Source organism: Xenopus tropicalis, chromosome 6 (assembly GCF_000004195.4).
Source record: "Xenopus tropicalis strain Nigerian chromosome 6, UCB_Xtro_10.0, whole genome shotgun sequence".
Taxonomy (NCBI): Eukaryota; Metazoa; Chordata; class Amphibia; order Anura; family Pipidae; genus Xenopus; species Xenopus tropicalis.
Window position 1 is genome coordinate 127719084 of NC_030682.2, and position 72089 is coordinate 127791172.

A 72089-nucleotide genomic window follows, 5' to 3' on the forward strand; every position below is an offset into this window, starting at 1 on the left:
GCTGTACCAGTGCAGGAATGGCTGCCCCCAGGGCTACACAGCGGGGTATTTATATAAACTATAGTAGGGTTTCTGTAGCAAACACCCCAGCTGTACCAGTGCAGGAATGGCTGCCCCCAGGGCTACACAGCGGGGTATTTATATAAACTATAGTAGGGTTTCTGTAGCAAACACCCCAGCTGTACCAGTGCAGGAATGGCTGCCCCCAGGGCTACACAGCGGGGTATTTATATAAACTATAGTAGGGTTTCTGTAGCAAACACCCCAGCTGTACCAGTGCAGGAATGGCTGCCCCCGGGGCTACACAGCAGGGTATTTCTATAAACTATAGTAGGGTTTCTGTAGCAAACACCCCAGCTGTACCAGTGCAGGAATGGCTGCCCCCGGGGCTACACAGCAGGGTATTTCTATAAACTATAGTAGGGTTTCTGTAGCAAACACCCCAGCTGTACCAGTGCAGGAATGGCTGCCCCCGGGGCTACACAGCGGGGTATTTATATAAACTATAGTAGGGTTTCTGTAGCAAACACCCCAGCTGTACCAGTGCAGGAATGGCTGCCCCCGGGGCTACACAGCGGGGTATTTATATAAACTATAGTAGGGTTTCTGTAGCAAACACCCCAGCTGTACCAGTGCAGGAATGGCTGCCCCCGGGGCTACACAGCAGGGTATTTATATAAACTATAGTAGGGTTTCTGTAGCAAACACCCCAGCTGTACCAGTGCAGGAATGGCTGCCCCCGGGGCTACACAGCGGGGTATTTATATAAACTATAGTAGGGTTTCTGAACACACACACTAGTGTTACCAGAGCAGATTACTACAAAACTGAACAGTTAGGACCCTGGCAGAAACCCAAGGAGAGGTTAATGTAGAAGACATTATGATGTTATTGTGGAAATGTATGCAGCATAGTTTGCCTGTTTCCAGCACCTGGCAGGCATAGGCTAAAGCTAAAGACTGTGCATAAAATGCATAACTCAATGCAGTAAAACAGGTTTTTGAATAAGTGCCTGACACTAGTGGGACACTTTGTGCATAAAACAAAGCAAGAAATAATAAATAGCATACTGTGCAATAGGTGTGTGTGTGTGTGTGTGTAATAGTCGGACTGTAATTCCAATGCAATGTGCAGTTCAGATTGAGTTTATTGATGGCTTCCCTGCCCCCCTCCCCGGACACACGGTACCGCCAGGGCTGAATAAGGAAACCACACAACCCGCCTCCCACACCATTTCCCCACTGGCTGCTCCATTAAACCCAAGTAAAGCCCCACAGCACATTGCTCTTAACCAGCTGCGTCCCACACACTGCACCCATAACAGCGTCACATCCCCCCACCCACAATGCCCAGCAATCCCTCACTGCACAGAAGGACACTGGGGTCTCCCGAACTGTATTCCAGGAGCCCCCCTGCCCCACACGCGTAGAAAGCACTATGATATCATTACCAAGAGAGAACAATTCCGCGTTTCCCGCTGTAGGTGAGCGCTGCGACCCCCGGGAACACTCCGTGCCTAATGGCGCCGCTCCTTCCAGTTGGGAGGGAATAGTGCGCAGGCGCAAGATGCGTGCGCATTGCGCGTAGGTTACTGAACAGTGGCGCCAAATCCTGTATTAAGGGGGCAGTAGGCCCTATGTTCAGCTTTCTTACCCCAGCGAAATGAACGTTTTCTGAAAATACTGTCAGTTCTTTTAATTTATCTTATTTTTATAAGCAGTATTGTATGAATTTCACATGAACTGTTTTCACAATAATTAGCCGCAGTAAGTCAGCCAGAGATATTGCATACCTCCCAACATTAAGAAAACAGAAAGAGGGACAAAAATAAATTCCCCGCCCATTTTTGCAACTACACCCCTAAATACCACTCCCATTTGACTAAATTTGCCAGGTTATTTAACTTTTGAACACATTTCTGGGGGTTTTGGGGTCCTGTTTTATGTGTTATTACAGTTTTGCTGAAAAAGGTGAAATTGCCCATAAAGCTGTGAGTCTCAGTTTCCTGTTTAGCTTATTAGTTACAATTGTATCTCAGTGCAGGGGGGGCTTTTTACCTTTCTGGGCTCTCTGTCAAAAGCTACTTGAAAACGAGAAACAATGTATCTAAAGGTCCCCACACATGGGCCAATTCTAGCTGCCGATAGACCGATTTAGCAGCTAATCAGCCTGTGTATGGGTACTACAGATGGGCCCAGGGCCGGATTTGTAATCCTGCCGCCCCCGTCCGTCGCCCTCCGAGCATGCGCACGGTCGGCACACCCCCCATGCGCATGCGCGAACGTGCGAGTAGCACCATGCGCATGCGCGAACGTGCGATCGGCACCGCCCCCTCCCCAAAGTGCATGCGGGGTGTAAACATTCGCATATGGAGCAGTGGGGGAGAGGTCCCCACTGCTCCATATGGATGAAAAAGCTTATGATTGTGGTGCGGCGGGGTGGCATGCCGCCCCTAAATTTGTGCCGCCCTAGGCCCGGGCCTTTGTGGCCTCACCACAAATCCGGGCCTGGATGGGCCTGCCCCACCGATATCTGGCCTGAAATCGTCCAGATCTCGATCGGGCAGGTTAGAAAATCTATTCAGATCGGACCGACTTTTCCTATACCAATTCAATCGTTTGGCCCCAGGGCCAAACAATCAAATTATCCTGGATTCTCCCGATATCGCCCACCCGTAGGTCTGCCCGTGTATGGGGACCTTAAGTGCAGGTGATGCTTGTTAAGATTTCTGGGCTCTCTGCCAAAAGCTACATTTAATTAAATTTGTATCTTTTTTAGCTTCAGTGCAGGAGATTAAAGGGAAATGAGGGACTTTTCAGTAAGAATCTGGGACTGTGGGTTGAGCTGTCAAAAGAGGGACTTTCCCCGCGAAAATCAGGACAGTTGGGAGGTATGATTATTGCTCTCTGTATAAACAACACCTTACTTGAAACTCCAGGCTGGTGCTCCTGTAAGTAAAACCGCACCAGCCTGGGGTTGCTGCGAGCCAGTGTCTCCTCTTCATTTTTCTGTCTTCGCGCGCTTGCACATGCACAGTAGAGTGAAAATCTGAACTTTAACAAAAAAGTCAGCTTTTTCACTCTACTGTGTATGCATCGGCCCCAGGATTCAGAAGAAAGAAGGAAGAGGAAACATTTGCTGCAGCTACCCGAGGCTGGTGCAGTTTTCTCCTAACAGGAGCACCAGCCGGGGGTAAAAATGATTAAAGTCACTGGGGGGGTGCCTAACATTTGGCCCCCCCCTATGATTTTTACTTTTCTTTCTCCTTTAAGTGGCGATCTCTGGGGTAATAGTTCATTCATTATTAATAGTATTGTTTGCTGCTACGGGTAAAAGGCATATAGCCCACCACACAGTATTACAGGCCTAATTGTGTCAAGTAGAATGGAAAAATATCACTGGACTTAATTACTGACTGTTCTAGGTGTAATAGCCATTAACCTGTTTCCACCTGGTAGGGTGAAGCAATCCATGAGCAAACACACTAGACCAAAAATGATCTAATGGACTGCTGCACCTTTATTCCCTATGCCACATGGGGTTTCGTGACTTGTCAGAGAAGCCCATGTCAGGTTCTATGGTGGGCTACATGCTGCGCCATATTTACCATACAGACACTCAAGGGCCCATGCTTGCTGGATACTTCCTGTCTGGGGGTACCTGAACCTCTATCATCAAATGTGCAGGACACCAAGTCCTTCTGCTAGTGGGCAGAGAGTTTGGGCTTCAGCCCTGCCCTATGGAGCACTGTTCCCTCTAAGCAGTGTGCATGTGCGCGTGCACACCTATTTTGAGACCAGCGCACAATAAACTTGTGCATACAAATTTTGTGAAAAAACACATAATTCTGTACTGTACACACTAGTTTTTAGTTTTTTTAAAGTGTGCACATGGTTTTAAAAGGTGATCACAAAAGAGATTTTTTGCACACACAGCCAATAAGAACTTGGAGGGAATGTTAACCCCGGTTCCAGGTGCCCCAGTCTGACAGTGACCATATTAACCCTCTCCATTTAAAACCACTAAAATGCCCAAGTATATCTCAATCATGCCTGGATTGGCAATCTGTGGATTCTGTCAAATGCCAGAGGGGCTCCTGTAACCTGCCAGTCATTAAATAGTGCAGTGCTGTCCAACTGGTGGCCCGCAGCCCCCCTTTGTGTGGCCCCCCACCTGTCTGGCTGCTGTGACAACTTACCTTTGTGTAAGATTTAAATGGTATCAGTACTGAGATTAACTGGCCCCTGCATTGTTCACACCTCAGATTCAGGCTGTAAACCCCTGTATTGTTTAATCATGTAATCTCTTGTACTGTTCACACCTTTTAGTCCCTGCATTGTTCACACCTAAGACTGTAATATTGTTCATCTGTTCACACTTCAGACTGTAGGAGCAGTGCCAGCATTGTGTCACTGTTTGTACTGCCTACCCTATGCTGCCTGTGAGAGGTGAACCTGGCAGGTGTTTGTTCTAGGAGTTTGTTAGCATTTGGAAATAGCCATTATATGGTCCCTAAGGTGTGTAATTATATGCTGGGGGTTGCTGTGCTATCCACAAGGGAGGAGGAGGAGGTATATGGATTTATGGGTATGTCTTAATAAGACATTATATCATTTTTTCACATATGAATGAAGGGTGATATACCTACAGAGAGCACCAACCATTTGGGGTTTTGTTGCGCTACCACCATTAATGTGGGTATGGTCTTAAAAGCTCTTGTGATAACATGGGTGTGGTTTGAAGTGTGTGCAGTTTAAAGGAAAAGTAACACTAAATTTTTTTAAGTAAAAAAAGCTATTCTACCCTGCACCAATAACTGCCCTATCCTGCAAACCACTTAGTATTTTAAATGCTTTAACAGAAAATACCTGCTAAAACTTGGCTTCCTGTCAATTGAACTACAGCCATAAGGCAAAGGAAGGAGCAGCCTTCTTTCTGTATACGAAGGAGTCATGGAGGTTGAACTCATGCAGCTTTGCAATCGCCCAGTTTTATTGCCCTTTTTATTACACTTTTCTTTATACTTACTCTGGGGTATATTTATTAACATTCGAGACAAACATCACCGGTGATTTTGCCTATAGCAACCAATCAAAATTTAGAAAACAAAAAAGCAAACAGATGACTGGCTGCTGTGGGCAACATCACTAGTGTTTGTTTGCGCCCAATGTTAATAAATACATCATGTACACTCTAAATTACAGCTTCACGCAAAAGCAAACAAGCACTCAATTAAAAATAGGTAGTATTTAAATATAGCGAAGAATGCTAGTAAAAAACATAACAGCACGAACGTGTAATTGTGTTGTGGTCGCCTAGTAACACAGGCAGCTCAGCAGCATTAGCCATTCCCACTGACCACGACTACGATCCCAGCTGCGCAGAGCATATAGGGGGAGTGCGGTGATTACGCAGGCCTCGCAGCGCCAGGGACAGGCGAGTCTGCGCATGCGCTCTTCTTTAGCCCGGTTGAAGCTGGTGTCGCCGCCATTACGGGCAGGGAGGAAGCGAGCGGACGTTGGTGGGCTGAGCGCCCTTTATCCGCAGTTTGGGTGGCTAATACCGGGCCTGGAAGCGCTAATTGGCAAGTATATTTCTTGGAAATGTTACAAGCTCAGTTGGTGGCCGGCGTACTGGGGGTTTAAGTGGGAAAGAATAGGCATGAGCCTGTGCATGGGGCTGTATTAATTACTTTTTGTTCTTACACGCAAAGTCAGCTTTCTGACGACTTCCTGCAATTCCCAGGGACATTTGATCCCTAACACTAGCCCAGGCTGGTTAAAGTGCAAGGAGACCAAGTGTCTGGCAGCTGTAGGTTCCCCATGTATGTGCTGCACCCTGGCCTTCTGCACCCTGGCCTTCTGCACCCTGGCCTTCTGCACCCTGGCCTTCTGCACCCTGGCCTTCTGCACCCTGCACCCTGGCTATCTGCACAACCTACAGCAGCCAGCTGGGACCCTCACACCTTCTTAGCAGCACCTTCCTCTATGGCTGGGAATAAAGGTTTTATGAAGCCGTGTCACACTTGCCAAAGGTTGCACCAAGCTATTATCAGAGTGCCTGAAGCAGTGCATGATGTCTGAGTTTCTAGCAGCACGTGTGTGTGTGTGTATATATATATATATATAGTGCTTGAGAGAGGGTCAGCACTCACAGGACTTATACAAACAAATTATTTTATTAAAGAGGAGACTGTCTCCTCTTTAATAAAATAATTTGTTTGTATAAGTCCTGTGAGTGCTGACCCTCTCTCAAGCACCTTCAACATTATTTGGACCTGCACCTAGGTAACAGCAACTTATCTATATGTGAGTGCCGGCATTTACTTGGATGTTTATATATATATATATATATATATAATTTCCACTCTAGATTTTGTATTCCAGTGTTATTTATAAGGAAGACACAGAAGCAATAGGACAACAGTTTATATTTGCCATAAATAAAAAATGGAACTCATCCTACACAAAACATGTGGCCTGATGTCAGGTAATGGGCCCCTACAGTAGTCTTCATTGTTTCATACAGAATCGTATAGGCAATTTATCTTTTGTAATGCAATGCTCATATTTATTCGACCGTTTAAAGGAAAAGTAATGCCCCTTTTAAAAAGAAGGCACCTGCACTTGCCAACCAGGGTACTTTGGATAAAGGAAAACTCACCAGCACTCCCTGGCTCCTCCAAAATACGGTTCGCCTGGTGCACAGTATCACGAAGGATCGGCACCCTCCAGTCCATGTTTAGATACAAAGATGCTGGCACAACAAGGCAATTACAAGCAGGGAGAACCCTGCACGTTTATTTAGTGCAACACAGTAACGTTTCGGGGTAAACCCCTTCATCAGACAAATTGCCTTGTTGTGCCAGCATCTTTGTATCTCAACCAGCTGGGCACTGCAAGGTATTTCAGTGTGCATATGCCTGGGGGCAATCACAGCAGTGTGCAAAGATGACCCTCAGAGCTGTCAACTCAGAGGAAGGGAGTTGCAAGAGTCTGGTGGAACAGTTGGGAAGGGGCGCTTGGCCTGAATAAATACAACAATGCAAAAGTGGCAATATATGTTTCTAGACCCTTGTACAGTGTCCATCGGTTTGGCCTGGAGAAACTGTGGGGAATGGCATTCCCAGTTATCAGGTTTCCAGGTGATACCGTGTTTGCACTATACATTTCACATCTTTTGTAAACTTAAAAGCATGTCTAAAATCAAAATCAGTCGCATCCTAACATGCATCATAGTTATTCTTCCAAACAATAAAATGCACAATGAAAAATATATTGTAGGATAGTGTTCCCCAACCAGTGGCTTGAAAGCAACATGTTGCTCACCAACCCCTTGGCTGTTGTTCCCAGTGGCCTCAAAGCAGTTGCAAGTTTTGGTTGCGTAAAAACCAAGTATAATGCCAAAAAGAGCCTTCTGTAGGCTGCCAGTCCACATAGGGGCTATTAGGTAGCCAATTATAGCTCTTATTGGCACATCTGGGGACCCTTTTCATGCTTGTGTTGCTCCCAAACGCTTTTTCCATTTAAATGTGGCTCACGGGTATAAAAGGTTGGGGATCCCTGCTGTAGAAGGTAACACCATGAGCAGCAAACAAAATACAGAGATGCTTCTGCTCATAAGAGATAACCGTAAATGGAACTAATTCTGAATTTTTTTTTTCTCCCCTGCAGGTGGAAAGTTCTTTTCTGGTCCCAAAATGTCGGTTGTCATAAAATTACAGGGACTCTCCATAGAAGCAAACTCTATTGATATTCGGCAATTTTTTAGTAATCTGGATATTCCTAAGGGGTATATTTATATCACTGGAGGAAAATATGGTGAAGCTTTTATTATATTTTCATCCTATGAAGACGCCAGGCGTGCCATTAGTTATTCAGGCCGACCTTTAAAAAACTCCTCCGTTCATCTTTCGATCAGTAGTCAAGCTGAAATGCAGCGTGCTCTTGAAGAAATAAATAGTAGGTTTAGTTCTGTAAATTCTGCTTCTGGCAATGGAACACCGTCATATAAGGAAACAAGTTATTTCAGAAAGCCAGACACTTTATATGTTTATGTACATGGAATGCCCTTGAACACCACAAAGGTTGAAATAAAATCATTTTTTGTCGGACTGACAGTGGAGGATGCCATTTTCCTAAAATATCCTTCGGGTCTTAGGAACGGCAACGCGATTGTTAAATTTACCACAAGCGGAGATGCTCATGAAGCAGTAAAGCGCAGCGGACAGCAAATGGGTTCCACCCCTGTATCACTCATGCTCTCAGATGAAGCAGAGTGGATTAAAGTTGGAGGTGTTCGTGCACGTAAAAGGGAGCTCTCTCCAGAAGTTTCTTTTGATGATCGAAAGAAAAGTGTTCCCCACTCCAGACATGAACTTATAAAGACCAGAGCTCGATCGCCTTATGAGGAGCGTTTCGTTCATCTTATAAACCTGCCGTATGATGTAAGCAAAAGAGATATCAAGGTTCATTTTGGCAATCTTGCCATGAAAGATTCACAGATTACTTTCCTGTGTGACTGGTCTGGTAAAAGAACAAGGGAAGGGTTTGTGAAGTTTACAAGTATAAATCAGTATCGCGATGCTTGTGCACAGCACAGAAAAGAGTTTTGCAGTCGATTAGTGGATGTGTTACCTATTTCTGAAAGGGACATGATGGATTTAATTGCACGTACAGGAAAAAAACCAAGGGAGCGCTCTTTGCGAAAAGATTCACCCAAAAAGTGTTCACAAGAGTCAAATTTGGGCAAAGGGAAATGTATATATTTAAGAAATTTTGCCTCAAATGTTACTAAACCTGACATTCAGAATTTTTTCTCTGGGTTCTCTTTAAAAGAAGAGGATATATTTTTGTTGTATGATAATAATGGGATTGGCCTTGGGGAAGCATTGGTGGTATTCTCAACTGAAAAAGAAGCTGAGAGTACTAAAAAACTTCACTGCAAGAAGTTTCAGGGAACAGAAATCCTGCTAAGTTGTATTAATGAGCAACAGATGAAAGCATTTGGCGTGAATACAAGTGCAAGGCAATCTGAAGCCAAAATTCAAGAGCAGGCACCAGAATATAAAGCAAGAGCTCCAGCAAGAGAAACACATCTACCAGTCACAGAAGTAGGGGCTTCAGTCAATATGAAGTGCGAACATTTAGACTTACCAGTTAAATTACAATCCTCTAAGTTACCTGTTGCTTATGAAACTCTTCAGTCACTAGACTTACCATTTACTTTAGGTTCCACAGACTTTCCCAAGAATGAGGATTTTGCTGAAAATGCACTCCACAGAGCAGTGGACACACCTTCTATTGCTAAGGATGTCCCTTTCATTCAAATACAAGTTAACAGTGGAAGTGTTCCTGATAGTCCGGTTAAAGATGTTATTCCTAATAACAATGGAAACCAGAATGGAGTAGGAGTCGTTTTGGTCAAGCACTTGCCACGTACATTTACAGTTAGCGAGGCTCTAGACTTTTTCCATGGATACAAAGTGAGCTCAGTGAATCTAGCACAAATCGGAAATGGCGTTGCCAGAGTTCGGTTCCAAACTCACAAGGAAGCTGTAGATGCAGTGAAAGATTTAAATAACAAACCAGTAGGTCATCACAAAGTATTTCTGGCCTTAGTTTAATGACTTTCAATGAACATTTATTCTTCAAGGAGAATCTTGAGAGCACTGGTTCAAGGGCGTTGTCTTTGGGATGTGACTGAATCTTGTAATGAAGTCTTATGCTTTTGTATATAATACTTTCAGTTCTATGCTGTGCACAAATATTTATAAGTAAACAAATACCAGTTATATATTCTTCATTCTTTCTTTGACATCAGGCTATGCAATTAGCCAGTCCCAAAATGCCATATATATGCCACCAAAAGTTATCTGGCTCTGTGGTGGCACATTTAGTTACAATAGCGGTAATTATCAGAAGTGTATTTGCAAAACTCAATAAAACAGAAATGAAAGTGTAATTGCTTGTGATTTAACAACCTAGCGATCAAGCTAAAATGTGTAAATAACACAATTGTATTATGCTGATTAACAAACCACTCATACAAGTCAGCTAGTCTAGTGACTTTAGAACTGTCACTATTAGATACTGTATATCATGGCATGGATGAATGAAAACTTTCATATATGTATTTGAAAGAATACTGTCATGATTCTTATGGTGTAGTTTCTTTTTATATATTACATTATGTGCATCTAAAAAAAAAAAACATGCTACCATTTAAACTAATAAATGTTTTCAAGTTTTAATAATGGTGTGTGTGTGGGCAGCCATTGTAGTTCATTATGCATAATCCCATGTTTGCACAAACAGCCAGCTCAGCACCAGGCAAGTGCTTTCAGGTGCTATTAATTGTTATCTTCAGGTCCTATATGACCAGGCCTGGACTGCCAACCTGTGGATTCTCCCTATTTATACCTAACACTAGATGGTATTTAGGGGCAGGTAACCTGCTCTTAGGAAGGGTTATGGGGTGTCTGGAATCATTACCTTTTACTGTATTTGGGAAGTCCGTATCCTCTGCAAAGTGTCACTGTACCATTATTTACAAGCTAATTTAGAAAGTCTGAAGTTAATGGCATATGGGGCAGTTTTATAACCATGCATTTTAGCTGGCAGCGAAAAGCCTGAGACCATCCGTTCAATCTCCTATTCATATAAACTGAAACCATATAATAATCACCTGTTCTAGCAGTGTTAGGCAGTTTACATTATGGCTGGTTTACACCAGGTCTTTGTACACGGGGGGTGGGTCAGTGGCAACGCTCAAAGCAGTAAAGAGTGAATGAAGCTCATCAGAACTCAAGACTCAAGTTTGAAAGTAAGAAAATGGCTTGCCTCAAAATAAAATTTAAGGAAAAAATCTTTTTGCACTTGGATGAATCTCAGCACAAGATGGTGCTTAATAACTAATGTGCTTGGCAACAATGTTTCTCATTACAGTATCGCTTTAACAAAATTTTGTGTGCAAATTCATTTAAAAATCCAATTTCTAAGCAGTATGGGCCTGTTGTTTGGCTGGCTAAGCAGGCAGTAAGGCATATTTACATGCAAAATTAGGCAGAAAAGTAAAGTTCTGTGGCAAGTAAGCTACATTCATATTTTACATACGTTTTACTCCATAAACCTCATTGTGCATTTTTAAGGTAGACATGTTTATGCCCCCCAATGCCACAACACCCGTCTGTACTGACATGCAGTTGGTTTCAGACTCATATCCATATGTGCAGTATCCATATGACAGGTGAATGTCTGACAGTTGGAACTGGTATGTTGCAACACAATTAGTGCATGCCCAGAAAAATTGTACAGGACAGCAGCCAATCTTCCAATAAAAAGAATTCTTTATTTGCTCATCTTAATGTGTGTCCAGAACAACACAAAGTCTATGCACAGATTTTTCTATGTGCTCTAAAGTGATGCAGTGATTCTTTGATTGTGGACACACTAAATTTGCTTTTATTTTGCAATCGTTACTGTTTTGCTTTGCTTTCAACAAGGAACAGGATCCCTCTTTTTCTCTCTCTACCCTGTAAAGAATTTGCCACTCACCTGAAAGGTAGCCCCCTCAATACCTTTTGGCTCGCAATGCTGAAGTGAGCCAGGGCAGACCACCACTACATGGGAGTTTAACCTGTTATTATTAGTATCATAATTACAGTCTCTGAAAGGGAAGGCCAATTAGCAGAGAGTTACAGTTGTCCAGGCGAGCTATAATAAAAGAGTGAATATGAATTTTGGCAGCTTCATGGGGGATTAATGGTCGTATTTTAGAAATATTTCTTAGGTGAAAGTGACACATGATTTGATAAGTGACTGGATATGTTTGGACCCCTTTTCCTCACTGTGCTCACACTTTACTTGGTTGGGGTTCACCTTCATCTCAAATGAGCATCCTGCTTGAGTATGGCAGAACGTCATGACAATTTCACCCTTAACAAGAAGTCCCCAGAGAGAATTCATCTTTCAGAGAGTTTGCAGTTACCAAAAAGCAAAAAAGACACACAAGCATAATATCTTATTGGCAATATTAAAGTTGGCTGTGACTACAGGTTACATACAAACATTTGCTACACCCTATACCAAGCTTAGTGCATGCCTTGTTTCAGCAAGCCTCTTCAAGGACTGAACTCCCACAATTTCTCACATTACCCCTGCCCCATGGTTCTCTGGGCAGTTTGTGTGTATGTGACTCTCTTTGTAACTCTTTTAGTATGTTGTAGAATGTCCTATTCCTAGCAACTTTGCAATTAGTCTTCATTGTTTATTTTGTTTTTATTTGCTTTCCCCTACTGCATCTTTCCAGCTTTCAAATGGGGGTCACTGACCATGGCAGCCAAAAAACAATTGCTCTGTGAGCTTACAATTTTATTGTTATTGTTACCTCTCTATCTCCCCCTACTATTAATATTCAATTCTCTCATTTATCCCACTTTCTGGTTGCTAAGGTAAACAAGACCCTAGCAATCAAATAGCTGCTGAAATTCCAAACTGGAAAACTGCTGATTAAGAGTGAAATAACTACAAAAAAAACAGAAAAAATATGAAATAAAAACCAACTGCATGGTCTCACAACACCAATGTCTATGTCATACTAAAATGTAATTTAAAGGGAAACTATACCTCCAGAATGATTAGTTAACCAACAGATAGTTTATATTATAAGTGACCTATTAAAGAATCGCTTCAAACTGAAATATATATATCAGTAAATATTGCCCTTTAACATCCTTTCCCTTGATCCCTCAGAGATCACATGACCAGAAATAATGCAGCTCGAACTGTAACAGGAAGTAGTGTCGAAGCAAAAGACAGAACTCTGTCCATTAATTGGCTGATGGGTCCTAGCATGTATGTGTGCCCTTGGCTTGTTTGAGTGCACTGTGAATTCTATGGTCCCGGGGGGGTGGAGCCTTAATTCTTATAATGGCAATTTTCTATTTAGGATTTCCCAATAGCACATACTACTAAAAAGGTATATTTCTATGAAAATGGTTTATTTAGATCAGGGGTCCCCAACCTGTCTTACTCGTGAGCCACAGTCCAATATAAAAGACTTGGACAGCAACAAAAGCACCATAAAAGTTAATGGAGGTGCCAAATAAGGGCTAAGATTGGCTATTAAGGGCCTCTATCTACACTATCCGCTTATAGGGGGCTTTATTTGGTAGTAAATCTTGATTTATTCAACTAAAACTTGCCCCAAGTCAGGAATTCAAATATAACTCCCTGGTTTGGGGGCACTGAGAGCAACATCCAAGGGGTTGGGGAGCAACATGTTGCCCCTGAGCCACTGGTTGGGGATCACTGATTTAGATGAAGCAGGGTTTGACATATGAGCTTGTTTATGCAATATATTTTTATAGAGACCTGCATTGTTTGGGGGTATAGTTTTTCGTTAAAGGTGAACTACCCCTTTAAACCCAGCAGAATATGTTGTTGTTGTATAAAAAAAGGATGATAAAACCTTTAGTGTTTTAAGCTGCTGACCTGCCCTGTTCAGGATATTTTAGAAGATACATGAGGTGGAGAAACACAAAAAGCCAAGGGAGAGACAAAACACAGGGCTACTGTCAACCGAAAGTGCTACTAAAGCCCTATGCCTTATAACAGGGCTGTCCAGCTGGAGGCCAATGGGACAGATGTCACCTTCCAAAGGATTTTCATATGGCTCCCAGTCTGCTCAAGGGCTCTACAGTCTTCTTTGTATGGTATAATTTTAATATGAATATGTGAACAGATAATTAGCCCACTACAAACAAAAAGCTGTACTGCCTTAGAATAAACAAAATGAGCAACATATAAACCTGGGCTTTTAGTGCTCCTTTAATCTGTTATTTAATGTAAGTAGAAGGTACATGGGGGTGTGGGAGAACAAAAAAAAAAAAATCCAGAATACATTTTTTTACGCATTTATTGAGAAAAAAAAATCAAGCCTTTATCTCCTTGTTTCTTTATACAACATTCTACAAATTGTATATTATAAATATTCAAAATAAAGGCAATTTCAAAAACTACCAGATCTACTTGGCTTACCAATCAGCTCACAAACCAGTGTGCACAGAGCAATAACCCAATATACAATGTGTAAAATGAACAATTATAGACACAATTAAAACTGTTGAAATGTGGCATCTGACAGCTAGAATAAAAGAATATTAATTGTGGTAACACTTTCACTCTAGCAGCAGGGACATTATTTTACAAAGATTGCAATCAGAACAGGAGGTTAACTGCTGATTTCAGCAGTACAAAAATATATTAAATATTACAGGTTTTAGAATAAAGGGACAAATAGTAGAGTGCTGTGGGGGTCCAAACTTATGAACCTCTGACCCACTACCTGATCCTTTATCTGCAACCCAACCCACAGTCACAAGCCAGAACTGACCATCTACATTTTACATCCAGGAGTGAATTTCACTTTACTGAGACCTGCAACCTAACCTGCTAACACACACCCATACCAGCAAGTTCTACCAATGTGGCCTGTAAAACTAAGGCTAATGCCAGACGAGGTGTAGGGTGGATAGTTTCGGCAAGCAGAAAAACGCTTGCCGAAAATTCCGCCCTACGCCTCCTACTTGTGCCTGCACCCGAATGAATAGAATACGCTCGGGTGCAGGCACATATAACGGAAATAAGCATAAAAATGCGAGAGTTTGAAAGTCTTGCTCTTTTATTCCTATTTCGGCTACATATGCCTGCACCCGAGCGTATCTCATTCATTCGGGTGCAGGCACATGTAGGAGGCGTAGGGTGGAATTTTCAGCAAGCGCTTTTCCACTTGCCGAAAATATCTCCGCCCTACGCCTCGTCTGGCATTAGCCTAAACTTGTGCACCTAAGATCTGCAGTTCTTATGGTCTTGGACTAATCAGTTTGTGTTTATTGCTCAGTAAGAGTGGGAATCAACAATCAGGCAGTATCTGTGTGGGTTTATGTGGTTTCTAATGCAAAGTGGCAAAAAGTAATCCGTGGTGCAGATGTCATTGATATTTCACATTGAATAACCTATAACAGTAAGCAATACCTCACAGTTCTGGAGACCCTTAATACTGAAAACTGCTGGCATTCTCATCCTACCTGTTGCTCCAACAGCTTTAGTGTGATCTCATTTTTTCACCTGCTTTGAATATGTGAAATTACCAAGAGTGGCAAACCCCCTGGTTTTTGGCAGTTCCGCATTAATAGTTTTCATGAAAAGGATGATTTAGTGTAAACTTACTTGGTAACAATAACAAAATAATTTAAAAAAATAAGCATGTTATTGATTTACAGCTGCAAACAACACTTGAAAAAGTATATACTAAACTGTAACATTTATGATCCATGACTACAAGGTTGTCCACAACTTAGATAATTTAACTTAAAACTTTATAGCTGAAAGTTATAACTGCCAGGGTAGCTGATGCTCAGGGCCGATCATTCACTCTTGATGGGGAATGTACTTGTTTCTGTGCTGCCATCGATTTGGTCTTGTATTGTGGATTACTTTATATACAGTATAACCGCCAGCAGCACATGCTAAGAATTAGGAGGAAGATAAGGGCATCGTCAGATGCACATATCTTCACCAATTATGTTTTATCTGCTTGTATCAAATTTTACTGGAATACAAATTAATTTGTGCACTGAAGATTTCAAAAAGAGGAAAAAAAAAAAAAAAAAACCACATTACAGTGATTTTTAATGTTTCAGTTAAACAATACGACCAAAACATTGGAATTCACGATAAGAAGTTGGTATATTACTAGCACCCAGGGATATTCATTTTTCATCCTCAAATATTTTCCCTATTAAGGGAGTAACGTAATAACAAGTGCTATATGTGCCCTGGTTCTATTAACCCATGGCAACCAATCAGCAGATAACATTTTCTGCTCTGCAGTTTGGAAGCAATCTGGTTGGTGACTGGACCTTAAGCAAATTTTGCATCTGTAATTACCTTACCCATCAAATTCAAAAAGGTGGGCATATGCTTTACATTCCTACTGAAGGTATCATATTCCTGAGTGTACTAATAAAATGTCCAGAAAAGAAGCATCCAATGGAAATTATACTAATGCTTGGCAAAAGTAGGCTCATGTGAAGCATCCCCAATAAAGGCTTTTATCTGGTCCTCTGTGATATTGTTCAATAAAACTTCTGTTCCCATAAACCACTCTTTGTTTAGTCTTGCAGCACAGACTGACACTTTTTCAGTAGGAAATCGGACCAGAGCTTCTCCAGAAAAGTAACCACTTTTATCATATTTCAAGAATATATCATATTCTTCAATAGGAAATCCATCAAAGAACTCCTGAATGTGTTGCTTTGTGACTCCACGAGACAGGTTTTTCATATGAACACACCTTTGTGGACATGGGACGGTAGACATGTCTTTTGGGAGCGAAGAAATGGTGTATGAGACAGCTATATCCAACATTACCTTTTTGGAAATAGGAAGAATGGATATGCGATAGTCATGCAAGTGTTTCCCATGAGCCAAAAGGGCTGCCTGATACTGTGACTCATTTTTAAACATCACAAATCCCTCTCCTTTTGAAGAGCTTGTTAAAAGTGAAATGTTAAAGTCTTCTAATTGAGGATCCTCTAAGAGATCCCGTATGTCACTTTTTTTAACTTTGGGAGGCAGGTTCAATAGGTATATATAAAATTGCTGCTGATGCATGGAGGCAATCACATTTGTGAAACCTTCCCTAATTTTAGAGGTTTTCTCCAGTGTTCCACCAGCATTGACCCACTGCTCTTCACTGGCACTTATAACACTTAAACATTGCTTATCCAATAGGCATTTGTTAAATTTGAGTGCTTCATTAGCATGTACTACATTGGTAAACTTAACAAAACCGTTGCCAGTTTTTGAGCCATCACGACCTTTACAAAATATGATCTGTTCTACAGCTAAGGATTTAAAGAAATCTATGATACCTGCTTCTTTCGTTTCCTGGGAAATACCAGATAAATATACATACAAACTGCCAGGTTGCGCTAAAAGCATATCTACTTTTCTTTTTCTACTTTGTTGCTTTGCAGCTTCCAGAGTTTGTACCACCTTTTTTCTATAGACCTCAAATGCACAAAGCATTTCTGTCTTGTTACTCAGTGTAAGAAGGATTCTTTTGTTCTTTATCCAGCTGCCAGTCTTTTTTATGGCTTCACGTGCATGGTTATCTGATCCAAATACAATAAACGCTTCTCCACGTTCCCCACGAACAATCTGAATATCGGAAATGTTGAAACCCTTAAAAAATTCTTCAATGTCTGTAGAGTCTGCATCAGCATGAAGACCCTCTAAGCGAACAATGGTCTCCATCCTTCATACAAAATGCACAACCTGCATACACAGAAAGATATAAAACATGTTAATTCCTGCAAACCATATTCCAGAATAACAGTCTATTAAGCACATATAGAAAAGCTTGCTTAAAAGAACAGTAACACCAAAAAATTCAAGTGTATAAAAGAAATTCCAATATAATGTACTGCTGCTCTGCACTGGTACAACTGGGGTGTTTGCCTCAGAAACACTACTATGGTTTATATAAAGAATGCAACTGTGTAGCCATGGGGGCAGCCATTCAAAGGAGAAAAGGCACAGGCACATAGCAGATAACAGATAAAACACTATTGTATTCTACAGAGCTTATCCGTTATCTGCTATGTAACCTGTGCCTTTTCTCCTTTTTTCCAGCTTGAATGGCTGTCCCCCGGGCTACACAGCAGCTTATTTATATAAACTATAGTAGTGTTACTGTAGCAAACACACAACTTTTACCAGTGCAGGGCAACAGTACATTATATTTCTTTTACTTTACAAAACTCTTTAATTTTTTGGTGTTACTGTTCCTTTAAGAAGAAATAAAACATCTTTATGGTGCTAGATGCCTTTTTCTGTAATGTTGGCATGGTGCATGTTGCAGGCTCCAGTGCTTACTGGGCATGGTTAAATTCTTACCAAAGGCCTTGCGATGTCACCAGGAGTAGTTTCAGATGACCATTTTTGTAAACCATGCGTAGTTCATTTTTAAATCAACAAGTTCTAGAATGTCCTATTCTTCTTAATTATATAATTGCTCTCAATTTGAATATATGTTTTGAATTATCCATCTCTTCCCATTGCTTGCTACAATTTAATTACTTTGTATCACTGAACTTTCTATACAGGTCCTCTCCTCTTCATATTCCAGTCTCTCAAACCTCTGCCTGGTTTCTAGGGTATACTGGACCCTAGCAACCAAATAGCCTGCAAAATTCCAAACTGAAGAGTTGCTGAATAAACAGCTAAAGAAACACCAAAAAAACAAAAATAATAATAGAGGAATAAAAAAATGTCTCAAAGTACCACCCTATCATACTAAAATTTTATTTGAAGGCAAACTACCCCTTTAACCTTTTTAGTGCCACAGGACGTAGAATCTACGTCCTGTGTATCAAAGGACCAAAGTGCCACAGAACGTAGATTCTACGTCCTGCTGCACTTCCGGTTTTGGGAGCGGAGGAATGGCTTTTCAAGCCATTCCTTCGCTCCCCACTCGTTCCCCAGCCTCCAGACAACAGTCAGAGGTGGGGAACGAGTGGCCCCTGGGTAGCGATCGCCCAGGGGCCCCATGGGACTCACCTGCCATCCTCGTGGCTTTCTGTGCAGCTCCTCTCCCTTCCGCAGCTTCCCCCTCTGGCCCCCCTGCTTCCTGCCCCGCCCCCTCACATGAGCTGATGCTGCTGGTGTGCCAGATCGTTTTTCTCCTCCAGATCCTCACCTAGACCTCAAGTAAGTGGCAAATACACACACAAACACACAATCACACATTTATTACACTAATACACACTTATACTCACACTTACACACACACACATGCATTTTTGGGAGGTTTTCAAACATTTATCACTTACAGCACTTAGAGAAAACTCACACTTGGTTGCACACTCGCACACATGCACACAAAACACATTTTACACACATGTACACACACACTTACACACTTATGTAATTTTGTAATTATTTTTTTTTTTCTAATCGCATCGTTTTTATTCTTGCCTGAAAAAAATGTTTTATTGCCATTGCGGATAGTGTATTCGCTAACCGCACTGTGCAATACCTTTTGTGTATTATTTTGGTGTTTCTACTACATTTTCTGTGATTTTGGTGGATTTTTGGGTATTTTACTGCATGTTTAGCCATTTTATAGCATTTTCAGTTATGCATAGTTGTTGTTTGCTTGACTTTGTCTGTAAAACTTATTTGCTCTAGCCAAAATACTCAAACTGTTATTCTGCCCGCAGATATTATTAGGCAAAAAAAAAAAAATGATTTTAGTGATTTTTTTTTTATCTTTATCAATTGTATTGCTTTTTACATTGTTCTTTGTTACTTGTCTTTGCACATGGACATTTTGTCTGCTGTATTTCAATTTGGCATCCTCTGTACCCCACATAGTTTGGTAAATCTATTCATATTGGGCATCAAACTGTTCAGTAGACTAGTGGCGTTCATACTTAGAGTGTTTTATGTTGGTACGTTACTAAATGTGGGGTACATAATGGGGCAACATGCAAGCTTTGTGACGATTTTCAGAAATGTCACAAAAACAGTTCTGTTTAGCATAGCTTTGTAATTTGGTAGTTTGTAGTAGAAAGATGTATTTACCCATTTTTGTTTTGTCAGAATGTGTACTTTCGGAAAATATATGGTTTTCTAGGGTCTCCTTACTGTTAGGTGGTCGTATGGCACATAATACACATACCGGGTGCAAAAACTGCATGAGCCGAAGCATCTTATGTGAAAATTCATATGCACTATTTTTACTTGGGTGCCCCTGTACCCCACATAGTTTGGTAAATCTATGCATATAGGGCATCAAACTATTCAGTAGACCCCTGGCGTTCCTATTTAGAATGTTTTATGTTGATACGGTACAAAATGTGGGGGTACATAATGGGGTAAAATGCAAGCTTTGTGACAATTTTCAGAAATGTCATAAAAACCGTTCTGTTTAGCATAGCTTTGTAGTTTGGTAGTTTGTAGTAGAAAGATGTATTTACCCATTTTTGTTTTGTCAGAATGTGTACTTTCGGAAAATATATGGTTTTCTAGGGTCTCCTTACTGTTAGGTAGTCGTATGGCACATAATACACATACCGGGTGCAAAAACTGCATGAGCCGAAGCATCTTATGTGAAAATTCATATGCACTATTTTTACTTGGGTGCCCCTGTACCCCACATAGTTTGGTAAATCTATGCATATAGGGCATCAAACTGTTCAGTAGACCCCTGGTGTTCATATTTAGAATGTTTCATGTTGATACGGTACAAAATGTGGGGGTACATAATGGGGTAAAATGCAAGCTTTGTGACAATTTTCAGAAATGTCAAAAAAATCGTTCTGTTTAGCATAGCTTTGTAGTTTGGTAGTTTGCAGTAGAAAGATGTATTTACCCATTTTTGTTTTGTCAGATTGTGTACTTTCGGAAAATGTATAGTTTTCTAGGGTCTCCTTACTGTTAGGGGGTCTTATGCCGCATAATGCACATGCCGGTAGCTTATATTGCAGTGTATACACTTTGTATGCACTAACTTCCTTTTGGGGTCTCTAAATGCCAGATACATCGGTGATCCTATGCACAATGGGCATCAAACTGTTCAGCGGACCCTTGGTTTTCATATTTAGGGTGTGTTTTCTTGGTACCTAATGTTATGTGGGAGATATGGTGCTTGAAAGTGGAAGATTTGATGTGATTTTCAGGTATTTCACCAAAATTAGCAATTTAGGGAAAGCACTGCGACTCTGTAGTTTGGAGTAGAAAGACATGGGTACCAATTTTGAATTCGCCCGAATGTGTACTTTCCAAAAATATATGGTTTTGGGGGGTCAATGTATTTTTTTGTGTTTTTACCCCACAGAAAATGCAGTAAACGTGTTGAATTTTCAGTAGCTAAAGAGACCTCTGGGGCAATCTCTATGCACTAACTTCCTTATGGGGTCTCTAAATGCCAGATACAGTGCTGATCCTATGCACAATGGGCATCAAACTGTTCAGCGGACCCTTGGCTTTCATATTTAGGGTGTGTTTTCTTGGTACCTAATGTTATGTGGGAGATAAGGTGCTTGAAAGTGGAAGATTTGATGTGTTTTTCAGGTATTTCACCAAAACTAGCAATTTTGGGAAAGCACTACGACTCTGTAGTTTGGAGTAGAAAGACATGGGTACCAATTTTGAATTCGCCCGAATGTGTACTTTCCAAAAATATATGGTTTTGGGGGGTCAATGTATTTTTTTGTGTTTTTACCCCACAGAAAATGCAGTAAACGTGTTGAATTTTCAGTAGCTAAAGAGACCTCTGGGGCAATCTCTATGCACTGACGTCCTTATGGGGTCTCTAAATGCCAGATACAGTGCTGATCCTATGCACAATGGGCATCAAACTGTTCAGCGGACCCTAGGCTTTCATATTTCGGGTGTGTTTTCTTGGTAGCTAATGTTATGTGGGAGATAAGGTGCTTGAAAGTGGAAGATTTGATGTGTTTTTCAGGTATTTCACCAAAACTAGCAATTTTGGGAAAGCACTGCGACTCTGTAGTTTGGAGTAGAAAGACATGGGTACCAATTTTGAATTCGCCCGAATGTGTACTTTCCAAAAATATATGGTTTTGGGGGGTCAATGTATTTTTTTTGTGTTTTTACCCCACAGAAAATGCAGTAAACGTGTTGAATTTTCAGTAGCTAAAGAGACCTCTGGGGCAATCTCTATGCACTGACGTCCTTATGGGGTCTCTAAATGCCAGATACAGTGCTGATCCTATGCACAATGGGCATCAAACTGTTCAGCGGACCCTAGGCTTTCATATTTCGGGTGTGTTTTCTTGGTAGCTAATGTTATGTGGGAGATAAGGTGCTTGAAAGTGGAAGATTTGATGTGTTTTTCAGGTATTTCACCAAAACTAGCAATTTTGGGAAAGCACTGCGACTCTGTAGTTTGGAGTAGAAAGACATGGGTACCAATTTTGAATTCGCCCGAATGTGTACTTTCCAAAAATATATGGTTTTGGGGGGTCAATGTATTTTTTTTGTGTTTTTACCCCACAGAAAATGCACTAAACGTGTTGAATTTTCAGTAGCTAAAGAGACCTCTGGGGCAATCTCTATGCACTGACGTCCTTATGGGGTCTCTAAATGCCAGATACAGTGCTGATCCTATGCACAATGGGCATCAAACTGTTCAGCGGACCCTAGGCTATCATATTTCGGGTGTGTTTTCTTGGTAGCTAATGTTATGTGAGAGATAAGGTGCTTGAAAGTGGAAGATTTGATGTGTTTTTCAGGTATTTCACCAAAACTAGCAATTTTGGGAAAGCACCGCGACTCTATAGTTTGGAGTAGAAAGACATGGGTACCAATTTTGAATTCGCCCGAATGTGTACTTTCCAAAAATATATGGTTTTGGGGGGTCAATGTATTTTTTTGTGTTTTTACCCCACAGAAATTGCAGTAAACGTGTTGAATTTTCAGTAGCTAAAGAGACCTCTGGGGCAATCTCTATGCACTGACGTCCTTATGGGGTCTCTAAATGTCAGATACAGTGCTGATCCTATGCACAATGGGCATCAAACTGTTCAGCGGACCCTAGGCTTTCATATTTCGGGTGTGTTTTCTTGGTAGCTAATGTTATGTGGGAGATAAGGTGCTTGAAAGTGGAAGATTTGATGTGTTTTTCAGGTATTTCACCAAAACTAGCAATTTTGGGAAAGCACTGCGACTCTGTAGTTTGGAGTAGAAAGACATGGGTACCAATTTTGAATTCGCCCGAATGTGTACTTTCCAAAAATATATGGTTTTGGGGGGTCAATGTATTTTTTTGTGTTTTTACCCCACAGAAAATGCAGTAAATGTGTTGAATTTTCAGTAGCTAAAGAGATCTCCTGGGCAATTTGTATGTACTAACTTCCTTTTGGGGTCTCTAAATTCCAGATACATCGGTGATCCTATGCACAATGGGCATCAAACTGTTCAGTGGACCCCTGGCTTTCATATTTAGGGTGTGTTTTCTTCGTACCTAATGTTATGTGGGAGATAAGGTGCTTGAAAATGGAAGATTTGAGGTGATTTTTTAGAATTTTCATAATTTTTTTATAGAAAATGCTAAATTCAGTAAAGCATTGCCGTTTGGTACTTAGGAGTTGGAAGACATAGTTACCCATTTCGGATTCGTCAGAATGTGTAGTTTTCAAAAATGTATGGTTTCCTGGGGTAAACCTAATGTTCCAGGATTTTTGGCTTTGGAATGTAAAGTGTGCCGTATTCTGCTGTAATGCTTTGAAAATTTAGTAATTTACTGCTGGGAGTTTTTGATCTATAGAAGTCAGAAATCTCAATAAAACTATACATATCAGGTATTGGCACGTTCGGGAGACATGAGGCTTTCCAAATCAGTTGAATTTTTGTCCATAAAATAAAATGTGTTTCTGGTAGAAATCCTTATATCATGAAAAATAGCATTTTTTCTTTTTTTTTTTTGTATTTCAAGCTCTAAATCTTGTTCCAGAAGTGGAAATACACAAAAACTCAGGTAGATTTGGAAAGCTCAGGTTCTCCTGAAAAAAACAATATATAGTTTGCCTACCTAAACTTAACCCTGCCCCCAGTAAAAGCCCCTACATTGAGAGAGCACAGAATGTTAACAAAACGTCTGGCACTGGGGGGAACTGAAATGACGAATTCGGCTGGCACTTAAAGGGTTAATCTAAAAAACTATACCATAATGAATACTGTCTCATAACTATCATGCTAAAGATGTGTAGGACTAGTCTAAATAGCAAATATTGGGTCTGGAAAAAGATTCCTGCAACAGAAGATTATGAATTATGTACAATACATGCAAACAATGAGAGGCATTACTGCCTAAACATATATAGATTGAAATCAGCAGCCCTGGCCAACTTTGATGCCAGTTTTCCTGCCAGGCCGGAACAGGGCACATGCAATGAGGGCACATGCAATGAGGGCACATGCAATGAGGGCACATGCAATGAGGGCACATGCAATGAGGGCACATATATAGGTTAAACCCAGTGACCCAAAGTCACCAACCATTTAAATCATTAGTTACTTGTTCACTGGATTGAATGCCACTTTGGTGCCAATTTTCCTGCCCAGAACTGTTTAGGGCCAGGAACAAGCAGCGACTCTGCCAATTAATGTGAACTTCTAAATCCGTGGGCCGAGGTCACATATTTCTTTGCAACATTAGGTACCGATTAATTGGCTAGATAAGAAAACACCGGCTTAGTTACAAACACTCAGCTCCCTCCTGCTACTTCACAAGCCCAGAGCCAACCAGTCACTGCCCGTACCGCAAGCAATGAGCAATATTACATTCTAAGAAACGAAAATGAACAGTATAATTACCGGGCAATAAACCGAGCAAGCGCCTTCCCGTCTCCTCATCAACTTCCGGTTTAACGTGAGAAGCCCACTCGACGCAATTACGTAGCAAATACAAACCGCACGGTAATTGGCTGCTTTATTGCGCTTGCGCAGTAGAGCTGCTGAATTCTAATTGGTCAAATTATTGCTCCGTTTGTGGCTGTACATTGTGTCTGTAGAGTTTTGTGCCATCTGGTAGCAAAATACATACTGCTTTTATATAAGGCGGTGTTCTCATGGCTCTAGCAAAATATTTGCTAGGCTTGCAGTTCCCTAGCAGAAAGTAGATCCAAAAACTCGACAAGGAACTAAAAAATATACCGATATCCAAGAACATATGCAATGTGTCCTTTTTATTTCTTACCTAAAATGTTTCCCGAAGGGTCTCCGATGAACCTGGTTGCACCCCACCCCATACACCAAAATCTGTGATTCGCCCCAGTGCGCTAGTGGTTCTTCTCCCCAGTGCGCTATTGGCTCTTCCCATCACATCCCGCTCACAGCCCTTCCCAGTGTTTTCCCAGACTTGGCGCGGTGCATTGTGGGTGCCCATGCCATGGAGACCAAGAAGCGGCTGAGTGTGGGGCACCAAGGCACGGCTTTATCTGCGGCTCTAGGGCTGTGCTGCGCGGTGCTGCTGGCTGGATTCTGTGGCCCCGGTCCAGTGCAGAGTCATTCCATCCCCCTGCAGCTTCCCAGCGACTGCGGGCTCCAGGAATACTATGAGCCAAGTAACCTCTCCTGTGTGCGGTGCCAGAACTCCCAGAGACCCAGCCATTGGGGTAGGCATTATATAGACTGTAAGCTCTATGGGGCAGGGGCCTCCATCCTCTTAACTTATTGCAACCGTATCTTGTATTTATTTGTATTTATTGTTATACTTTGTATTTATCTATTATTATCTTAATAACCCCCTGTTGTATTAATCTATTCTACTGTACAGCGCTGCGTACATAAGTATCGCTTTATAAATAAAGATCTACATACATACATACATTAGTGTGTCCTGCAGGGAAGCCCAACCAGCAGCCCTTCAACTGTTCATAAATCACAGCTTCCACAATTCTAAGGGGCCGATTTACTAATCCACGAACGGATCGAAAGCGTCCGAATGCGTTTTTTTTCGGAATGATCGGTATTTTGCGATTTTTTCGTAAATTGACGCGACTTTTTCGTAGCCGTTACGACTTGCGCGAATTGTTGCGACTTTTTCGTAGCCGTAATGAAAAAATCGGAAAGGTTTGCCCGCCGTTTACTAGCGCTCAATACAAAAAAGTCGCGACAATTTGCGCAAGTCGTTATGGCTACGAAAAAGTCACAACAATTCGCGGAAGTTGTAACAGCTATGAAAAAGTCACGACGGCAACGAAAAAAATCACAAAAAATACGAAAAAGTCGCAAAATGTTAGTTTCCGATCCGATTTTTTCCCATTCAGATTTGTGGATTAGTAAATCAGCCCCTTAGTCTGTCTGTTGCATGCTGATAGTTGCAGCTCTATGACAGCTCCCAAATAGACAGTCCTGAATAAGGAGTTAGCACATTTAGTAAAACTCCCATTTTACATTTTTAGGGGACCAGAAAAAAAATGATGTAAAATCCAGGGAAATGTAAAATCAGGGAGATGCATCATGGATTATATAGGGGGACTATATATATTATAGGGGGACTAGAAAAAAAACAAACTGTGTAAAACGAGATAAAACTTAACATCAGGGTATGTAAAATTGTATATGCAATATACAATATATGTTGGTATCATAAGTCACATGGAGATGCAGACATATTATAAAATGTACTCTTCATTGCTTCATTAGGTACTTCATGTGTGTGCCTTGTAGGATACAAGCGTAATTCCACAGGAGACTGTGAGCGGTGCCCTGAGAGTCTGGTAATTTTTATATTTTTTTATTATGATGAATTTTCAGTTCAAACATCACATCATCGTGCTACTAATGGTATGTAATGTTATTTAACCACTGCTTCACTGCTATGGCACACAGGGTTTATACTCTGGCAGCACCTCCACATGGGGCTATGGCACACATACCAGAATGGGAAAAGCATGATAGTGCTGGAATTGCCACTTACCACAAAAATGCAGTCATTTTTCTGGCTCAAAATGCCAGTCAGGAGCATCTTTGCCAGCATTTTTCTGCCATGGGGCATGTGTGCCATCAGAATAAGCATGTACATTAACTGGCTGCTCGGTTGAGGACTAATATGGATGCCCCCGCAGAAATAAGCTAAGACAGCTTGAGAAAGGGCCTGGAGGGGCCCGCAATATTGCTTTGTTCTATATGTATTTGGGCTAAATAAACACTTTTTTATAGATTTACCTTTTCAGTGTGCTACTGGATTTTTTTACAATTGTATAATGATCCCTATACAAGGTAGGGCTCTTGCCGCAATTGCACCTGACAAGCTATTTGGGTATATAATCAGAGGGTTTAGCTCCCCAATAATAGCAATGCTCCCAGAGAAATAGGCAGATAATTAGGTCTCCCTGGGAGGAATATATACCAATACATTTTACTTAACATTTCTGGAAAGTATATGAAACCCTAGAAAGGGTAGCATTTCCCTCTTAAGAAGTGTCTAACTGTTTTGATTTTGTCTTCTTTGACTAAAATCATTATAGGGTGTAACAGCAGATGGATGGAGTTGTATTAAATGCCCCAATGGGCTGAACTCAAATGGGAATTGCCTCTGTCCTCCAGGAAACATTTTGGGTAAGTAGGATATTTTGCATTTTAATAAACTGGTGCCTACTTATCCATGCTCTTCTCCAATCCTGTGCTAAGGAGTTTGGTTGACTAAAATTGTAGGTAAAGTTCTCTAATTCCATCCATAAAAAAGATGCATATGCAGCTCCAGAATCCAACTGTACTGCTTGACAGTAGCTATAATGACACAACTTATTTTCATGGAAAAAACATTCAAATGTGCAGTCTTTCTCCGATGGAGATATATAAAGCCAGTGATGAGCTGTAAAAGCAGATTCTTGCACATCTACAGATACCCCATGTACCAGTCAAGATTAATTCAGTGGCTACATGCCAAGGTTTATGCAATCCCTTTCCAATAATGATAAAGTGTTCATTTCCAGAAGATGTGAACAGTTCCAGCGTTCCTTTTCCAGCTAGCATGTTGTGTCCCTCACATGGAGGCATACATGGACAGTTAAAATGCACTTGTCACAAAATCACAGGCAGAGTAATATAGCACATAATTTGTATTTTAGTGGAAAGAGATGTGAATGGCTCCTTGCTGTTAGAAGCAGAATGCATTGACTGCGATGGGACTGAACCTTCCTTCACTGCTGCCAACACCCTAGGAAACAGGTGAGTTTACTTAACCCATATTATTATCAAGAAGTCACAATGTTTTGCTGTCTGTATGATTTCCAGCTTGGTAAGTGGCAAAATGCTGTTAATTGACCCTTAATTGACTTTAATGGTAATCACTTGAAACCATTAAAGTGCACTTGTGGGTACTGTAGTTACTTGTGGGTACTAGCATGTGCAGTGTAAATGTGCTCTAAGAGGCATATTTTTACATTTCTTTGTGCTCTAGGCCCTGCCATGTTAAGTAAAGTGATGCCCAAACAGCTGAAAACAGTCTCAATAAAAATTGACTGTCTATAGAATGTTACAGCATTTGCCAGAATATACAGATTGCCATTGTGTATGTTTGTACCAGTGGTTTGCGCAGTTATTCTACCTGAGTTTGTGTATGTTTTCATTGCTCTAATATTTTGCTCTTTTTGTATGTCTAGGTGTGAACGGTGCCATCACACGGTTATCAACAGGAGTAACTCATGCAGCTGTAACCAGCCAAATATTATGGTAAGAAAGTCATTTAGGGTCATAGCGCAACTGTAACTAGCACTCACTATGTATTAGGGACTTGCCAAATTCAGGTTTCTGTTGAGAATTTGCAGAACCTCAACGCTTTTGCAAGATATTGTTAAATCCCAAGTGCCTGGCTAAACCAAAGCCTGACTGTTAGGCTGAGAGCACACAGAGCATTTGCTCCGCTGCTCTTAGCCTGCAGTTTTTTGCAGACTGAGAGAAGTGAATCTGATCCCTTACACACTTCAGTAAAAATTAATTGACAAGTTCAGCTTCTGCCTCCTCTTGGCTACACAAACTTTTCAAAGTAATAGGCTGTGCGAGAAGGGAGAGGTGAAGGGGGGCGATGGAGAGCAGTTGAGGGGGGCTTTTGTTCCTGGGGGGTTTAGTTCTTCTTTAAAGTCATATGACTTTAGAGCAGTGGGCAATTGAAGGTGACAACTTTCTTATGATGTAATTTTTTTGTGGATTTTGCTCAAATTTGAAAATGTGTCCAGTGAAAAATAGAAGCTCATGCAACATTTTTTTTATTTACTTACATATTTTCTAGACTGGAGGCATATGCTATAATGCAGCGGGGAGTATCCTGTCCAAAGCTCTTCTGACTGTTCATTACAGCCAACTGGTGAGACCCTATATTGTGTTGATGTGTTTGCTTGCAAATTTACATAAAGTAGGAAACCCTGAGAATGTATCTAACCTTTTTTCTTTAAGGGTTTGATATTGCGATCAGAATGGTTTGCCACGCATTTGCAAGCATCGGCTGCAGCTTGTCTGGTAAGATTCTCTTAAATAGCTTTTTTTCTAAAGCTGGCAAGGTTGTCAAACAATTGGATCTTTACTTGATTTGCCCAGTGAAATCGTGGGCCAAATAAGGATGATTTCATTTTTTTTAGTGCAAAGCAATTATCAGATTATAATGGGGCCCTGCAGTGATCTGTCTGGCAACAAGCCTTTATCTTTGTGATGTTTGGCCCTTGCTAGATACATTTGCTTTTTCGAAAATGTGAGTTTTGACAAATTTGGTTTTTTTACCCTTCTCCTGTTTCCCAGAAGAAGCTCATTGAGTCAGATCAGTGACTTTTTTTAATTGTTTCAATTTGATACATAAGTTGATAGTTACTTAGTAGCTGAACTCATGCTAAGCATAAAGCTTAGGTTTTAGAAAACGGATACAAATTAGAAAATGCAAACAAATGGCAAACGTAATTATTTGTGATACAGTGTTTTAATAAATGACTAGACATTTGTGGGTTTAGCGGAAAATAGTTTATTTGTGGTTTCAAAAACCTCTTAAACCACAAAAATAAAAACAAACACAAAAAAAAATCAATGTTGATAAATCTGCCCAAAGTGTTACATTAGATGTAAGACCTTCTACAAAATATAGTTTAACTGAATTGCAGAAGAGCTTGTAACATGGTGCCTTTATTTCTCTTCCGTCCATAGATGTACAGTAATCAAACATCATGCCAAGCTCTGGGGAACATGTGTGTCATGAACATGCATTCTACAAGTATTTCCAGTGCTGACGCTTGCGGTCTGTTCCAGTACATATTTACAAGCACAGCAGGTCTAGGAGTTATCCATTCCCTTTCATACTGGCAAGTGTGTTTTCTTTTTGTTGGTAGAAAAAAAAAAGCACTGCCCACTGGAAAATTTACAAGAGTAAATATCATGTCTTCTACAGGCGAACAAATCTGCCATGGCTCTTCTATGGTGACCAGCCTGGACTGGCTTCCAGGACTCTTGTGTCCTCTCCAGTTCCCACAAGCTATACTTTTAAAGAAAGTGAGGAGGTATGAAAAGGCCACCAAAATTGAGCTGGAGTGAGACACTGGCCCATTACAATGGAAAGCTGAACAGCTTGTTCTAATATTTATGCATGGATGGATTCTTTTGCAGCATTTGAATTACAAATGTATAAGTGATTCAACATTGGTTCTGTGGCACTTTTTGTATCATGGTGGCAATGTAGAAATATACCCTGTATGTGACAGTCCCAGGCAGCCCACAGATACAAATAGGAATCTGATGTGCTTCCTTCCTAGGTAGAAAATACCAAACTGCAGTTTCTAGCGGCTGTGTATGACGTTCGAGGGAATTTTATAAAATGGCAATCATTGGCTGGAGGACTACTGCAGGTATTTACATTTTTATTTTTATGAAAATTTATAGATCAAGAGATATGGGGCCGCAATGTAGTAGATGGTGACATGACACTTCAGAGAAGAACGTTATCATCATCAGTACAGAGCAGTACAATAGATATGTCAGCATTCTTATTCTGTGGTACTAAGCCCAGCTCTGCATTTAAATGTAAGGGAACTGTTCAGTAAGGGATACATTTCCCACCCCAAAACACCAAACTCACCCACTGCACAATTTTTTTTTTTCCTTGCAGTTGTGTCCTGATATTGTGGCCAGGATAGATGCTGCTTTCAGCTTTGGAACAACGTATAAACAAGAAGTAAGCATTAAATATATCTCTAAATACAAGAGCAAATAAATATCCTGTAAATTATATTCTTATAAATAGTACTTAATGATGTCATCAGCTACAATCGGTGCTTAGTGATGTAATTTCTCTCACACGACTCATTGGAACTTGTATATTCTGTGACTTCGGAAAGCCGAAGCGATGCATAAAAACAAAATAATCTATATGTGCTTCATAATTAACAATAATTGAAAGAAAAGGCAAATATATAACTTCATTAAGTTAAACGAGATTAGTCGCTGCCGCTAGAGGAGATTTATCCTCGTCTGTCATTGGCCTTAGTTGGCTTATGTTGAAAAAAAGTGTATTTAGGCATAGTGCCCCTTTAAGCAGTTTTATGTCCTGTTTGTTTAGTGAGATGTTTCTAATTAGGATCCAGCTGAAAGTAAAGAATAAGGAGCTGCCACTTTACCAATGTATCTTCTTTTGGAATGTACTGTAGCAATGGCTTTCAGTGGAAACCAGTTTGGACACCTAATCCTTATTTATACTTGCATGTACAGTACATTGCAACTGGGCAGTATGTGTATTTATGTGTGTGTGTTCCTGTGTGCCCACAAAGAGATACATAACTACACATACACACACAGTATATTTTGCTACCCGTGTTCACTTGGTCATATCATTCCTTTGCAGTGTAGAATTAGTGTTTCTAAGCTCCTGCGTGACCACCCCGAGCCTGTGTTCTATGATGTGTATCTGGCCTACCCAGGGAATGAGAAGCAGCAGAATCTCCTTCCTGTGCCAGTCCTGAACCTGAACCTCCAGTACCATGAAATGTTTGTTAACCAAGGTACATTCTATGGACATTTATATGATTGATGTATGTGATTATACATAAACCAGTTCAATTAGATGGGATCCCTTTAAAGGGATTTTGTCATGATTTTTATGGTGTACTTCTTATTTCTAATTACACTGTTTAAACTGCACATTTTAAAATATGTGTTGTATTTTTTAACCAGTATCAAAATTACATAATATGTAATTTAACAAGGTATAATTTTTTGATCCAAAATTAGCGGCTTACTGTCCCATGGGATGGTGTTGCTTAAAGCCAATGCAGTCCTGATGGTACTGCAGGATGTCTGTGATGCACCAGTGTTATAGACACAAAGATAGCCTAGCAGTCCACATTATACTAGCTTACAGCCAGTTATAGTGTTGATTTGACAACCCTTGGCAAACATTTTTATCACCAATATTACTGTTGTGTCAACCTTGCACTTTGTTTATTTGAATGTGTCTCATATTTTTACAAAAGGCTGGTGTTTTGCCACTTCTCTTTCGGTAGTAGGCAGATAAACAGCACTAGGAATTCCAAACAGTGACACTCTTGGGGGGGGTAGTGGAACTTTTAGTTCAGCTAGGGCTTCAGGTTGGGGCACTATTGGCGTAGAATTTTACTTCCCCTTCACTAAACATAATTTGTCTTGTTACAGGAGACAACATCAACAACTGGCTCTTGACTCGCCGAATCTTCCTGGTGGATACTATTAGTGGGCGAGAAAATTCTCTGGCCGATCCTCCAAGGCTCATTAGAGTGGCTAGCAAAATCACAATCAGGTAGAGTGTAAATTTTAGCACAATAGCACAAATTTTAGCACAAGTTTGTCATGTTATTGCGCATTACATTTTTATAAGCTTGAAGATAGTACAAGAGAGAGTATAAAAAAAAGTATTAGTATCATGGTTAATTTATTTGAATTATTGTTATTATGCTTTATTTGTAGAATGCTTACAAGTTTATGCAGGGCTTTACAGAGACTGCTTACTTATTGCAGAGCCAATTAATTAGCCTACTAACATTCAGACTCTTTTGGATAGTGCTTAGTTCAGAATCAAGATCAGGACACCAGTGTTGGAAGTACATTATTGAATCAAGCACTCTAAAGGTAATTTACTACTGGTACAGCACTAGTGCTTGAGCACTTATTGAACGTCATAGAGCTTCATAAATGAAGCACTTGGGCAAAATGCCTTGTGCCAGGCCGAGCAGGTGCAAGTAGGGGGTGTGGATGCCCATGGACGACCCTTGTGCACCTCTGTTTTAAATAGCAGGCGAAAGATGTACCTAGGAGCATAAGGTTTGCTGTCAGATGCAACTCTTTGCACTCTATTTGGGAGCAAAACACTGACTATATGTTCATTTTTTACAGCATTAGACTTGTACCAGACACTTACAAGGGAATAATTTACCCACCTCTCATGACTGTGCAATACACAGATGTACAGCTGCAAAATCCAGAGTCCCAAATTGTCAAGGTAAGATTGTGCATCAGGTAGAGATCAAAAGCACACAAGGCTGCTAACAAGTAGATGTTTTGATCAATTCCTTTTCCCACTATTCCTTTCCTTTTTGGCAATTCCCTTATAAGCTGAGTTGTCAGTCTTCTTCCCAATGAACCTCTTCTAATGAACAAGCTCTCCTGCTGTTCTGGCTTATATAGCAACTGAAATAATGTGTGTAAACGTGGCCATACACAAGACTGAGTTCGCAGTTTATGGCCATATAGGGGGCCTGGTTATGAAAATTGGAAGTGACTCTGCCACCACTTTGCCTTTAAAGCAACAGCACCACTGACTGCTTTCAATCTTGTGTAACCCAGTGCCATATGGGCGACATCCTTTCTCCAACAAAACAGCCTTAAGGTAGCCATGCACAGGCCAACCCCATACAGTATATTAAAGTTAGATCTCCCCCCCCCTTCCCACTTCCTACTAGAATATGTCAGCTTACAGTCCTGCACCTGATTTATTATTAGTACTTAGTTAAGGTGATGAAGTTTTATAACTAGAAAGATGATGTCTACATAGATAAACTCTGCTTAAATGAACCTACCAAAGGATTTTTTTCTTGGAAATCAATGGTGTGGTTATCTCTTGTATCATAGTGCTACTTTTCATGATGTTCTTTATTGTTTCCGGTTATAGGTTTCCTTTTCAGTAAATTATGAAATGAGACAGTTGGACTCGTTGAAAAAAACTGATGTAAGTCTTCCTTGTTTATATTACCTATTGTTCTATGTATCATCGTGGTGTTGATTAACCCCTCTCTTGGTATGTTAGGTGGCGATAGGGGTGCTAGGAGGCCTGGCTGTACTTTGGTCTCTTCTGAAAACTGCAGCTTGGAAGAGAAGAATTGGGAGCTCATTTATTGACATGCAGGTGAGTGATACATTTTCTTTTGCTGAGTTAATAAATCATCTTCCTCCCATATGCAGGGTCTGGGTAACCTTCAGTCATCATCTGGTGTTATTGGTGTGCTTTGTGGAAAGCATGTATCACCCTGTATGAGACCTTATTCCTCATATCTATCCTTATGTACATTAAATATGGATCTTTATCCACTTACCCAGAATTCTATTTAAATTATCTGATTGGTGCACACATCAGGGGTGGTCTTGTTGGTAGGGGTAATCCAATTACTATATCTCAGTTTGGAGGGAGGTCTTGAAGGACTAGAGTCTTCTTACACTACCGGGGTATCCTAAATATAACAGCCCTACAAAACTACCTTAGGCCCATATGTTAGTAGTGTTTAGGTTAGCGTGACCGGATCACTTGAAAATTTAGGGACGCTTTTAATAAATACATGTTGCAATAAACTGCAGTTCAGCCTAGCTAGCTGGATTTTTTAGACATGTCCCTGAATATTCAAGTGGTCTGGTCAACCTTGTTTAGGTGCATTGCTCAAGAAAGAACAGTATTCAGTATTCAAAAATGTTCCCCTGATTTTAATTATAATTTTATCGTACTGTAATCTCTTGCGAGTAGGCCCTCTGATCCTATTTTTAATTCTGTAATCCTTGTTTCTTAAATTATTATAAGACCCCTTGTTACAAATGAGTGTACAGGGCGCTGTATAAAAATGATAATAATGATGAAGTATTATTCATGCGGATTCATTTTAATTCCAGACCGTGATTCACTTTTTAATATTCTATGCTGGGGCCTTGGCAGATGTGTTTTTTCTCGTGACAGTTGGCACAGGGTTTTATTGGCTCATTTTGTTCAAAGTAAGTACTTTACTCTGCATTACAACACTTAGTTTTTATGAAGCAATTACATAATCATTTAGGTGTTCCTTTTAAATCCATGAAAAAGGTTCTGTAGCCATACCAAAGCCGTTGGAGATAGTTGTGCTTTAAAATCTGCTTGTGGAAGCATAGTGGACAGGAGGGGGGGTCATCAGATGATCCCAATCCTGGTGGCACCCTGGTGGAATTATGTCAATATGATTGTGTTCTGACTTGGGCAGTTATAAACCAGACTTTTATTTGGAGGGGTTAGAATTATAAGTCTGCCTCCTAATACATTCCTAATACATTATTATATGCATATAATCAATGTAACAGGCCACTTATTTGTACAGCACTAGTATTCTCTAATATAGTTTCTAATTTAGTATGGGATTTTAAAGGACAAGGAAAAACAAAACACACTAGCCCAGTGTATTATTCATCTCCGCACTGTACCACCGTGTTTCTTCATTTTTCCAGGGACCCTTGTAGCAGGCCGGGACCGACACAGCATAGTGAGATATCAGACTTTACTATATTGCACACGTGCCAGCCCTGGGAAAACTTAGAAATATTGTAGCAATGAGATCAAACGTCATCCAGGGCTTTCATATAATTATTTTCTTTAATTTTTCTTTAACATTATATGTACTAGGGAGAGTTCTGTTTTAATTGTATTATTTTAGTTCAAACTATGAAATTCTTTTATTTGCTTGTTCAACAAATTTTATTTTCCTTCCCAGGGACAGCAATATGTTTCTGTTCTGTTACCTGTACCAGAAGAAGAATATAACTTTGTTTCCTATGTCTGGTGTGCATTTGCTCTAAAGGTAAACTAATCTGCTGTTAGGGTTTGCTGATTGTTTTACATAGGGTGCTTGTTTGGTTAGTGTGGTTAGTGCCTTCCCCGTATTGTACTATAAAACAATATGGCATTCCTTATTTACAGGGTAGTACCAGGTCAGCACACAGCAAAGCGACTAAATAATACACCTTCCATCCCCCCTGGTTTATTGGTAATTCATTTTGTGTTCTAATTACCTCATATTTTTTATAGGCAGCACTGACTTGCCTGGCTGTGTCCTGGCCAATCCATTGGTTCTACAGACTCATGCTGTCTTTATGCTAGACTCCAGTTTATCCAGTGGTTTGATTCAGATTCTGGAAGACGAATAGGAGAGAGCCAGAATAGAAAGATAAATAATATTAACAATAAAATTAATTCCTTGAAGAGCAATAGTTTTTTGCTTGTTGAATTCAGTGGCCCCCATTTCAAGGCTGGAAAGAGGCAGAATAGGAAGGCAAATTTTTAAAAAATGAAGACCAGTTGAAAGGTCGCTAAGACTAGGCCATTCAATAATGTACTAAAGGTATTCATGAAGTCAAACTTTTTTTTTTTACCCATGAGCCACATTCAAATGTAAAAAGATGAAGAGCAGCACGAGTGTTGGGGATCACTGGTCTAGAGATACTACAATTGGCCCATTTCAATTTGCCATAGCTGTGATGTCTCTGAGGAACCTACTACCTCAACACTTGCGTGCCTTGAATCATAGCTTACTGGTTGTGCCTGTCATTTGAATATTAACTTTAATGTTAGCCCCTGGTGAGCTGCAGTGAGTCGTTTATTTGTGTTTCTAGGCTCTACAGCTCCTGTACAAAATGACCTTACTGCTCACTATAGACGTCTTTTTCATTGACTGGGAGAGGCCCAAGGCACGAACTCAGCCTTCTGAAGGTGAGCTTCATGGCTATTTTTACTTATACATGTACATATATCACCTTACTGATAAAACAGTATAATTGTCTTATCTGTACCTTTTAACAATGTGCAGTGCGTAGAAAAGAAGAGTTTGTGCTGCAGTGTATATTAGTCTATGTACAGGTAAGTACTGCACCCAGCATTCAATTACACCCATTGCTCAACAGGAGGCAATATTACCTGATTTATATATTGCAGATATTTAGCAATGGCGCTTGCAGCATTGTTTTGAACTGTGTGCTGCTTTGCAATGTCGGTGATCAAATAAATCTTTTCTAAAATGACCTAAGTTGTCCCAAGCTATCACCTGTTTGCTAGGAAGTGTAAAAATGTCATATTTAATGCAACAAGCATGCAGTTAGCCCTGGTCCTCTGGAGAGCAACTCATATGTTTGTCTTGGAGCTACTCAGTGTGGTGCTTTTGTTGCTTTAGCTCTGCGATATACAGTGAGTAAAATCTCTGGCCTCCTTTATGGGGCAATAAAACATAGTCAAAGACTACAAAGAGAATATTATGTTTTATTTACATGGCGCCATTATACTACATTACTTTTCACAGCAACCAATCACCATTCACATAAGTTCCAATTGAGCTTAAAGTCTAAAGTCCATTTAACATAAACATGTTGTTTCATGAGAGGGGGCCCATATTTAAAGTGGCAGCTTTGGGTGCCTATACAGAGAAAAGAAACACTTCACTCCAGCCTACTGTGTCATTAAGTCTCTGAAGGGAAGGTACCCCTTAGCCATCAGCATGCACAGACTGTGCTGCACATACACCATTTAGCAAGGGACAGATGGAGGTCCAATTCTAGGACAGCATGAAACCTTAATACATCCCCAAGTGCCTCACCATGCAAGCAGTATGCCTGTACTAGTGGGCCATTTATTAACCCTCTGCAAATCTACACCTGTGCAGTAACGTATGGCAACCAATTACATGTTTGCTTTCATTGTTCTACCTACAGCTAACTGAGAAAAGCTAGTTACTGATTGGTTGTTAACGGTTATTGCCCAGGTGTTAATTTGTAATATGTTGATAAATATGCTTCACTGGCAAAGAAAAGCATTTATGAATGAATGAAAGCGCACTTTTTTTTCCTTTTTATCAGGCAAGACAAAGAACAGCGTTGCACCTGTGAGCATATGGAGGAGCTACTTCATAGCAAATGAATGGAATGAAATTCAGACAGTGAGGAAAATCAGTCCCCTCTTTCAAGTGTTTGCGGTTCTCTTCTTTTTAGAGGTAGTAAACTGATATTCCTGTTATGTTATATGCAACCCTGGCACTGAAATATCCGTAAGACAGACTGGGTGAATTGTAAAAGAATGTCAAATTAATAGTTCCAATCAATGCTTTCTTTTCAGCCTAAAAGGACAGCAGTGGGGATTCTGTGTTCCTTAGTTGGGCAGATGTTGGTCTGTACCTATGTGTACTTTACTTTTGAAATGTTATATTTGCCCATTCTTGCTTACAATCCATCTTACCTATTTTTGTATTTGAATATTTTGTATATTTATTACCCTCTCTCTTGGTTGTACATTCCTTATCCAGGCTACTCTTTAATGTGAGTAAAACACTTTTTTTTAGTGAAGCCAAAGGAGTTAAGGTCCCTGCCCTAAAGTGTTTGCAATCGGTCATCTCTCCATTCACTTATGCTGCCTGACCACAATAAAGTGATCAATAAAGACACCCTATATAATGTATATTTATTTATTTTGCAGATCGCTGGCTTTAAATACCTAGCACTAATGGATCCATCTTCTAGCCTTTCAAGAAACTCACAGGACTACATGGCTCCTTGGAGCCGAATTCTAAGATACGGAGTGTCCACTGCGATTTGGCTGGCTATTGGCTGTTTGCAGGTACCATCTAACAGTTCTTGAAACCCTTTATTCATTTTAAAAAAAATGGAAAGATGTTAGCAACACACTCTGAATTTCTTGCAGGTTCTCTTCTTCTCTGTGATTTATGAAAGATATGTGGAAGACAAAATAAGGCAGTTTGTTGATTTATGTTCAATGAGTAATGTAAGTCACATTTCCACTTATTGTCACTTTGCTTTTTTTGCCTATAATACATTTAATTATTTGTATTTGTTATGCAGAAAGCTGACTTCATTTTCTCCTTTTACAATGCAAATATTTTTTGCTTTTGTTTTTATATCAGTTTTCAATATAACTCATTGGTGTGTTATCCCAAATTAGCAGTGCCTTAATGGTCACTTTCCGCAGGCAGTTTTGGACAGAACTTAATGGCACAGACCATCATCAAATGGCATTGACCAGCCCAGCATTAAATAGCAAAATGCCCAGCATCATAGACCCCAAGAAAATAGCAACAGAAACCCCCAGCACATGGAAAATCATAGGGACACCCAACAACAACTTACAAATGCTGACAGTGGCCCCCCTTGATTAGCCTTAAGTTTTTTCCCACAGGCAGAGTAGGATATGCACAGGCAGGGTATAGCAAGTGGTAAACCGATCGCTCAAAAACAATCTAAGGGCAAAGACGCACAGGGTGATTAGTCACTGCGACTTTTTGCAAAAAATGGCGGCAACTAATCTGAGCAGCGTGTTCTTTATGGGAGGAAAGACGCCGCGTCTGAGATAATTAAAAGTCGCAGCAACTAATCGCCCCGTGTGTCTTCACCCTAACACAGTACAGGGGCCTTCCTGAAGCCTAAATCCAAATCTGAAATGCAAAGATGGGTTTAATGTGGTTGCCTTTCAAAAGTCTGAATCTGAGGTGTTAAGGCAGATATTAATAAGATAGTTAGGAGCCAGACTTCTGCATTAAGAAAGAATGAAGAGACACAGACATCTGGAAGGAGGAATAGTGAAGTGTAACTTATTTCAGAAACAAAACACAATGGAACTGATTATATTTAGAAAGTTTATTAAAAAAAATTACATTTTCATCACATTTTTTAATTTTTCCCTGTTTTGCGCAATAAATAACAAAAACCATAGATTTTTCATGATTAAAGCAAAAGTATGTTTGGAACAAGCACTGTGTATTGAAATCTAGTTGCACTGCCCCTTTAAGGCCGATTAGAACAGTCTCACAAGCTGCTTTTTCATTATTTATAATATTGTGATCCCAGCTTCTCCATGTCTATCACTATATTATTATAAGGTTGTGTCTATCTATCCTTTAGATTTCCGTGTTTATTTTGAGCCACCGCTGCTACGGATATTACATCCATGGTCGCTCTGTGCATGGACATTCAGATACCAACATGGAGGAGATGAACCTAAATTTAAAGAGGGAAGCGGTAAGTCAGTAGAACTGAGTGTTTGTTTCATACAGGGATAGAAGCAGGTTAATAAAAGGCTTGATCACCAAGTGCTATTAGTAAAACTATATACATTAATAGCTTTATGTTATATATAGATGTATTCAGGGCATATTCTCTAAGCTGTAAAAATACATTTTTGTTTTTTAGGTTTACTTTTATTTTCTATTGTCTGAATAGACTTTGGCTTTTGTTATCCTCCTCATTGCTTTAAGCATTCCCCAGAGATTTATCAGATACAAGGTCACTTTATTAGTTAGAGGCCTTCCACTCCCAATTGAATGATACTGTATGTGGTACCTTGGCCAATTAAGCTACTCATAGATTTTACAAATAATAGCAAAAATAATAGCAATAGAATAATAGCAAAAAAGGTAGCAGCTTCATTCACTGGGGTGGGAGGGTGCTCATGGTTTAATTTAAACCTGGTGAAGGTGTGAAGGTGGGATACCCATAGCCGATCCCAATGGGCAAACCTAAAAGGCTGACACTAACATAAAGCATTCTCATTCCTCGGCCGGATTGTTTTGTCATTGCAGGAAAACCTGTGCAGTCAAAGAGGGTTACAACCAAACTCAGATATTCAGACTTTCCAGATTTCTATTTCATCTAGAGCAAGAACGCACTTTGACCAGATCCATGAGAGTTTAACAAAGGTATATTTTAAGTCTGGCGTGACAGGGTGTGCACACTTTTATTTATTTTTTTTTCTGATTTTGTTTTTGATAAACCACCCACCTGCTTGCCATATCATTTTTTTTTTTATTTAAATTCAGGTAGTTTTTATTGAGTGTACATAAAGCATTACAACATTTCAGAAAGCATTGTTTGATCATGAAATGCATATTCTGTTGACATTGTCAATAGAAGTTTCATTTACCCACATAATAGCAACGTTTTATTATACATCAACACACATTTTAGTCATAAGTTCTTGTGCGTGGTTAAAACCCTGTACTTATATATACTTTATTGGTCGTTGACTGCATTAGGTAGGGGGTGCTTATCCAGCCATTGATCCCAGATCTTGTGGAATTTGCTTGGGCTGCCTCTTTTAAGGTATATTAATTGTTCCAGTTTGCAAGTTTCAATCATTAAGTTTTCCCAATTACGAATATCTGGGGGAACTGTACTTTTCCAGTGCTGTGTTATGAGTTTTTTGGCTAAGAAGAGAGCCTCATTGGTAAGTATACGGTGGTATTGGTTAGTGACAGCTTTACTAGTAACATTTAGCAGACAAACTTTTGGAGTCCTAGGAAGGGTGCTCTGTATTGTAGTGTCTAGCTCATCTAGGATGGCAGACCAGTATGGTTTGATGTGAGCACAATCCCAAAGCATATGAATCAGTGTACCCTTCTCAATATTACACCTAGTGCAGGTATCTGGTGTGGCTGGATAGATAGAGTGGAGCCTGGTCGGGGTATAGTAGGCTTTGTGTATAGTATATAGTTGGATCATACGAAGCCTATAACATATAGATACTGTTTGGTGTGACTCTTGGGCTTCTTGCCATTCATCATCTAGTATTATTTCAGTATCCATTTCCCACCTGGTTCGTAGGTTTTCTAGTGGTTTTGCTCTTCTTTCCTGGAGAAGTAGTGCATATAAAGTAGAAATTAGCCCTTTGGTGGAGGGTCTGTTAATATGGGATAGTAACCGGTTCTTACATATTACTATTGGCTCTTTTTTGTGGGCCAACTGTAGAGCTTTTTTAATTCTGTTGTATTGCAGCCATTGGTTATTTGGTATATCCCAAGTTTGTCTGAGTGTTCTAAAGGGCACCGTGCCATTGTCTGCCCATACATCATCTATGGTCTCAACACCCTTATCTAGCCATAGTTTCATATGTCCGGTACCTGTTAGAGTTGGGTACCTTGAATTAAACCAAATGGGGGTACGAGGGTCAACACCCTTGTCTTGGACTATTTGGGTGGCAGCCTTCCATATGCGACAGATATTTGCTAGTACTGGGCTTATTGTACTGTTGTGCATAATTGTTTATGGGTATTGTTATGTTCACCCCTAGATAGGTCAGTTGTGGAACTATTTTGAAGGGGAAGGCGGACAGGTCCTCGCTAGCGCCTGGGGGGTCCATAAGCAGTGCCATAGATTTGGAGCTATTTGTAATTAAACCTGAGTTACGCCCGAATCTACCTATAATTTCCATTGTGCTTTGGATTGAGTTCCCTCTATCACCTAAGTATAGTAATGTATCGTCAGCATATAGTTGGATGCTTTCCTCTATTTGTCCAATTTTTAGGCCTTTTATTGTTGGGTGAGATCTTATATGCTGGGCAAACGGTTCCATGGCTAATGCAAATAGTAAGGGGGAAAGGGGACATCCCTGCCTGGTTCCTCTTCCCAGTGCTAAGGGTAGGGTCAGTTCCCCATTTATGCGGATGGAGGCATTGGGGGATATGTATAGTAGTTTTACCATGTTGATATATTTCTGCCCAATACCGAATTTCTCCATTACAAGCCAGAGATAGGGCCATAGCCTTGGCTATATCAAGTGCCACTATTGTTCGTTGCCCTGGGTTGTTGTGAGGGTATGTTAGGTTAGTGTATAGACGCCTTATATTTAGTGCAGTAGATTTACCCAGCATGAAGCCTGTCTGGTCTTCATGTACTAGTTGGAGTATAACTTTTCCTAGCCTATTGGCAAGGACTTTTGCTAAGATTTTTATGTCGGTGGTAAGCAGTGAAATAGGCCTATAGGCGTCGCTGTGTCTGGGATCTTTGCCTGGTTTAGGGAGCAGAACTATTGTGGCGTTGTATAGAGATGGAGGTAGGGTTCCCGTTGTAAGTGCGTTGTTATATAGTTTGGTTAGATGGGGGGTAAGTTCCTTATGGAATCTTTGGTAAACTTCAATGGGTAGGCCATCTGAGCCTGCTGCTTTACGGGGGGGAAATGCCTTAATGGCTTCATATATCTCAGTTTCTGTTATATCTTGTATCAGTGTGTCATTGAATTCTTGGGGGAGATGGAAGGGTAATTTCGTTGAGGAATTAGTTGATATCTTCCCTAGTATTTTGTTGTTTTGAGGTGTATAGATTCTTATAAAAGTTATGGAGGAGTGTTATACATTTTTTACTTTTAGGCAGCAACGGCATTAGGCTCTGCCTTTTCCTTTCGACAGTACTCAGTATGTTGTATATATAAATAGGTTTGTAATATTTTCAATCTTGCAGAGACATGGCCCTTCAAGACTGTTCCACACATCTCTCTCCACTTCTGACCTGAATACCAGAGCCTACAATAGCATGAATAAATTCCTTAGTTCTTTTATTGATCATGTAAGTACCATTATATATCCTGCCGCTTCCTTGATTAATGTATTTATGAAAGGATAAGTAAAGCCTCTAGCACTGCGCCACTAAATTCCACCCCCTTTGTCTGCCTGCCTTCTGTTTAGTAGGAGAGCAGCCATTCTACTTCAGGAACTCCTCATTGATTTGTTAGGGACAATGGAGGATAGCAATTAGATTCTACATAGCAGATGTCCCATCCATTAAATGTTTTATGTTTATTCATTTTAAGAAGTGGATTACCTTTCATTTATTTAAATTCTTTATTTTAGGCTTTTAAAGAAGTTGATTACTTTGTGAAAGACAAAATGTTTTTAGAAAGGCTGCTCAGCATGGAGTTCATGGAACCGATGGATAAAAGCATCTTTTATAATGGTACGATCTGAACACTGATTAACCCAGTAATTAGGGGCAAACCACTTATGGAGAGTTGCAGTTTAGCAGCAACTGGAGTGTCAGGGTCTGCCTATCCCTTACAGTGTTTGTATTTTTTTTTTTTTTAATTCAGGTAGTTTTTATTGAGCATACAGTATACGGTACAACATTGGAGATATACAGTTAATATGCATGTAATACTTATTCGATTAACATTGACAATAAAGGTATGGTTCCTTCGCAGGCTACATTGTTTGTATTTTACTACTAGTAGCAACCTTACACTCCAAGACATATAGTTACATAGGGTTGAAAAAAGACCAGAGTTCAACCCTTTTTATGTAAACCCAGCACACACAAACCTATACTTACCTATCTATACAGTCACATACAGACCCATACTGACCTATCTATACAGTCACATACAGACCCACACTGACCTATCTATCCACTCACATACAGACCCAAACTGACCCATCTATCCACTCACATACAGACCCATACTGACCTATCTATCCACTCACATACAGACTCACACTGACCCATCTATCCACTCACATACAGACCCATACTGACCTATCTATCCACTCACATACAGACCCACACTGACCTATCTATCCACTCACATACAGACCCATACTGACCTATCTATATACTCACATACAGACCCACACTGACCTATCTATCCACTCACATACAGACCCATACTGACCTATCTATACACTCACATACAGACCCATACTGACCTATCTATACACTCACATACAGACCCATACTGACCTATCTATACACTCACATACAGACCCATACTGACCTATCTATCCACTCACATACAGACCCATACTGACCTATCTATCCACTCACATACAGACCCATACCCACCTATCTATCTACTCACATACAGACCCATACCGACCTATCTATCCACTCACATACAGACCCATACTGACCTATCTATCCACTCACATACAGACCCATACTGACCTATCTATCCACTCACATACAGACCCATACCCACCTATCTATCTACTCACATACTGACCCATACTGACCTATCTATCCACTCACATACAGACCCATACTGACCTATCTATACACTCACATACAGACCCATACTGACCTATCTATCCACTCACATACAGACCCATACTGACCTATCTATCCACTCACATACAGACCCATACCCACCTATCTATCCACTCACATACAGACCCATACTGACCTATCTATCCACTCACATACAGACCCATACTGACCTATCTATCCACTCACATACAGACCCATACTGACCTATCTATCCACTCACATACAGACCCATACCCACCTATCTATCTACTCACATACTGACCCATACTGACCTATCTATCCACTCACATACAGACCCATACCTACCTATCTATCCACTCACATACAGACCCATACTGACCTATCTATACACTCACATACAGACCCATACTGACCTATCTATACACTCACATACAGACCCATACTGACCTATCTATACACTCACATACAGACCCATACTGACCTATCTATACACTCACATACAGACCCATACTGACCTATCTATCCACTCACATACAGACCCATACTGACCTATCTATCCACTCACATACAGACCCATACTGACCTATCTATACACTCACATACAGACCCATACTGACCTATCTATACACTCACATACAGACCCATACTGACCTATCTATACACTCACATACAGACCCATACTGACCTATCTATACACTCACATACAGACCCATACTGACCTACACTCACATACATAAACCATATATACCAACATCAATACTAACTGTAGATATTAGTATCACAATAGCCTTGGATACTATGTTTGTTCAAGAACTCATCCAGGCCCCTGGAGTTGGTGGAACTTGGGCAGAGGAGCCACAGATGAATAAGGGGCATAAATGGATGGGGAAAAGAGCTGAAATGAGATAGAAAAAAAAAAAGGGTACAATAGTAGAAAAGGGGGGAAGGAGCTAGGGTGGATCGTAATGGGGAGACAAAAATCCCTAGACAAAAGCAACTGATTGGTATAGTTGCCTGTTACTAACCTTACTCAGGTACAACTCTGTATTTTTGTTCCACAGATGAGAATCATTCATTCACTGATGTTCTTTTTTATGGAAATGAATCTACTCTCCTCATATTTGATACCCTATTCTTCTGCGTTGTTGACGTTGCTTCACAAAACTTTGTTCTGGCTGCCATCCTCACATTCCTACAGCAAGAGGTACGTCGGTGTCACTGCAGCAGCTGCCGGGGAGATACACTGTTACCCATATTGTTCATAACTACCTGGTACACAGCAGCATAGAGTGCATTACAGGATTTTAGACAAATATCAAATCTGCGGCTATTGGTTCACTTGAACATTTCAGCCTATAATTAAGTTATGTAATAAAAGGTGCAAAGTTTGCTACTGTCTAATAATCCATAGCAACCAGACAGCAGGTTGCATTTACTGGTCAGCTGTTTGAAAACACATCTGATCTCACAGGCAAAGGGCCCTATCCAACAATGATCTTAGTACAGGTATGGGAATGCTTGGGACCTGGGGTTTTCTGCATAAGGGATATTTTTGTAATACCTTCAGTCTATTAATATCATTCAAACATTAAATAAACCCAACAGTATTGTTATGCCTCCAGTAAGGATTCATTATATCTTAATTAGGATCAAGTACCAATTGCAAATTGTCTCAAAAAAACAAAAAGCACAACTCCTTTAACACATATGTGCACCTTTCTTTTTACTGCAATGCTTGTAAAATGCTGCAATACAAAGATGTTTGCTTATTTATCATGTTGGAAACTTTGTGTTTTTTTAGGATCGGCATGTGTGTTAACTCGTTAAATATCCCTTTATCATAATCTTATTTGTTTTTCCCTTTGATTCAGTTATTCAGGCTGCTCTGTAATGCAGTGGGGAAGAAGAACTTGGCCTCTAAAACCCAGATTGATGAAAGGTTCCTGATATGAGAAAAAAATGTGTATCAGCAGCTGGACTGGGACATTCCAAAGACAGTATTTTTACATTATATGAATTTAAAGTATTTTTGTATCAATCTTTAACTCCAGCCACAGTACAAAGAGTGGGTATGCTGAGCCTTGTTTGCAAGGGGTCTGAACATGAGTTACACCTTTGGGCCTAATGGGTTATAATGGGACAGTAAAGAAGGTCTATTAAAGTGCTGCAGGTGTGAGACAGCATGTATAGTAAGCCAACATGGTGGCAAGGTCTACAGCTGTGGCACAGTAGGACTCACCAGTGGCAACCAGTCAGATATTTGCTGCATTTTATAAAACTTGTAGATTGATTAGAACATTGTTTCTGTTGATTACTGCACCGGGGCAAGTTAGAATCTGTGTTGGTAAATTAGCCCCAGTATGTGTAGTATTTTAAGATGTTCTTAAATGCTGCCTGGGTGTTTTAGAAGTTGTCGTTTCACCATAGCAGCTAGAGAGCTGCAGCCTAGTTTTATAATAATAATGGACACCACTTCAGATAACACTGTAGGGGGCAGGATATCCCTTACTGAGTAGAAAAATGACCTGTAAATATTTCTTGTTTTTACTTTGTATATTTCTGTACTTAAAACACAGACGGCATTGTCTCACAGACGTATTCATTTAAAGGAGTATTAACCGGAACTGAAACATAACGTATTCAGTCATAGTAGCAGTGTTACATGGGCTCAGTGCTGCACATCCCCTATGCAGGCTCCAATGCGGGACATTATGGCCTGCAGGCATTACACTTAGTGCTGTGATCCAATCAGAGATATTGCATTTTTCAACCTAAAGCTCAGTTTTCAGTTTGTGTTTGTCCCAATATCTGTTTTCCTTTCCTTCCACAGACATACCATAAAGTTCCATAATCTAAATGATCTCTGTCATTTACTGGCTCCGTGCCTGCAGCCTGCCATCCTTTATATTCCATTTGGGAATGACTAAAGAGAACAGAATGACAGCTGAAAGGATACTTTCTATAGGCAATAGAAGTACAGGTTCAGTTTACTTTGTTATACCACAGTGCCCCATACTAGTTTAAAATCCTAAAATTGCCTCCCTTTCCAGGATAATATGGGGTTAATCAGGCTGTGATCATCTGGTGGTTAATCTAGTGATCCTATATCCATAGGCATGGAGCATAGAGTCTTTGTAAGACCTGACATGGCTTGTCAGTATACTTGATTTTATAAACATATAAAAAGGCAAACTTTATTATTGTATATCTTGCTGTAATCAACTGTGGTGCATCACCACATACTTTTATGGGCCAACCAATTGATTACAGCGGCCACTTGCACAGATTCACAGAAAGGCAGAAAGATACAATTCATGTAGTTTAGTAACTTTAAACTAATAACTTTATTGTTCTGCTGCCTGGTGCCACCGCAGTTCCTTCAGTGCATTTACAAGATTATGTACATTGTCGGACATTGGCGTTCTGAGCTAGGATGACCAGGCCACTTGAAAATTCAAGAGCACTCTGGAAAATCCAGCTGGCAGGGTAGAACTAATTGCAGTTTAATTAAAATGCCCTGCAACATGTATTTATTAGATGTGTCCCTGAAGTTTAAACTGATCTGATAAAACCCTCTCCTGCCAAGATTATTTTGTATTTATGCATTTGTATTTTCAAGTGAATTAAATATTTTGTACAGATACCTGTTGTGTGGCTTCTTCTTCTACATGAAATGTGGAGAAAATGTGTTGGGAATGGAAGAAACCAGCACCAACTGTTTTTTTTTTTTATTATAAAAGCTCAGGGCAGTTGTCTTGTTGAAGGAAGAGCAAAGCAAAGAAATGATTTGCCAGTACAGGGCGGGGTTGTACACTATTGTACTGTATTTATATAGGGCCACGTGTGTATGCAGCACTTTACAAAGTATAAACACAGACAGGGCTATATATATATTTATATAGTGTTATATATATATATATATATATATATATATAGTTATTATAAATTAGTGAAAATAAATACTTAACTGCTAGGAGTTTTAGTTCACATTTGGAATACAATTCCCACCCTGAAGAGCTTACAATCTATTAGCTGCTATGGTATATACTGGATAAGCTTGTGAGACCAGTGCTTTGGTCAGGAGATACTTTCCCGATAATCACAACCAAGTCAGGAGGTGCCAGTCTATGATATATTTAAAGGAAAACTATACCTCTGAAAAATGTAGGTCTCTATAAAAATATATCACATAAACCAGCTCATATGTACAACCCTGCTTCATCTAAATAAACTATTTTCATAGTAATGAGCAATAAATCAGATTATGCTTAGATTTAATGGCAAATAAATGGCTTCAACAAACAGCAGAACTCTGTAGACCCCAGGCAATGCCTATATTGGGCGAGTGGGCAAACAGGCTTGGATCAATACAGCATACCCATTATTGTACAGCGCTGCGGCATATGTTGTGGCTCTATAAATACATGTTAGTAATAATCCACAAACTGGTAGCGATGTGAAGAAAGTCCTGCAGGAAACAAAGGTGGCATTCAAAGAAGAATATATATGCCAATCCACACTCACCAGCACACCCTGGCCTTTCCACTCTGTTCCACCTGGTGCACAGAACTTTTAGAGATGTCGGTACTCTCCACCACGATCCAAAATTGCACAAAATACCGGCACAACAGGATTTGTTTTAGCGGGATAAACCCTGCTGATTTTAATAGTAGCAAACCATGGTTTGCTACTATTAAAATCAGCAGGGTTTATCCCGCTAAAACAAATCCTGTTGTGCCGGTATTTTGTGCAATTTTGATTCAAAGAAGAATACCTGTTACAGGGTTTTTTAACCTCTCGGGGAGGTGGGCGGGAATTAAATGGTTCATGGAGCTGCAAGGATAGAAAAATACAGAAGTAATAGGAAAATTACCAAAGCCCAGTCGTACAAGGTTACATTTACTAGCATTCCTAACTTGAGATAACAAAAACAAGAAGGGACAAAGAAAATACCTCACCCAGGGTTATTTTAACTCCTTCTAAGGTTGCAACTGACGTTTATACTAAAATCCCTGTCTCCTTGTGTGTCTTGGGCCTAGGCCTTCCTTTTGTTTTTTTTATTTGCCATCTGGGATAACTGGGGAGGGCTTAACATTATAGACTGTATTTCAGCATAAAAAGTGACACACCATGGACCCTGTGCACTGTTGGCCAACTCTTTACAGAACACAGAAGATGAGTTAGATACCCACTGAATACTTATCATTATAACCATAAATTGTGAGAAGATAGTGAAAGCCCAATTGCCAGAACCAATGTCAGATCCAAAAGGGAAGAAGATTGCAATGTCTTGATCCATCTCTGCTGCATCTACACTCACCTTCCAAGTATGATGATTGGCCAGCAGCTCCATGCCATGGGTTAACCAAGACGCATCACACACACTGAACCATTTCAGCATTGAAATCTTCCCCCTTTATGTAATAAAAGACACTCATTTTGCATAGGAGCAGTAACCCATAGCAACCAATAAGATGGTTGCTTTTAAACAGGTGACCAGTAGATTCTGCCTGCTGATTGTATGCTATGGGTTACTGCTCCCCGAGTGCCTTAGCAGATGGCATTTTCTTTAAATGGAAACTATATATATATATATATATATATATATATATATATATATATATATATATATATATAAACAGAGATCTAGTTGTGATTGTGTCACAGTCTCAGCTTGTGCAAATGACTAAAGACCGGTTTTTGTATAGTTTGTGTGTCAATGTGTTGTGCACACATACAGCCCCAGACAGCACAGGGGGTCACTGGGACTTCAGTAAAGATGGCAGTACAGCGCTCCATGAGATTAATACCCCAGGCAGTTTTCAACCAAGGGCAGCACTGGCCCAGGGTATAAGGTATAAGGTTAGCAATTGAAGGAATCTAACTAGCTTTGCCATTGCTTCAATGATTCTTGAATGACTTATTTAGCTTTAGCTTTATATTCAGCAGCTCTCCAGTTTGAAATTTCAGCAGCTATTTGATTGCTAGGTTCCAAATTACCTTAGCAACCAGGCACTGATTTAAATGAGGGGCTGGAATACAAATAAGAGAGGGCTTTGATATAAAGACGAGCAATAAAAAGTAGCAATGACAATAAAATTGCAGTCTTATAGAGCATTTGGTTTTTGGATGTTGGGGTTAGTGACCCCCATTTGAAAGCTGGAGAGAGTCAGGAGAAGAAAGCAAATAATTTAAAACTATAATAAAGAAAAAATGAAGACCAATTGAAAAGTTGCTTAGAATTAGCCATTCTATGACATACTAAAAGTTAATCTAAAGTGGTTTTAAGTGGCTTTTGATGAGTGAATGTCATAGGGTCCTTAGATTGTAAGCCCCACTGGGGCAGGGGTTTATGGGAATTATACATAATATTGGTAAAAGCATTGCAGAATGTGTTGGCTCCAAAAAGTTAATAAAAATGCAGCAATATAGTATTATTATTCAGCCTAAAGCAGCATTTAGTTAAGCGAAGACTGCGTGCAAGAGAACCTACAGGAAGGGACAATAAAAGCTGGAACTGAGCACTCCATTGTCCCCCTCGCCAGGAAAGTCTGCCTCACAGTTAGAGCAATAATTTCAGTAAGAAGAAACCCTCGCTTGGTGCCAAAACTAAGAACATTAAGTTCTGTTCTGTTTGAAATTCCTTTTTTCCTGGCACTATGTAGCCTACAGGCTACGTGAGGTCTCTGCATTCAAGGGAAATTCTAACACTGTAATCAACATAAACCCAAAAACATACTCTATTGGATGAGGTTGAAAAAAAGAAACACATCCATTAAATCCAACCTTTTTGTCTAAGTGAAACTTGTCTAACGGCTATGTGAACCAGAGGAGCGCAGAGACCTGCTCCAAGTTGGTCAGCATGAAAGGCATGGTGCACTGCCTTGATGTACTATATAGATTGCCCAGAGATTCTATGTACTATCTAGTTAAGGTTAAGGTATGCTCAGGCCTGGATTGGCAACCTGTGGGTTCTGGCAAATGCCAGAGGGGCTGCTGTAAGATGCCATGCCACAGAAATTATTTTGAATCCCAGTCTGAGCCTGGGTGTGCCTCAGGGATAAAGGTAGTACATAAATGTATCATATAGTGCAGTGTTATTATATACTGTTAAACATTTCATCCCAAAATTAAAAATGTGAAATACACCCATGGTGTTAGCCATATTGTACTTCCTCCTCTGTGCTCCTTGCACTCCCCTGTGCCATTAGCCTTACACTTACATTTGCTTTGCAGCTCTGTAATTATTTTGTCCAGCCAATGTAAAGTAGAGAGCAGCTACATTTTGAGTTGTCCCTCTATATTCTTCAGTTGTGTCAAGATATTTTTCTGCAATTCTAGGCCTGAGTTTGACAAAGGGTCAGTGTGGATCCACAACATTGCTGCTGTAATTGTCTGCGCTAGCTGAACAAATAAAGGCTTTTTAACCATTTAAAGATATAATTTTGGAGTGCTGTCTAGAATTTGGAGGTTTTAAGACCTGTGAGTTGAACACAGTGGGATGAGCACTCATTATGAAAGAGATCCAGTGTGGTGCTAACTGCCAGCTTTAAGGCTAATGCCACACCATGCATATATTTTTGGCAATTTGCTTGCCGAAAATACGCGCCATGCGTTCCTACCTGTGCCTGTACCCAAATGAATTGAATACGCTCGCGTGCAGGCAAGGTAAGAATGCATGGCGTGTATTTTTGGCAAGCATATTCTGGCTTGCTGAAAATATATGCCATACGTATATTTACATACACATATTTTTTTTCAACCACAGCTACTATGGTATAAGCTCACCAATCCTTTTACTGGAAAGCAGGAGTGTAACTATAGAAGAAATAGACCTTGCAGCTGCTGGGGGGGGGAAGAGGGGGGGGCTGGCAGCTAGGAACATGACTGATTAGTAGCTGCAATATATATTTATGGACAGGCCTGCATTTGTTTTTTCCCTGAAGTACTGGGGAAATAGGTGAGCAGGAGATTTGTTCTCCTCTGTGCCAATTCCTCAGTGCTCCGGTCAGTGCCATAACTGCGCTACATGACCAGACCCCCTATGAATCAGAATTTGACAACTACCCCCATCCCCACGGGCGGCCCTGCTTATAAGGCATGTCTTCCCATGCTCTGTGTGCTCCAAATGCCCAAGCAGCATATCATGAGCATACCACATTGCACCAAAAGTTGCACTATTCTCTGTTATATACTGGCTGCAATACTCCAAGTCAATAAACACCGGCTTTCACTATATAAATCAGGGAAGTCAAATTGTGGCCCCACAACTATTTTTTAAATGCAACTTCCAGCATCCCCAGAAGCACCAGCTGAAGACCTTTATGTTTGGAACCCCTAAATTACATTCAAGTTTGGACTAACACCTTCCTGTAATGCCTGAGCCCCAGTTATGAATGCACCTATTGGTGCAAAATCAAAGTATTAAAGGGGTTGTTCATCTTTAAGTTAATTTTTCCAGTCATGTAGAGTGTAATATACTGAGACAATTTGCAACTGGTCTTCATATTTTATTATTTGTGGGGGTTTTTTTAACTATTTCCGTTTTTGTTCAGCAGTTTTCCAGTTTGGAATATCAGCAGTTACTGTATCTGGTTGCTAGGGTTCAAATTTCCTTCACAACCAGGGGGTGGTGTGAATGAGAGACTGATATATTTATAGAAGAGGATCTAAATAGAAAAATAGGTAATAAAAAGTAACAATAACAATAAAATTGTAGCCTCACAAGCAATTGTTTTTGAAAGTTGAAAAGGGTAAAATAAAGGAGGTACATAATTCCAAAAACTATAAAAAAAAATAAAAGATTTAGACCAATTGAGAAGTTGCTTAGAATTGGCCATTCTATAACATACTAAAAGTTAACATAAAGGTGAACCACCCCTTTAAACACCCCCTGTGTATATTCTCCATGTGCTCTTATTGAACTGTTTAATCAGCCAAACAGAAAGGAACTAGTGGAATCCTGTCATCTCTGCCGGCCACATCTGAGCAGAGCGAGTTTCTCACCAGTAGGTTGGAACTATAAATAAGTGGCAGGGAATATGACCTTCACATTTCATAATGTCTGGCCCCTGTACAAATGTTTGCCTGCAGCCTTGAGATATACAAGAACGTTCTTTGATGGATTTGTTGTGATCTTGCAAGTGTTGTGCGCAGACTTTGACATTTACTGCTGTGTAACTGGACAGTTTATATGTGTGCCAGGCCCGTTCCTACTTCCCACTAAGGGACTGTGCAGCCGAGAGGAAAAAAGTACATACGAAGGGGTGGAGCTCATTCTGTTCTATAGCCCACACACCCCTCTGCTTGCCTCTCCAGCCTCCCACAAACACACAGTCTAGCACATCCACCCATACCCCAACCAACAGTATCCACAAACCAGGCCTGGACTGGGAATAAAACTAGTCCCTGGCATTCCAAGTACACAGAGGCCCAAACAGCCCCCGTCAGCCCAATAAATAGTGACTGTCTATGGCATCTTACAGCAGCCCCTCTGGCATTTGCCACAATCCACAGATTGCCAGTCTGAATCTTTTTCTGTGGAGCCAAACAACCTTTTCATAATAAAATCTATCCAAATATATTCCTGCTGCTCCTAGACCCAAGCAGTGGCTGACTACCATAGAGGCAATCTGGCCGTTCACAAGGGGCCCATAGTTTTCAGGCGTCTGGGAGGAGTAGGAGGTGTAGTAAACTCGCACTTGTCTGCTCCAGTAGCAGCGGCATAGCTAAAGAAGAAGCAGACCCTGCAGTCACAGTGGGCCGGGGGGACTGGGGGGCCAGGACCACAGGGCCAACTTCCTCTATAGTTGTACCAATCCCCCCTCCCCTGTTGCCAAAGTGAGTAGCTTGCACAAGCTGGTGGGGAGCTAGGGACATGGGTGGGTAGCAGGGCCAGTTGCTGTGCATGATGGGCCACGTTTTAGCAGGAGGGCCCAGAGAAGGATAGTTGTGCTGCCGAAGTTTAAACAATGTTTATATAAATACATTTGTTGCACTGAACGTTGCAACCTGGTTGCAAAGCAGGTGGCAGGTAAACTCCTTATAATACAATGGTGATACAGGAGCCACATATTCTTCACAGCTCCCTACACACCTATATGATTTTCTACAGGGCAAATAGTCTATTAAGTCCCTTCAGGAATAAGTAAGTACTAGTTCTATCAGGCTACAAACTAGCAGTTACTAATCTCCTTGTATGACATCAATAAAAAAAGAGCTGTTGCTGCTACCAAAGGCTTTGTGATGTTAATGAACAGAATGTATATATAGTACTGTATATTCATGTTGTGGAATTGCCAGCTCTTTGGCCCAGCAAGTAACAGCTTGCCTAGGGCCACAGGTATCTAAAGACAATTTCTTGGGAAGAGTTTTCCAGCACTAATTGAGCCACTCCTTCAATCGTTCTTTGCTGGCAGGTAATTCAATATTGTGAAATGAATTACAAAACCTCTGTCTGACCTACGTAACTAATTTCAGTCATGGGTATCAAATAGCCTCTATGGATTCTCACCCTGGTTGGAAAATGCCAAAAACCCAACCAATACTGTTCCCTCCAGCTTCCAGTTACAGTATTGGTTCTGCACTTTGCACTTTGTATACATTGCTAGTACAGGGGTTAGCAAGGCATGTCCCCTCTTTGGCCTGTTCAATAAACCTTTCAGCCTTATTCACATTCCTCCAGCTCAGAGATATTTTTGGAGGTGCCCAATGGGGACACACACATGGTAGGGGCGCAGCAGAGGTCGGAAGAGAGTGGCATTGTGGGTAAAGTGGAGCAAGATAGTAATCATACATTAACCCATAGCCCTTACAACTCCCATCCTAGATTGAATGGCTGCTGTAGTGCATGATAATGGCCATAGGTTAATTTTTTTTAATAATTTTTAAATTATTAAATTATCAAGCCCCTGGGTAAAATATAATGGATTATATTAGATTCATCACATTACAGACAATTGCACAGCAGTCAGTTTGCATCTGATAAAGCCTCATTGTAGGGTCATATGACCTCTCAGGGTATTGGGAAATCTCCCAGGGGGCCCAGGCTCTAGGGGACCCTCACTGTAGGATAACCCCCACCAATGTTTTATTATTTACCTGCCCCACCAACTATAACACTAATATGTTTTAATTCTAATAGTTATGACAGAGCTCAGACGTACTCCAGTGGGACCTAGGAGGCCCAGTTGCAAGTTTTACGACACTTCTGTTTGAGGCAGATGCAAAATAAGAAAAATAAAACTGAGCCCTGAGAGTCGGTGTTTGGTTTGGTTGCTGGGGTCAATGACCCTAACAAGTAGATTTATTACAGTACTATATGTACATATATATTTCTGGCGCCGGGTAACAAAGCCCCAAGCAATATACATTCCAAGGGAGAGAGCTGTAAAGTAATATCCAGCCCAGAGTGTCGGGTAGACATGCTGGGGTTACGCACTATCCCATAGGCAGCAGTACTACAGCGTCGGCAGCCGATCAGTGACCTTGCAATGCCGTCCGACCGGCGCACAGACCCACACAGCAACTGCTCAGCCCGTCACTCAGGCTCTCATGTGACCGCCCAGAGCCCATCTCCCGCATATGAACCCAATGCACTCTCCCTCCGTTCTGTTGAATAGCGTTTCAGGGGAGATGTCTATTGGCGTTGGGCTGGCACACGACTTAGCCACAGCCAATGAAAGCGGTCAGGGGCGGGACACGTCACTACCTCAGCCAATCCAAACAACCCTGGGCGGGAATTGGCCACTCATATTTGCTGCCGCCATTGCTATCGGTGGGGGAGTGGGCTTTAGATTCCGAGTGGAAGGATTGCGGGTCGGTGTGACGTCACCGTGGGCTCCATTCTCCCTTTCCCTCAGTCGCCGACCGCCTCCCCCCACCCGCGTCCGTGGGTTTTCCCGCGGAGGGAGGGACGCGCTAGAGCCGTGTGAGAGTGGCTGCAGGTACACACAACCCCTCGCTTCGCACTCTCTGTCCCCTTTGCTTCTCTCTGTTGTGTCTCTTTCTGTTTCCCGTGTCGGAGTGTCTCCCCCGTGTGTCCTGTCCTGTCCCGCCGGGCGGCGCTGCCGGTTGGTGGATGTTCGCATCTTGTTGTGACAGGAAAATGTGTGTATGTCCCGGGCCCAGGCGGATCGGTATGTATCCTCCTCCTACCCCATCTTTCTCTCTCAGGCACACCGATATCTACATCAGCCACCTGGGCATCGCATAGCAACCATACCTGGGCATCGCATAGCAACCATACCTGGGCATCGCATAGCAACCATACCTGGGCATCGCGTAGCAACCATACCTGGGCATCGCGTAGCAACCATACCTGGGCATCGCGTAGCAACCATACCTGGGCATCGCGTAGCAACCATACCTGGGCATCGCGTAGCAACCATACCTGGGCATCGCGTAGCAACCATACCTGGGCATCGCGTAGCAACCATACCTGGGCATTGCGTAGCAACCATACCTGGGCCACAGGGAGGAATGGCAAGAATGTTCAAATTGTGTACTGTATTTCAGGCAGGAGTGATCAACCTGTGCGTTACAGAGGGAGGAGGAGGGGGGGGGCACAGACAGGGGTGTTAAACCTGTACATAGAGGGGGCACAGGTGGGATCTACAGGGGTGTTAAACCTGTACATGGGGGGGGGGCACAGGTGGGATCTACAGGGGTGTTAAACCTGTACATGGGGGGGGGGGGGCACAGGTGGGATCTACAGGGGTGTTAAACCTGTACATGGGGGCTGGGCACAGGTGGGATCTACAGGGGTGTTAAACCTGTACATGGGGGGGGGGGGGCACAGGTGGGATCTACAGGGGTGTTAAACCTGTACATGGGGGCTGGGCACAGGTGGGATCTACAGGGGTGTTAAACCTGTACATGGGGGGGGGCACAGGTGGGATCTACAGGGGTGTTAAACCTGTACATGGGGGGGGGGGGCACAGGTGGGATCTACAGGGGTGTTAAACCTGTACATGGGGGGGGGGGGGGGGGGGGGGGGGGGCACAGGTGGGATCTACAGGGGTGTTAAACCTGTACATGGGGGCTGGGCACAGGTGGGATCTACAGGGGTGTTAAACCTGTACATGGGGGCTGGGCACAGGTGGGATCTACAGGGGTGTTAAACCTGTACATGGGGGGGGGGGGGCACAGGTGGGATCTACAGGGGTGTTAAACCTGTACATGGGGGGGGCACAGGTGGGATCTACAGGGGTGTTAAACCTGTACATGGGGGGCACAGGTGGGATCTACAGGGGTGTTAAACCTGTACATGGGGGAACAGGTGGGATCTACAGGGGTGTTAAACCTGTACATGGGGGGCACAGGTGGGATCTACAGGGGTGTTAAACCTGTACATGGGGGGGGCACAGGTGGGATCTACAGGGGTGTTAAACCTGTACATGGGGGGCACAGGCAGGGGCTACATGGGTGTTACAGACAGGAATGTACTGCACTGTTGGGGGTTACAGGGATGAGAGCTTTTTGTTGCTCTTTAGATTTTGTGACACTACCACTCTCTACATTTGCTTCCTCTGTCGTTTTTATGAGTGTAGCTGGGAGTACTAATATTGGAACAGCTACAGGACAACTGGTGGCACTGTGCTCCCCCCCCCCCCCCCCCCCCCCCCCCACTTATCCCACCAAGCCTGCAGCCCTCAAACACCTGTTTTCTTCCTGTGACATTTTTTTTTGGGTGGCCAAGGTAGCTGGGATTACTAATATTGAAACAGCTACAGGATGCCTGGTTGCACTACAGCAGGGATCCCCAACCTTTCTTACTCGTGAGCCGCAGTCAAATGTAAAAAGACTTGGACAGCAACACAAGCGCCATAAAAGTTCATTTAGGAGCCAAATAAGGGCTGGGATTGGCTATTAGGCAGCCTCTATGCACACTATCAGCTTACAGGGGCTTTATTTTGTAGGAAATCTTGTTTTTATTCAACCAAAACTTGCCCCCACGTCAGGAATTCAAAAATAACTACCTGGTTTGGGGGCACTGAGAGCAACATCCAAGGGGTTGGGGAGCAACATGTTGCCCCGAGCCACTGTTTGGGGATCACTGCACTACTGTCTCCCCCCTTCACTTAATCCTTTCCCACCAAGCCAGCAGCCCTCCAGGAGAAGGTGCAGTGGGTAATGGGGACGTTTGCTAGATGGGCACATTGTATCTGTGTTTGCACTCCATTCACTATTGCTAATTGGATTTGCTCCCTGTTACAGCCTGCCTCTAGGCTCCATACACTGCTGCTTATAAACCCATCATTGGGATACAATCTGCCCCTCAGACATGTAGTATTGTGATCCAATTGCATGGGAAGAGTCAGACAAAACATATACAGTAATAGTGTTCCCGCATGTACATCACCCTTTAGCTAGGAGTGGCCTGTGTGTATTCTACTGTTATTATGTAACTTGTATATAACACAGCACTAGGAGCTCTATGTAAACTGAAAGCATTTCACATTGAATCCCTGCTCCCTAGAACGAAGCCTACTGCTCCTGCTGAAGCAACAGCCACAAACAGACAAACCTGATGTGCTGTGGTTTAGAAATTATACCGAGCCTCTCCTCCCCGTGTCTGAGTGTGTTGTATGCAAGGTGTAGGGGTGGGCATGGGGCACCCATGGGTGATGCGTTATACCAATTGTAATAATAGGGAAGAAAAGTTAATTGATAGGAATAGTGTTTTAGTAACTTCTTTTATTAATTCCTTCTTACTAAGTGACTGTGAACGCAGAGTAGTTCTTTCTGGCTAAAGACTCCTACGACAGACATATGCCTGGACTGGCAATCTGTAGATTCTGCAAGCAGCCAGAGGGGCTGCTGTAAGATGCCATAGACAGTCACTATTTATTGGGCTGGTGAGGGCTGTTTGGGCCTCTGTGTACTTGAAATGCCAGGGCCTAGTTTTATTCCCAGTCCAGACCTAAAGGCAGGTATATGTTACCTGTGCATCATATTAATTATTATTTGAGAAACCGTAATTTACGGTAAGAAAAGGCTGTTCTTAGTGCTCAGTATCATACAGGCCTATAGAATACTGTAAAGCCTCCCTTTGAGTGTTTGTTTGCCCAAGGTGTGTTTTTAAGTACACTGAGATAAATGAACAAATAATTATGCAAAGGAATCCATACTGAATACAGGCAAAAGGGTAGGAATGTGATGCACCACCAGAAGAATGGTTGCTTTTGCCTCATTCTTTCAAGTTTGTTTGTTTTCCAACCCATGGAGCTGCAGGCTCAGATTTGCCGGGGACTGTTCCTTGCCATGCAGCATGGTGCTAAGCCAGTTTTCCTTAGGACATTGTCATGTACAGCTCTTCTTGTGCAGAGTTTTAGCTGATTGGTATCTCACCAGAGGTTTATGTGTGGCGAGTAGGAGATGGCTATGGATCCTTAACATTGGCAACATGCTGTCTATTGTGGGTTTCTGCAGGGCAGTATGTCCTTCTTGTAGGCTGTGTATGGAACACTGGCCAGCATGTGCTTACCTACACTTACCTGCTGTATTTAGGTGCAATAGCGCATTATACTATACCTGTGTCTGATCAGCCCTGACTGGTGAAATTTACATTTAAGCAAAGTGGTTCATTGAAGTCTCACGCAGGGAGATGTGGGTCTTGTTTCAGTGCAAAATGCAAACTTGTGTGTTTTAGGGTGACATAGTGACTCCGGGTGCAGGCACAGAAGATGCTGATTCAGGCTTCACAGGCCGAGACATAGCCAGGATGAATAGGAGATGTGGTCTATTTAGTGTGTGTGTGTGTGTGTGTTATAAGTTACCAAGGAGTAAACTGAGCATATAAATGCACAAAAGGCTGATCCGCTGGACTTGGCTCCCTCCAATTTCTGTACCAAGAGGCTCTTTGTCAGCCAAACATGGAGTAGGATTCGGCATTTATCTGCTTTTCATGTGATACATCCTTCCACTTAACAGAATAAGTATCTTAACAGTTTGCATGTCAGTTGTGGATTAAAAAGGCTGCTTAGTACATGCACGTAGGCTTAAGGTGGCCATACACCATAAGACCTTTTCAAACAAATGGCAGTGATATGTCCACCTAAGGAGTGCGATATCAAAGAAATTACAACAACATGAATAGGACCCAAATCGGCAATTGAAATCTGCCTCTGTATGGCTACCTATAGAATTTAGCAAGGTTTAACAGGTTAAGTTATTTAAAGGGGAGCTCCCTTCCATGCTCAACAAATATAATATCAGTGTTGTCTGTAATGAGTAATGTTAGCATTTTTGGTAATTGTAGTTTCAGTGCCTCCTTTTTAAAGTCATGAACATATATCTCAGGTTATATCAGATTCCAGTTTATCAGAAAAGCTTTGCTACACAGAAATCCTTAGTAAATGCTGTTTCATTTGTGGCAAAGAAAAGTTATGGATCCTGGCAAGGGATTGAAACAGGAACATTTTTATCTGTAAGGTATATTGTAGAAATAGGCTTTAAAAAATGTTACTGCTGACTATATATTTCCTATTAAAAGTTAGTGCTCCCAAGTATGATGGTGGCGTTAATTCTAATGCATGCTGTACTGAGTTCTTTTTGTTTGTGGTCTTTATTTGTTCTTATAAAAAAGCTTGAATTAGTCCATTGTTCTTGCTGTTGCCTGTCCCCTTCTATAAGTCTAATTGATTTTTGTTTTATGTTGCAGGCGTGCCAGGCAGAAGCTGTTCTCCCTCCTTACTGCTCGATGCAATGTCAGCTCCAACCCGGTTTCTTTTTCCTCTGATTAGGAATTGTGAATTGGGCAGAATATGCAGTTCTGTGTGTTACTGCCACCACAAGCATCTTTGTTGCTCATCGAGGCATTCTTTCTTAAAACTAGGGGCAGATACGAGGCACGCATCAGCCTTTCTAAACCCCAGGGATCGATGTGCTCAAGTGAGGAGATACGTAACTACTCCTCAAAGGTTTTATCTCACCCCACCACAGGTCAACAGTATCCTGAAGGCCAACGAATACAGTTTTAAAGTTCCAGAATTTGATGGAAAAAATATCAGCTCCATCCTTGGGTTTGACAGCAACCAGCTGCCAGCCAATGCTCCAATTGAGGACAGGAGAAGCGCAGCTACATGCTTGCAGAGCAGAGGGATGCTGCTTGGTGTGTTTGATGGACACGCCGGTTGTGCTTGTGCTCAGGCAGTTAGCGAGAGACTCTTCTATTACATCGCTGTTTCTCTTCTACCTCAGGAGACACTGCTTGAAATTGAAAATGCTGTGGAAAGTGGCCGAGCTTTGTTGCCCATATTACAGTGGCACAAGCATCCAAACGATTACTTTAGTAAGGAGGCTTCAAAGCTGTATTTCAATAGTTTACGGACCTATTGGCAAGAGTTGATTGACCTAAATACAGGGGAGACTACTGACGTCAAGGAAGCACTTATTAACTCATTTAAAAGACTTGATAATGACCTGTCTTTGGAAGCTCAAGTAGGAGACCCAAACTCATTTTTAAACTACTGGGTCTTGCGTGTAGCCTTTTCTGGAGCAACTGCCTGCGTGGCTCATGTGGATGGGGTGGATTTGCATGTTGCCAACACAGGTGACAGTAGGGCACTTCTTGGTGTCCAGGAGGAAGATGGATCTTGGTCAGCAGTGACAATGTCTCACGACCATAATGCTCAAAATGATTCTGAAGTATTAAGATTAAAATCGGAACACCCGAAGGAGGTTAAGTCTGTTGTGAAACAGGATCGACTTCTTGGATTACTGATGCCGTTCAGAGCTTTTGGTGATGTCAAGTTTAAATGGAGCATTGACCTCCAGAAACGTGTTGTGGAGTCTGGCCCAGATCAACTCAATGATAACGAATACACGAAATTTATCCCTCCTAACTACCACACCCCTCCTTATTTAACTGCTGAGCCTGAAGTGATATATCACAGGTTACGTCCAAAGGATAAATTTCTCATACTGGCTACTGATGGTCTTTGGGAAACCATGCATAGACAAGACGTGGTACGAATTGTAGGCGAGTATCTAACAGGGGTTCATCACCAGCAGCCTCTAGCTGTTGGAGGGTACAAAGTCACTCTGGGGCAGATGCAAGGGTTATTAATGGAGAGAAGGGCCAGGATTTCCTCCGTGTTTGAAGATCAAAATGCTGCCACCCATTTAATACGTCATGCGGTGGGCAACAATGAATTTGGAGCTGTAGACCACGAGCGTTTGTCAAAAATGCTCAGTCTTCCAGAAGAATTGGCCCGGATGTACAGAGACGACATTACAATTATAGTGGTTCAGTTTAACTCGCACGTCATTGGGGCAAATAAAGAGTAGTGATTACACTGTGTGTGGATTACCTATAGCTACCAAAGTACAAGGGGTAAAGCAACTTGCTCTCTGAAGGATAACCTGATTTCTTTGAATAATATCCCATGTGCTTCAGTTTGATCTATATACTGCTGCTCACCTCTTAAGAGATGGAATACATGGATCAATTAAGAACATGTTTCATAACCAACGTATGCAGTTTTGGGACTTGTTTTCTGAAGTATTTTGTCCACATGTTATCTATGCAGTTGCAGCACTTATTTAATGCTCCTTATTTAAAGAAAACATTTTTTTTTTTTTTTTAACTTGTTGGTTAGGGGGTATCCTTTGAGAAATGAGGCTATTGTTTGGCAATATGGCAAAAAAAAAAAAATCAGAACACAATTTTTTATGTTTTGTTCTCCTCATTTTTCTGTGTATAAAGTATGTGTCTGCTGCACTGTGTACCTTAAATAACCGTTAGTGTGAACTCCATGCTTGCAGATAATTGGGGAAAACTCCTTCCCAGTTCCTGCAAAGAATCCATGTTCAAAAGTCTGTTTTGTTATGTTTCCATATCGGAATCCTATTCATCTTTCTTGCTTCCTTGCAACTCAATATTTCAGGATGCTGACTAGCACTTATTTACCTATAATTATCAGCATGCCTTTCTCAATTTAAGACTCAAGAAGCATGATCTTGATTGGGATGTGTCTTCCAGATTAAAGCACGGCCATTGAGTGAAGCACTGAAAGGTTAAGAATGGCCTAGCATATCACATTACAATGAGGCACTGATAGTGTCAGGCCATCGCACTTTGTATAGGCGGGTTTCTGTTTAATTGGTGCACTATGGACTAGTGAAATAGTGCTTAAACAGTTTCCACAAAATTATAAAAATGTCATGTTTTACCATTCACTTAGTTCTGCATAGAGGCAGGGCTTTGTAAGTTGTTTGTATGGCTTGTGAACCTGTAGGCTGTACACCACATAGAACTGGCTGGTTATCGGTGTCACAGCAGTGTCCCCTGAGGATCCAGCCAGTAGTAATGAGCTTTACTATACAGGGGACTACTCTTTTTATTGTTTGGACACGTTTTAAGTGCCTTTGTGGCATTGCCTGTGAACATCAAACTTTGAATTAGGGGACTCTATTTCGAATCCAAATACAAGCCACACATGATTGCCCTGTGTGATGAACCCTTTATCTGTAAACCTGCGGCACTCTGTTACTGAGGGAAGCCAGGGGTTCCTTTTTAAAGAGCCCACTATCTCTCTCAAGCACTCCTGGTTACAGAGGGAAGGGAAGGGGCAGTAGGTCAGAAATAAATGATCTGCTAGTGGTTTCTAATGAAATAAATAAAATATGGATTTTATAATAGAGAAATGTTTTCAACATAAGCTCTATATATATATATATATATATATATATATATATATATATTTATATATTAAAAAAAAATTATATAATTACAGTAAAGATCAGTTTGCAAAATGAACTGCTCCAATTGAGGGGAATTGCCAGGTCTGTTAACATCTCAGGCTATCAGATGCCATGGGGAGAGGGTTAACTTTATGGATGTTCATGCAGACCGATGGCAGCAGAGCCCACCCTTATCTATAAATACACATATTCATAGAAGGGATACACAGTATATGCTGTGTGCTCATACATTACTGTCTATTTAAAGAGAGCCTGACTGTCAAACAGCTTGTCTACTAGTTTAGGCGCTAGGAATGTATGGGACCCATGGGTTTTCTTTTGAATTTACTAAAATACAGCTAAATAGATAACCATCTACCTAATTTGTTTTGCCATGAACACATTTTAGCTGCTGGATAAGTTGACATCTGTTGCAAGGGTTGTCTTATTACAGAGGAACAGTGACTTGGACAACAATACACTATAAGCAAAGGCGTTGCGTCTTGCTGTGTAATAGAGCCCATACTGGTTGTAAAAGTACCAATGCTTCCAAGGTAGTGATATGTACCAGGGCTGAGTGCTTGCTATTATAGAGTACTGGTTTCAGAAGCCAGAAAGTGCATTCGTAATGACCAGTTAATATGTAGCTGGGAGAACTAAAGGAGAACTAAAGCCTGGGTTGGTATGCGCCATGTCAGGTCTACTTCTCTGTAGTCTTGTGACAGGAGCAATTGTAGTTGTAGAACTGGCATAATCACACATGCTCAGTGTTGGCGAGTGCAGGAAAGGTACCTGAAGTGATGCCTGCCTACCCTGCTGCACTGCTGGGCTCTCCAGAACAAGTACAGCCAATGGGCAAGCTTAGGGGGGCCCTCAGTGGTGCAGTTTGGGCTTTGGAGGGGGGAATGATTATTAGGCTTTAAAGCTGCAGTGCATGTTTGGTGATTCAGGAAGAATAATGTATTCTATTAAAGCTGTGTCTAAATAAGCCTTGCACACACTCACATGCTTTCCCTTTGGGGAGTAGCTGCATGTGCTATCTCTATTAGCAGAAACAAAGATGGCTTTTCATGTAAAGCATTCGGCATAATGTAACTGGAAGCTTGCTGCCTGCCAGCCCTCCTACAGCCATGTCACAGGCTACAAATTCCTAATGTGCACCCCCCACTGTCATGGCCCTTTCCACCCTGCTATATAGGGACAGCATAGCCCTGTGTTCAGCATAAATTTTGTACTTTGTCTCCTTTTGATTATGAAAAATCTGTTTGTGTAATTTCTTGAGCTAAAAATGGCAGGCCAAGAAATTGACACCGACTTCAGTTTGAAACTTCCTGATTTTTACAGGCACTTGAGGAAGGAAAGGTAGTGTATCAGATAACCCCCTGCATAATGGACTTGTCACAACAAAGGGGTGAGGCCAATGTTGAATTGTTTTATACACCAGCAGAGAATGTTCTGCCACCTTCCGCCCCGTGTGTTGGCTCAGCATGGAATTCGCCTGTCACTCACAGGCTTCCTTCAGAAAAATAACCACATTTAGTAGACAAAACCTGCCCCTTGTGTGCAATGACAGGCAGTTTCCATACAAATCAATAACTGAACATGTGGGGGTGGTAGGGAGCCAAAGCATTGGTTACTCTGCAGGTAGATAAAAATGCCACAAATGACATTTGCCTTAAGGATATGATTGTTTTAAAGGGGTAGTTCACCTTTGTTTGATGTTCTGCTACCTATTAAGTATGTTATAGAATGGCCTGTAGTCCCTGCCTCTTTCCAGCATTCAAATAGGGGTCAGTGACCCAGGCAGCCAAAAAAAACTATTGCTCCCATAGACTCATTTTATCTCCCAGGTCTAATTCACTAAGCTCCCATCTGTTTATATGTACTATGCTTCTCTGCACTTTCTCATAGGCAACCAGTAGTTTTACACTTGTGTATATATAATTCAGCAATATGTAACCATCATATGGTATCTTATCTTTTAACCCGAGTGTTGAAGTATATGCTTTATGTTGTTCATATATTAACTTAATAAAAAAAAAAAGGGGGTCTTAAGCATGTTTGGTACCTGCATTACTTTGCTAATGCCCATACAGTCCACACACCTTTTGCCCTCCTTTTCCTTGGCACTGCAATGCCACTAATACTGGCAGAGAGGGGCTTCAGGGGGCACTCATTCTCTCTTTTGTGTCCTGTTCACAATAAGGACTTGAATTTAGGTCAATTGGCACAGAGTTATTCCAACTAACTACACTGCTTAGCCCAACTGATCTGTTACAGTATTGACACTTTTCTGTTTATTGCATCTGTTATTACATGTACTCAATGTTTATATTCTATAGAGGAATTTGTAAGTGAATGCTGTTCGGTAGCGTATTGCTTGTATTTTATTAAATACCTGAAAAAATGCAATGTATGATGTGTGCTTTGTTCCCCACCTGCTGCTTAAAGAGGGGCTTTTTAAACCATGGAATACAATAATAGAAGCTGCCACTCCGTCTGCAGTGTTTATTTGCCTGTGTATGGGTCGCTGTTAGGCCAAATCTGACATGGGCCAATGTTAGAGCCCACATCTGCCATGGCCCACTGTTAGAGTCCTAGTCTGACTGTCTTTCTAGCTGCTTTAAAGCACCTTTAGGAGCAATGCTATTGGATGGTCAGATGAATGCATAGCGTATGGTGGCAACTGCTTCCTGAATTCATGCGTACTTATTCACTTAAATAAACAGGAAAAAGTAAAGTCGATGTACTTTGTCATTTTTTTTTTTTTTACTAATTAGTGGTCCTGATGTTGGAAACTAACTTCCAGCACCCCCAGACCGTTAATAACACAGCTTAACTCCTCACATTGCATGATTGAGGTTCATAATATCTTCAATAAACCATTGGTTAAATTTTTTAATTAAGCTTTAATAGCATCTTTCTACTACCCAAAATGTAGTCGGGCTGCTGAAAATAAGGTATGTAGAAGTTTCTAAGAATTCTTATTGCAGTCCTGCTACAAATCCACCCATTGCTGCTCACATAAATATAGCGAAATGCTGCCCTCTACTGATACATATATAAAATACACTCATGCCTATGTTATAAATGCCCTAATGTCAGAACCACACGCAAATACACAACTAAGTATAAGCCAAACTCCAGGCCACTGACTCAGAGGACTGTTTTTCTTCTCAATGTTGTCATACGCCTGTAGTGCCCCAGCAGCCTCTGTGCGTCTGTAGGTATAGTATCATGAGAACTCTGTACCACACATGCCCTCAGCCAGGGTAGCACAGAGGTTGCTGCGGGACCCTTACAGCATGGCAGCAGTACTGAGAAGAAAAGCACTCTGACCAGTGTGTTTTTGGTTTTCCCCAGTGAGCCTACCTTTCCTTGCCCTTTAATATGATATAGCAAACAGTGTTTGCAGTTAGTTCTTTTTATATTTTTAGTGGGTTTTTTTTTCTTTTTAATATTGTCATTTTAGCTCTCAGGCTTGAAATTTCAACTGCTAACTGGTTGCTAGGGTTAAATTACTCTAGTAACTTAGCAACAGCCAGAATGGAAGATGAAAAAAAAAAATAAATACATAAAACTGAGATCTCACGGCCTATGTGTTTTCTGCTTGCCATGATTAGAAAAACAGATATCCAGACTGCTGTTTCAGGCTGTAAAATGGCAGAAAAAACACTGATAATTAAAAAAAAAAAAATCAACATAGAAGATAAATAATCAAGATTAGAATAGGTTACTCTATAAAACACACAATGTAAAGGTTCCCCTTTAGCTGTGCAAGTTAGGCAATGAATACAAATGAATTGTCAGAGCTGCTCTAGAAATTTCTTTCACCTCTTGAGGGCGCTAAGAGACTATAGAAAACCCTTTAATATTTTTAAAGGCCAAATTTTCACTACGTGAAGACAAAAGGGTATCCGAGTTTTATAACTACATTATGGGTGATGTATATAGGGTCTCATAAATTGGTGTTATCTGTACCATATATAAAGCAATACAGAGTGAATGTGGGAGAGACCATTAGTGCCACATTCATAGGCTTACACTGTGTCCAGCGAATGAATATGATGGAATCTATAATATATATATATATAATTATTCATATATGGCTTTGATGAAATTCCCACAAATATGTGCTGTACTAACCACCACTAATATTATAATCCAGCTGGGGACTATGAAGCTGTAAATATAAAGTATCTGGCAATAAAAAGGCTTTTACTTGTTTTTGTTGGATTCTGAGACTTGAGAAACTGTAGAAAAGCCCCAGAGCAGCGGGGCCACAAACAGCTCTGTCCCCAATTAACTCAGCAGGAAGCTGTGCTGCAGCTCAAGCTCACTGGGGGCTTATTAGCATGTTGGAACATCCTGTCTGTGGGAACAGCGCAGCACTGGCTTCCTAGGATCAATCCCAGCCAGGGCACTATATGCAAGGAGTTTGTATGTGCTCCTTTACGTCTGTGTGGGGTACTCCGGCTTCCTCCCACTCCCCAAAAATATACAGGCAGGTTCATTGGCTCCTGATAAAGCCCTACTGCATGTGTGAATGTGATTGTAAGCTCACCTGGGGCAGGGACAGATGTATAATCTCTGGAAAGTGCAGAACAATAAGCCTGAAACAAAATAGAATAAAAATAATAAATATGAGCCAAGAAACAGTATAGAGAATGTGCGTCCATAGCAGAGTGTAGAGTTGGCACAGTCTGGGGCAGGAGTAGAGGCACCTGGCCTGGAAAAAACCATTTGGGAAGAGGAAGGGGGTGCAATGTGTTATTGTTCAGTTCCAATAAGATATCTATAATGGCCACACAACTTCATAAACAGCCTGCTTCTGTATTTACAGCTATAAAGGAAAACTATACCCCCAGAATGAATACTTAACCAACGTATACTTTATATTTTGTTAAGCAACCTATTAAAGAATCTCGCCAAACTGGAATATATATATCAGTAAATATTGCACTTTTACATCCTTTCCCTTGAGCCGCCATTTAGTGATGGGCTGTGTGCTCCCTCAGAGATCAGCTGACAGGAAATAATGCAGCTCTGACTGTAACAGGAAGTAGTGTGGGAGTAAAAGGCAGAACTCTCTCCATTAATTGGCTGATGGGGCCTAGCATGTATGTGTGCCTTGGCTTGTTTGTGTGCCCTGTGACACCTATGATCCCAGGAGTGTTGAATGATATTGGGTAGTGCCAAAAACAGCTTTCAGTAGGGGTCAGAGCTTTTCCTCTCTACCTCCTGCACTGGAATTTCCCTGCTTGCACTTCCTTAATCCTTGGTCTGATCCATAATGCAGTGCTTCATGGGACTTCTGCCCAGAGTCTTTGCATTTACCGTAGCCCTAGCTGAGATGTCTGACCCTAAGCTTAAAGGCGGCCATATGGGCCAAACATACACTATATGGTCACATTCCTATGGTCCTGAATGTTTGCATGCTAGAGTATACTAATGACCAGCAGGAAAGGAGGAGTGGCCATGGCTCCTCTTAGCTTCCTCTTCTGCCAATGTACCATGAACTGCTCAACAGCACGTTGTCCAATATAACCATATTTACAATAATATCAGTAGGTATGTGGCCAGTTCCGATGGTATGGAGTGATGGAGCTCAGCGCAATGTCAAAGGTCATAAAGGTATTGTTGCTCTGCATACACATTTACATGTAAATACATACAAACAAGTGGATACATGCATCATTCATATGAGAATGGAGCATATGTGTCACTAGTGGAGCACACTGTAGGGCACTTTAAGCTTCAAGCACACGAAGAAGTGTCCCATATGGAGCAGAATGTGCCTCCCATATGTTATACCCTGAACAGGCACAGTGTTGTACTGGGGGCCCTGGGGCCCACCAGCATACCTAACCACAAGCACTGCCCAGTGTGCAATGGGAGGTGATATTTGCCTGCAGAAATGGCACAGGGGTGGGGTCAAGGGCAGGCCCAGACTGACAATCTGTGGGTTCTGGCAAATGCCAGAGGGGCTGCTGTAAGATGCCATAGGCAGTTAATATTTAATGGGCTGGTGGGGACTGTTTGGGCCTAATTGTAATTGAAATACCAGGGGCTATTCTGAATCCCAGTCCAGGCCTGGTTAATGGACTGGCTTGGCCAGGTAGAAGGCTAGCAACATGCATTCTGGTGTGGAAAAGTTAAAGGGTGATTCATCTTTAAATTAACATTTAGTTATAGAATGAGCAGTCCTTAGCAAATTGATCTTCATTTTTTAATTTTTGTTTTCCTTTTCTGACTTCTCAATCGAATCACTGCCTGGTTGCTAGGGTAATTTTGACCCTAGCAACCATGTAGCTGTTAAAATTCCAAGCTAGAGAGTTGCTGGATATAAAGCTAGATAATTTAAAATAAACAAATAATAAAAATAAAGACCAATTGCATATTGTTTCAGAGCAGCACTCTCTACAACATACTAAAGTCAAAGGGTGAACAAAGAAGTCAGTGGGCTGATAGGACCAAGGCAAACTGGCAAGTAGGTCAGTCCAAACATGAGCAGGATAAGTCTAACAATACAACAAAATAAAAACCAACAGTTTTTGGAGGGTCATACATTCCATGAGAGTCAGATCCAGGGACTTAAAGGATAAGTAATCTTTCAAATTCCTCTGTACAGCCCCCAGAATAACATACCTTTCTCCCTGCATGCAGATTTATTTTGTTTCTCTGTTACAGGCAGTTTATAACTCTTATTGACTTCCTTGTCTAGCGAGAAAACCCACCCCTTTTGCTTTCTGAGCCCTCCTTCTCTCTCCGACTATGAAAACCTCAAGGAGGTGCCTACTGGGCATGCTCACTGCCTCTAATTTAAATTGATGATGGATGCTCAGTTGGCACCTCTTTGAGGTCATCTTTTGGGCAGGGCTGTCTTCACCTCTTGTATCGGTTATTGGTTGCTTTATATGTTACTCTGTATGTCCAATGTATGAAACCCACTTATTGTACAGCGCTGCGGAATATGTTGGCGCTTTATAAATAAATGTTAATAATAATCATAGTCGGAGAGAGGGTTCAGAAAGCAGAAGGGGGTGGAGCTTCATGCTAGACAAGGAAGTCAGTAAAAGAGCTGCAGTTCAGCTGCTTGTAATAGAGAAACAAAATTGCAGGAAGAAAGTTTTCTTAGGTAAAATTAGGTGCCTTGGCTTATATTCGGATCAGCTTATACTCGAGTATATATGGTATGTTATTCTGGGGGCTGTACAGAGTAATTTTAGAGATAAAAAAGGTTTACTTATCCTTTAAAATGAAGATCTGTCTTCCAAGTGCTGCATTTGTGTGCATAATTAGGCAATAAATAATAGCAGGACTGAGCATTTTCTACATTGTGGCTTTGTCATTCTCTCATTCTGTCAGACTTACTATGTAGGAAAAAATACCGAGAAAGCAATGGAAAATGTGAGCGAGAAGATATCTGAAATGCCATCAGTTCCCCCGGCCCGTTTATCTCTGCATCTCTAAATAAGTAAACTGATGTTGATCTTTCTGCCTTGTTGTGCGCTTGTTGAATGCTTCCTGCAATCAGTAATCCACGCCGGGCCCTGGCCGAATGATTCTCAGCTGCTGGCCGACTCAGATTTTCCATTCAAGGGGTCAGTGACAATTAAGTCATAATGCCAAAAGGCAGGGAAATGTGTATTTCTTGGCAGGAAACTGGAATGGAAAGAAAAACTTGTAATATCAACTGAACAGTTTTTAGCTGCTTGTGAAACTCTGCGTTTTCTCTAATATCTACAGATATATCTATCCATATTCCAACTGCTGCTGTCTCTGTATCAAGGCTAAGCTTCGGAA

The 72089-nt window shown here is 41.2% G+C and overlaps 5 protein-coding genes across 10 annotated transcripts in view; 3 read left to right on the plus strand and 2 right to left on the minus strand.

Moving 5' to 3' along the window:
- Nucleotides 1-1582, minus strand: part of rbm12b.3 (RNA binding motif protein 12B gene 3) — a 12032-nt gene extending 10450 nt beyond the window's left edge. Inside the window, exon 1 of the mRNA XM_002934414.5 lies at nt 1451-1582. The gene's annotated coding sequence lies outside the window, so the exon portion shown is untranslated. The remainder of the gene's footprint in view (nt 1-1450) is intronic.
- A 3817-nt stretch (nt 1583-5399) lies between these two features.
- rbm12b.2 (RNA binding motif protein 12B gene 2) lies at nt 5400-10255 on the plus strand. Of its 2 annotated transcripts, none has more exons than XM_012964844.3 (2): nt 5400-5584; nt 7674-10255. In XM_012964844.3, exons 1-2 carry the CDS (start codon nt 5449-5451, stop codon nt 9623-9625), a joined length of 2088 nt encoding a protein of 695 aa, XP_012820298.2. In that variant the 5' UTR covers nt 5400-5448; the 3' UTR covers nt 9626-10255.
- A 3647-nt stretch (nt 10256-13902) lies between these two features.
- rbm12b.1 (RNA binding motif protein 12B gene 1) lies at nt 13903-24880 on the minus strand. 4 transcript variants are annotated; one of them, NM_001045614.1, is given in 3 exon segments: nt 13903-14511; nt 14881-17342; nt 24411-24440. In NM_001045614.1, a coding segment is annotated over 1 exon segment (1257 nt). In that variant the 5' UTR covers nt 17322-17342; nt 24411-24440; the 3' UTR covers nt 13903-14511; nt 14881-16064.
- Nucleotides 24881-24930: 50 nt separating this feature from the next.
- On the plus strand, nt 24931-48240 carry tmem67 (transmembrane protein 67). The gene is made up of 28 exons (XM_002934420.4): nt 24931-25210; nt 26244-26317; nt 27068-27158; nt 27671-27770; nt 28205-28274; nt 28831-28905; nt 28995-29057; nt 29730-29884; nt 29971-30079; nt 30332-30424; nt 30685-30750; nt 31417-31573; nt 32223-32346; nt 32940-33045; nt 33715-33771; nt 33850-33948; nt 34701-34799; nt 35546-35632; nt 36444-36540; nt 37677-37810; nt 38290-38430; nt 38515-38595; nt 39729-39845; nt 40406-40522; nt 43059-43163; nt 43448-43550; nt 45659-45801; nt 46469-48240. The coding sequence occupies exons 1-28, from the start codon at nt 24985-24987 to the stop codon at nt 46547-46549; spliced, it is 2970 nt and encodes a 989-aa protein (XP_002934466.3). The 5' UTR covers nt 24931-24984; the 3' UTR covers nt 46550-48240.
- An 8156-nt stretch (nt 48241-56396) lies between these two features.
- Nucleotides 56397-66695, plus strand: pdp1 (pyruvate dehyrogenase phosphatase catalytic subunit 1). Of its 2 annotated transcripts, none has more exon segments than NM_001078803.1 (2): nt 56397-56542; nt 61261-63255. In NM_001078803.1, a coding segment is annotated over 1 exon segment (1584 nt). In that variant the 5' UTR covers nt 56397-56542; nt 61261-61304; the 3' UTR covers nt 62889-63255.
- Nucleotides 66696-72089: the final 5394 nt, after the last annotated feature.

What these genes read in the sequence shown, in the direction of transcription:
- tmem67 (XM_002934420.4), top strand. Translation starts at nt 24,985, where the DNA reads ATGGAGACCAAGAAGCGGCTGAGTGTGGGGCACCAAGGCACGGCTTTA. An exon ending in TGGCTGGAGGACTACTGCAG is followed by an intron (nt 30,425 to 30,684) that starts GTATTTACATTT and finishes TTTTCCTTGCAG; the next exon opens with TTGTGTCCTGATATTGTGGC. An exon ending in GCTCATTTATTGACATGCAG is followed by an intron (nt 33,949 to 34,700) that starts GTGAGTGATACA and finishes TTTTAATTCCAG; the next exon opens with ACCGTGATTCACTTTTTAAT.
- pdp1 (XM_012964884.3), top strand. Translation starts at nt 56,677, where the DNA reads ATGTTCGCATCTTGTTGTGACAGGAAAATGTGTGTATGTCCCGGGCCC. An exon ending in TCCCGGGCCCAGGCGGATCG is followed by an intron (nt 56,735 to 61,260) that starts GTATGTATCCTC and finishes TTTATGTTGCAG; the next exon opens with GCGTGCCAGGCAGAAGCTGT.
- rbm12b.1 (XM_031903418.1), bottom strand. Translation starts at nt 17,321, where the DNA reads ATGGAGACCATTGTTCGCTTAGAGGGTCTTCATGCTGATGCAGACTCT.
- rbm12b.2 (XM_012964844.3), top strand. Translation starts at nt 5,449, where the DNA reads ATGCGCTCTTCTTTAGCCCGGTTGAAGCTGGTGTCGCCGCCATTACGG. An exon ending in GGGCCTGGAAGCGCTAATTG is followed by an intron (nt 5,585 to 7,673) that starts GCAAGTATATTT and finishes TCTCCCCTGCAG; the next exon opens with GTGGAAAGTTCTTTTCTGGT.